This window comes from Rhinolophus sinicus, linkage group LG09 (genome assembly GCF_036562045.2).
Source record: "Rhinolophus sinicus isolate RSC01 linkage group LG09, ASM3656204v1, whole genome shotgun sequence".
Classification (NCBI taxonomy): Eukaryota; Metazoa; Chordata; class Mammalia; order Chiroptera; family Rhinolophidae; genus Rhinolophus; species Rhinolophus sinicus.
Window position 1 is genome coordinate 87,122,687 of NC_133758.1, and position 72,089 is coordinate 87,194,775.

General features: G+C 36.8%; 1 protein-coding gene and 2 long non-coding RNA genes across 3 annotated transcripts; 1 reads left to right on the forward strand and 2 right to left on the reverse strand.

The window, feature by feature from the left end:
- Positions 1-14,814: 14,814 nt before the first annotated feature.
- On the reverse strand, positions 14,815-36,919 carry SEM1 (SEM1 26S proteasome subunit). The gene is made up of 3 exons (XM_019729759.2): positions 36,717-36,919; positions 21,629-21,722; positions 14,815-15,015 (listed from the first exon to the last, which is right to left on the reverse strand). The coding sequence occupies exons 1-3, from the start codon at positions 36,790-36,792 to the stop codon at positions 14,973-14,975; spliced, it is 213 nt and encodes a 70-aa protein (XP_019585318.1). The 5' UTR covers positions 36,793-36,919; the 3' UTR covers positions 14,815-14,972.
- LOC141573202 (uncharacterized) lies at positions 21,773-36,233 on the reverse strand. Its single transcript, XR_012498878.1, has 3 exons — positions 34,457-36,233; positions 33,175-33,247; positions 21,773-23,852 (listed from the first exon to the last, which is right to left on the reverse strand). It is a non-coding gene; the product is annotated as an uncharacterized LOC141573202 (long non-coding RNA).
- On the forward strand, positions 36,822-44,590 carry LOC141573201 (uncharacterized). Its single transcript, XR_012498877.1, has 3 exons — positions 36,822-36,957; positions 40,045-40,183; positions 44,428-44,590. It is a non-coding gene; the product is annotated as an uncharacterized LOC141573201 (long non-coding RNA).
- The last annotated feature ends 27,499 nt before the right edge of the window (positions 44,591-72,089 follow it).

Consider the following 72,089-nt stretch of genomic DNA (forward strand, 5'->3'; position numbering starts at 1 on the left):
TTGTTGTTAATTTCTTGCTAGGGTTACTTGCAAATGTTCAATTTCCAAATAAATATTGTAATTTACTATAATAAATTATAATTTTCATTATATAATTGTCAAAACCTATAATTTTATTAGTAGTTAACAATAACCAATTAAAAATCAAATATACAATTCGCACTAACAACAAAGAATGAAAGGTGAGTAATTTAATGAGTAGAATGAAGTACAATGTTTTTACCGATACTGTTTCATAATACACTCTTTTCTCACCACCCAAATGAAAGAGAAGGTGGGAAAAAAACCAACAAACCAACCTGTTGATAATGTATGTGATTATGTTCCTCATTCAAGTGTATTGACAGATGGCAGAAAAGAGAAAAAAGGATGGAGATGCCAGGGAGATGGAGGGTGGTGTAATCAAATACAAAACCATCTGGATCCTGTCCCTCTGTGACCTAGTGTTTGTGGTTAAGTTAAACCTTTTGTATCATCACCTGACAGATCACAGACTGAAATTCTAACCTGAAGCATTCTTTCAACAAGCACAGAGCAGCAAAATATTCTTTGAGAAAATTATACACTTCATCGATATAAAGGTTAAGTCAATGAAATTATTAAAATGGTAGAACAGGATTTGAAGGCTTAACCTCCAAGGATGCCATCATGCCTGGCACACAGAGAACATACAATATGCCCAATATAAAATGTCCACAGAGTACAAACCCAGCAATCTGCTTTGTGTTACCTTCAAATAACCGTCAATGAGGAAAGTGTTTATAACTTGAAATATGGGAGGGGGATGGGGGATCCAGTAGCTTGCCACATGGAAATACATCCTTTTGTCGATTCCAGGAAAATGTCAAATCAGCACAACTGCTCCAAGACTCTTGGTCTTCACTTCTACATCGATTAAGCTGCACGTGCTAGGTTTTTGGCAAAGCCAGCTGCATTCATGGTGGGTTGGCATCCAATGGCTCAATAAAATAGCAGGCCCCACAGATTTCAATGAACACAATATTCACAGCTATTTTGCAGTTGTAAAAATTAAGACAGAATAAACAACTTGCTTCAAAACAAATTAGAAATCAGCAATAAGATTCAAGTCCAGCTTCAGTATCTTCTATTTACCTTTTCCTGAGGAGGTATTATGTATGGCTGCATTATGGAGCTTAATTGTGGTTTCATTGTTTTAACAATGGCTATATAGAATCAGTTGTCCCTTCTGAAGCTACAATAGAATTATGGAATTCTCACTACATCTTATTGGAAACCAGCTTCTGCCCATTTAATTTATTTCCGATGACATTTATTAAGGACTTTACTAGATCTGGAGGTGAAAAGGCTGAATAAAGACGGGTCCCACCCATGAGGACATGAGATTCTAATGACGGGTTGGGGGGGCGGTCAACACTCAAAGCAGATAATTTCAATGATCTGAAGCTAAAGGATAAGATAAAGGCATGGAGTACAACGGGAAGCTGGAAGAGGGGTACTGAGTCCAACTTCGGAGTCCAAAAAAGGCTTCCAGGAGGGGATGATGCCTAAAATGAGTCCTGAAGGGTAATGAGGATTTAGCCAATTGAAGAAAGGAGAAAAGGGCATCCCAGCCTGGAGAAACTTCATGAGAAAAACCAAGATGCAAGAAAGATCACAGAATATTCCAGACAGTATGCTCCAGGGAGAGAGAACAAAACTACTACCCTGAAATCTCCAATTCATGGCCTTCCTAAACAACAACAACAAAATTAAGTATCTGATGATTTATTAAAAGCTCTAAATTTAAGTGGGAAACTCATTGTTACTCTATGACGCCTATATCGGGATGGAGGATTTGGCTCTAGTATTATTTTTAAATATGGATTTATTTTTAGAAAACCAAAATACTTCCTTTGTCTAGTGTTTGGTGACATGACTCATGCCTGATTTCTGGTCAGTGCCATAATTAGGTAAAAGCTTGCTGGGACTCCAGGTAAGACAAATAGAAACTCAATGGCCTCTCAAGTATAATTCCTGAAAATTATTTACTGAACATCCTGAACACACAGCATTTCTTCTCAGGGCTTCTAGGCAGTACTTTGCCTTTTTTTCCCAGAGTCACTTGGTAAAAGGAAAGAAAAAAAGTGTGCATGAGATCAACAGTAGTGCCCTCTCTGCCCCAAGGTCTGTTGGGTGCCAAGTTGTAGAATTGGCAGATAGTCACCCCAAAGTGTGGAGGGAACAACCTGCATTATTAAAATAAATTCAGACCCACCTGGGTTTTAGCCTTGAGGAAAGGCATTCTATGTGGGGGAAGGTAGTTGTCCAAGAACCTCCAGCTTTATCCCCACTGCGTTTTTGTCCTGCTTGCTTCTATGCTTGGATGATGGGTACCACACCACCTGGATTGTGTCTGTATGACTCGGGCACTAGAACAGAACAGGGTACCTTTGGTTCTCCAACTGCATCAGGCGGAAGATTCCAAAAATAGTAAAAAAGAACAACAGTACTGGGAGCTAACAAAGTACTGGCTTCTCACCATCCAAAATTCGATCCTTAGGATAAACACTAACTCCAAAGGGCAATACAACTTCATTAGCACCCTACACTCATTCCTTTCTCCTTTCTTTGTCCTGCCCTGTGAAATGCAATAACACTTTCTCTTCTACAGGGTCAGGGTGTTGGGGAACACCCTTCCTGGCCAAGACCAAGAAAACTCTTTCAATCTACATTAGATGCAGTGGTTAAATAGGCCCCGAGTCAGACTGCCTGGGCTTGAACACCAGCTCCATCACTTACCAGATGTGTGACACTATGTAAATTACTTGGCCTCTTTGTGTCTGTAGAATGGGAATAACAGTGGTACTTAAAATGAAATAAGAAAATGCACATGCTATATTTAGCACACAGAGTATATGATTGATAATTATTGGTAGTTCTCTGTTTCCCAACTAGGACTCTAAAGTTTGAAGCCCTATTTTTGCATAGAAGACATGAATTTTCACTGAACTCTGGTAACTGCAACAATAAATGGTGTCACTCTTCAAAGGTACACCTGCGACATAACTACAGGAGGTGGCATGATCTCCGCTCCTCAGAGAATCATTTATACATAGGCCCCACCCTTGCTAGTCTCGATTACTGAACTGTGTTTTTTTTTTTATTTCCCTCATAATTTGTGATTACATTTACATATCTGTTCACTTGTTTTTTTCCTTGTCTCCACCACTAGACTGCAAGATACACAGGCATCTGTAAGATCATCTAGGTTTTACTTACTAATGAAACAGATAAATAAACTAGGGCTTCGAACATCACTAGGATTTAGACAGTGTATTTTCTTTTTTTAATGAATGAATATCGATTTCAAAAGAAGTGTATATAAAGTAGCAGGAAGTTTGCTGTTTCTCAATATGGACAATGGCATTAAAAGAAACACAAATTCCATCGGACTATTGCTGAGCCAGAAATTTGTACAGAGACTTGATAACAAAAAAGTTTTATATACAGAAGAAATTCAAGGAAGGGCATGGAAATACATTCAAGAGGAAAATCAACAGTCTTGGGCAAGGACCACAAATAAGAATCACTGTTACACTTGTTCCCATTCTGGTAATCCTGTCCCACAAACACCAGTGGTCCTTCACAGAAGGAAGGAGTGGAGACAAGGTCCTGTGGAAGACTCTGGACCTTATAGGAGTGTGGGGACACAGAGCCTCACCCCACCCCCAGCGATTACATTGTTGATTGTAAGGGCCATTTCTTTGCTATTTAGTGGTATGGCCATTCCAAATAGGAAGGGAGGGAGGGAGGGAGGGAGGGAGGGAGGGAGGGAGGGAGGGAGGGAGGGAGGGGGCAGACTACAAAGAACCAAGTGGAATAATGAATTCACATTACTTTTTCAGTATTTCAGTATGCACTTTTGCCTGAGATTCTTCCTTTGCTGGGTCATATATTTCTGCCATTATTTCTATGCATAGAGAAAAGGTCATGCTCCAAAACACTGGGTCAGGAAAACTAGTTACCTAAGTGCTTTTAGTTGTAACACTTTTTATGTAGTTGTCTTCATAGAAGTTTAGTCCAGGATCTAGGACTAAATAATACCTTAACTAGGTAAAAATAGCAGATAATTAATACCGAAGTCCTATACTAGACATTTATCATTTTGTATTAGGTTGGTGCAAAGGTAATTGTAGTTTTTGCAATTATTTTTAACCTTTTAAACTGCAAATACTTTTGCACCAACCTATAGTTACCCAGCACCCAACTTTCTCCACACATACACACCTCCCCAATAGCACCCCACTCTCCCTTTGGGAATAATTCAAGTGTGCAGTCTTAGTGGGAGGGCACCAAGTGCCACCTCTCACTACCATTTCCTACTTCAGAAGGGGAGAGCCTGCTCCTTTTTCCACTAGCGCCCTGCTACACCTGGAGGCCAGGCAATCAAACACCACTCCGGGGACTGTAAATACTGAGTGATGCAAAGGGAGAGGGCACACAGGCAGAGGTCAAATTCATTGCAGGAGTAGTGGGGGCCCAAGGACAAAGTAGCCCTGAGGTGAAACCTTGGTTAACTAACGTCTTGGTGCCAGAGATGTCCCAGCTCTTGTCACTTTCTCAGATTCCTCCAGTGCCCAATATCATACCAGTGGATTCTCCTATGAATTAAGATATTTAGGGTTGGTCTGTGTTGCTGGCAACCAAGAGCTCAGAGCAGGGCTCCTATATACAGTTGTGTAGGATGAAGACGGCACAAGGGAACCCAGCAAGAGAAATTGAGGTGGGGGGGGGAGAGGAGTATTTGAAATCCAGCCTGTATTCCACTTGCCAAGATCATGGAGTTATATTCTACTGGAGGAAGGGGTGTGTCATGCAGGGGAGCTCCTGCTCCCCGCACAAGAACGCAGGATTTGGTGAGGCCAAAAAGGAACACCCACAGAGCCATAGGTAGGGGAGTCATACCACTATAGTCTCGCTGGCGGCTGGGTTGGAGACACAGGAAGCAGGAGCCACACGATCTGCAATCCGCTGTCCGCTTCTCTGCCAACCAACCAACAATCCCTTGCTAACTACAATCCGCTTCTCTGCCAACCAACCCACCAACCAACCCCCTAGCGTAGCCACGGCAGTTATATTAGTAGCTAATGGCTAACTGGGAACAGCTGACAGCCACCCAGCCCCAGCGGATGGCCATCTGATTACAGCTGACGGCCATCTAATAACTGAGCCAGCACCTTTCCACGTGAGGGCGAGAGCCTGGAAACTGCTCTGTGGGACTCTGTCCCCACAGGATGGCATTTTCTAATTTCCACAGAGACATTTTATAGGTGGGCAGTAGCCCTGCTCCTGACTGACACATCCCACTTTTCAGTTGTAAAAACAGGCCTAGAGACTCAGTCATTGACATGTAACTTACGATCACAGTAACGTAATGATAGTGCATCGGGCTGTTCTGCTGCCTTTCTACTGATCGATTGATCCACCTATTGATTCCTGCAAGGAAAATGTGAAAGAAGGAATATTCTCGCAACAGTTCATCCTCCTATGACAGGGCCTACCACAGTCCCAGGTAGCTGTAATTTGCCTACATGTATTAAAAGGGCTGTAATTGTAATTTAAAAGCTATTTACAAATATCTACACTATGGTTTTAATAGTTAACCCTTGATCTTCATTACCACTGGCAGAAAAACAACTCAAGAACTTTCCAAGAACCTTTGACTTCCTACAAGCTAGCTTTTCCCAATTTTATAGAGAAGGGAAAGATCTCAAATTATGCTGGCCAAAGCTCTATTCGAATTTCTTCAATTTTCCCATAACTGTTTTACATTTCCCACATGTCTTTTTCTCCCAATTTAGACCACAAATTTATTTGGCGGATCTGTGGGCTAGTGTATATACCATGCCTTGCTTGTGAATGGCATTTGTTACAAATGAAATTAGAGCATCACCACTCCTTCCATTAGGAATTTAACAGTTATGCTTCCTTTGCTTTACCAAGTTTCCTTTTACCATACTAAGTCCTCCAGTCCCCCTTTCATGTTACTTTAAGACACGGATCAAAATCTTTCGTTCCTACCTCTCCTCCCCATAAAAGAAAATTAATTTGTTTTCAGGCTTCAATCCTCCTAAGATGAAGTGAATCAGCTGTTTTCATTACTGTCCAGGCGTTCCATCAATCACTGAAGGGAATCACTAAAAGCAATCAGAGAACAAGGTCAACAGCACTTAGCAGAGGGCCAACGCAATGGTACTTTAGCAGATCAAAATGGAGACTGGGAAAAGGATGACAGTGAGTTACACCCCTAAGAGACCCAGTACAAGTTGCCTCTAAGTGGGAAGGGAGAAAATCAGCGAGAGAAGGGAATTATCTTTATTGCATATCAGGTCTCCTGATAGCAAGCTTGTTAATGTGACAAAGAACCAAAAACATCATTGGGAGTTTATGGTCATTTCTCGGTACAATGACTCAGGTTTTGGACTTTGAGACAAAGGGCCTAAACTTATTCGTAAGTCCTGTTCTCTGTTTGTGTTGTCATGTCCAATAAAGAATTGCAGAATCTTTGACAAACATAGGTATCAGTTGGGGTTTGGTTGGAAGTGACAAAAAAAAACTTTGATTTACTTAAGCAAAAAGGGAATTTAGTGGAAAGAGAGAGTTTTGAGAATCAAAGACAAGGCTGAAGTGCCAGCCCTGAAAAAGACAGAATCCAAGATGCTCAGGTGGGGTGAGGGTCTCAGAAGCAGGAATTATTCTGTGGTTAGGACTGAAGGAATTCTGACAGTTTTCCCATGTTTGTATCTCTCTGCTGGAGGAATAAAGTCCCAGGAAAAAGTTTAATTGTCCTAGAATTGGCCGTATGCCTTCACCCTTTTGGTTAGGGCTGGACAGGGGACCCTGATTTTTGGCCTTATGAAGAACTGCAGAAAACGGAAGGTGTTGTGCAGGTGGTGGTGAGGGTTGGAGTGAGGAGGCGGTGGTTGCTGATTACCCATAAGGCAATCTGGGTGCTGTTATCAACATAAGCAACAATGCATCCTGGAGAGCCAAGATGCAACCAACGTCCACTATGCTGTTAGAACAGAAACTGTTTTCACCTAAAAGCCAGGAGCCAGCTACTCAACTTACATTTAATGCCACATAGAGCAAATGTAGCCTTTTCATATGTAAGCTAACAGCATAGGTTCCGTAAATAACAGTGCCTGATGCATGGCACCCGCTCAATAAATATTTTTTGAACGGATGAATTTTTTCTACGATGTTATTTGTTCTCATCCTTTCCTTTATGTCATTTATATTGCCTAATATTTAGAAAATATTCCTTATTCTAGATGGATGAAATAGAGCCCCTAAAAGAGAAAGTTCAATGCAGTGAAAAGCGCTGGAATGGAACCTTTTCTAAAGTACTTCTACCCAGTGTGACCCTGGGGACAGGTCACAACTGCTTTGGGTTTATTTCTTCATCTGTAAAACGTAGTAGTAGAGGCAGATGCTCTTTAAGAATCTGTCCAATTCTGTAAGTCTAACATTATGGTTACAAATATAGAGATGACAGAGACTCAGCTAACTTAGAAAAAATGTTTATAATTTTCACAGTATGAAGTGGCTGTCCCCTGAATCTGGACAGAAAGTAAAACCTAACTTTCTTGGTAGTATTTAGGAGAAATTGCCAATATTGTAGATATTCTAGATCACTGCTATCAAACTTTAAAAGAAAGGCAGCAGCATCAAATGAAATCTTACACTGAGTCCCAATGTCTAAAACCAAAAAAGGTCAAAACACTGTGACTGAAACAAAGAGGGACGTGTGGACCCCCATCCTCACACCATCTCCCACAGGCTCCCGGGAACACCACTTGACATCACTCACCTAATTCCTGACTGAATATCCCTAGACCTTTCTGTACCTCGTGGTAGTTCTAAAATGAGACTACCAATTTCATTCAGATAGGACAAATTAAGGGGGAAAAAAGTCCCATGGGGTAGGAAAAGTATATATGCTCTTTCAAAGGCATTAAAAAGACTTAGACAATTTGTTAGTCTATCAACAATTAATTTTAACTTGAAAACAAAATAAAATCTAACAGCAACTAATCCCCCATACTACTGACAACTAGTAATATAAAGTTTAAGACTATCATTATCAGTGAAAATTTAGCTTCCAAAATGTTTTTTCTAGATGTATTTAACAGTCAAATTGTAAAATATGAAGAAACTTCTCCAATATACCTCCAACATAGAGGGTGCCAAAAAAAGTACCAAAACAATGTATATACATTTTAAGAAAACTGTATTAAAATTGTAATACTCAATATATACCAATAACAAAAGATGAATACAAGTTACGTTTGACTTCTGCAATTACATCAGGTGCTCAAAGTGGTTACCATCAGCGTCCACTTTTGATTACAGTGAACTACTTCTTGAGCAACGTTGACCAGTGTCCACTTGTATATATTTTTTGGCACTCCCGGTATAAACAATACCATTTAAAATTTTGCTTACAATTCTGATCAATTTTAGCAAGATACCTTTCTTCTATATAATTTTTTCCTACAGTCCTGTTTCAGAGGAAAAATGCATGTCTCCAAAGCCAAAGTAATTTAGCAAATGCTCTTTTTATAACCACCAAAAGGGAAATTACTGAAAACATATTAAATGATATAAAAACGAACTGTCATCTTGGTGGTTAATAACAGTAAACGTCTTAGCTTTATCAAAGAGAAGCAACTGTCCTCATAAATTCAGTGTTCAGTCCATTCCTCTACTTGGAAATATCATCATAAAAACCATTAAGACACATCCTATTATCTTGGACCATAGGTTTCTTCTACCAATAAAATGTCAACCATGAATCTTTGAGTATGAGGTTCACAACATTTTATCTTAAATAAGGGATTAATCTTGAAAATATAAACAAGATTCAGGTGATCAATTTATTGAATAGTTACTGATCTTCAATGATGCCATATTTTTATCAAAGTCATGATGAATTTATTTCACAACAATAAATTGTAGGCAACAATAAAAAAGTACATTTCATAGTCATTGGTGATCCTACTGAGCTCTCTTGGCAGGATATAAGGTTTGAATTGTCTAGGTACAATCAATTACATGACATGGCTCATTACATGGATTTGTGCCTTATAACCAAGAAGGAAGGCATCTCATTATTAAAAAATGTCTCCACTTCCTAGGCTATGCTGATTCTGCCAACCCTTCTTCTGATCTCCTGATCAATGGTTTCAAGATTCACTTTATTCTAAATATTTAAGACATACTCAGTATAGCCTCAGGATATGCAGATGTTATTGGTGCCCTGCCCCTATCTGTTCCTCACTTGCCATTTCCAGGCAGGACAGCCTCACGTCCAACTGGCAACAGCTTGAAGGCTTTCTCTGGCAGTCAGAATCTACTCTGCACGCACATGAGGCAGCCCAGATGTTACCGGGGAATTAAAATTTCCCTCTCTCAGACTAACCCTCAAGCAATGACTGGATATCCTCGCCCCTAGACCCTTGGTTTGGTTAACTGAGATGTGTTTTATATGGCCTCCCAGAATTTCCTTAAGGTCTAATGGTCCACAGTGATTTGCTGGATATATACTCTTTATTAGCGTCCCTGTGTTTCTTGTCTCACTTCCCTACTCCCCTATCATATCTGTAATAAACTACTCACACTCAAATCCTTAGCTCTAGGTCTGCTTCTGAGGGAAAATAAACTAAGAGGAGGTATAAAGATTACGACAATAGGGGTTTTACCTTCAAAAAATTCACAATCTAAAACAGGAGGCCAATAATAAACAAAACTAAACAAAAATAACCAAGAAGAAAAATATATAATTACATTGTAAATGAAAGTGTGTTGGCCCAAGTCAAGACAACAATCTGGCGGTTTAAAAGTTCTGTGCATCATGGGAATGTTAGCTAATGTTCTTTCCTGTAATTCTAATTATTACCTTCAGTGGGAAAAAGCTGCAAGACTCTCTCCAATAGTCAGAGTAAATTTTACTCTAAGATGTCATCCTACCTTGTTGCTATCACTGATATTGTTCTAATACTTCCTGAAAATAGGCTGTAGCCAAAGGTTAACAAAGAGGGTAGGAGTATAAACTGCATTCAATTCCACGACAGATAGGCAAGCAAAGGAAAACCAGAATAACAATATAGCGATTCCACTTGACAACTGAATTCATACACATACTGTAAGGGAATTTTATCATCACATTTACCTTTTTGACAGTCCATCAATCCCCAAGGCAGAGAGCAAAACCAAATCAGGATTCTGGCCGCCGTTCATGATTAGTTTCTGATAGATCAGGAGGTGATCACTGGCAGCGCAGCATTAATGAAAAAACCAGGTATTACCGCAGAGCGTTGTTTAGAGGGGAAGATGTTTTGGCTTGACTGGGTGGATACCTTAGATGGAGTGATCAGGGAAAGGCTGACTTGTGAGGAAGAGGAGGGTAGGCATTCCAGGGAACAACTGGTACAAAAGCCTTGGCATGTTCACGAATGAGAGTAGTTTAATAACTTTCTGCTTAGGCGATTTATCTTTGATTTACTCTTCAGAAGTGATAAAATAGGACACTATTGAAAATCAAGTGATGTAAGGTGAGATAAAGCCAGATCATGTTGGGCTTCATAAGCAGTTAGGATTTTACGCTGCTTTAAGAAACCCCTGGTGGCATTTTAGAGGTGACATGATCTAAATTTTAACAAGATCCTTCTGTTTTTTCCAGAAAGGATGGTAGGGTAGAAAAAGTAGATTTAGGGAGACCAGTTATGTGACCACTGCGGTAGATCCTAGTGAATGATTGTGGTGGTTTAGACTTAGATGCTATGGGTGGGAGGAGATAAGATTCTGGATGTATCAGTTAAGATGTTTCTGGGTGAAAGTAACCAAACAGCCAAGTTAAGATGTCTTAAATAAGGAAATCTGTAGGCTTATATACTACAGGAAGCCTAGTGCTAGAGCAGGCTCAATGATGTCATAAAAAAATCACGTTCTTTCAGACTTCCTAATCTCAACCCTCAAACTGAAATTGTTGTTACATGACTGCCACTAGAAATTAAGACTAGACACTCCCTTATTCATATCCAGAGAGGCTTGCTGTATGTGGCTGTTTCCAGAATCAGAATCCCTCTTTGCCATATGTCCCTAGCCCATTGTTTCACTGACCCACACTTTTTTTTCAGTTTAATGTATTTTAATAGCAAACTTACAAGAACAGCACAGAAGACAGACATTACAAACATGTACTTGCATGTAGGACAACTCAGAAAAGTATATCAAATGGATGGAATTTACTGTATGATAAAAACACTACAAACACCATTTAGTTGCCATCAATAAGAAATTTACTTGTTAAAAAAAAAAAAATCCAAATGCCGGCATTGTCCAGAAAAATTTCACAAATTTATTTGTAATTGTTACAAAGTTAAACTGCTGACATTTGTTCACTGAAACATTTTGACTTGCATTAATGCTTTATGTCCCCACAAATGAAAATGGAAAAACTGCCAATACCTGATTTCCGTCCCCTATTTTTCCACTTGTAGTCATATATTTAGGTACCTCTTAACCCCATGGGGGGACAAAAATAACTAACATTCAGAACCACCAGTAACGGGAATTTCTTTTTAAAGAATGAAATGCTTCCCATCATAGTGGATTCTTAAGCACATTCCCCATATATGCAGCATGCTAGCTGGATGTCCTTTGGCAGAATTGTTACACGTTTGGCATGGGTAGCCCACAGGTTGGTGTCTTCAAAAAGGCAAGCCAGACAGGCCTCACTTGCCTCCTGCAAAGCACCAAGAGCTGCACTCTGCAGGCGCAGATCTGTTTCGAAGTCCTGAGCAATTTCTCACACCAGACGCTGGAAGGGAAGTTTGTGAATCAGAATATCGGTGGGCTTCTGATAACGTCCAATTTCACAGGGTGCCACGGGACCAGGCCTGTAACCATGAGGCTTCTTCACCCCTCCACAGAGGGAGTACTCTTGCGAGCAGCTTTTGTAACCAGTTACTTTACCACCTGTGGATTTGCGGGTAGTCTGCTTTGTATGAGCCGTGGTATTTGTTCAATTCCTTACTTACCCTTCTTCAGCTGCAGCTTGGGAGCTAGAGGCGGTGCTGGCATTAGAGGCCGACCAAGGCGCAGCGCCAGCTGTGAACACAATTCTGACCCACTCTTTTTAAAATCTGTCCATTCCTCACCCATTCATTTGTACAGGAGAGAGTTATGATGGGTTAAAGATCAAGCGGAGCCCGCCCTAAACTGGGAATGGGGTTGGCTTGAGTTACATGGCCTATGTGAAAGGTTGGATACCTGATGGGGAAAATGGATATTTGTTAGAAAAGAGAAAGAAGGGAATAAATGCTGAGCAGGCAAGCAGTGACATCAACCATTAGGTTGGTGCAAAAGTAATTGTGGTTTGAAAGGTTTAAATTAATTGCAAAACCTGCAATTACTTTTGTACCAACCTAACACATGGGACATGCTTTGGAGGTGGAGCTGACAGGGCTTACTAGTGGAATGACTACTGGGAGAGGAGGGTTCAAGAAGAGTTCTTACAGTATTGGCTTTAGCCATGGAAAAGGTTGGGGCATTTGCTAAGATGGGGGAGACTGTCAGAAAGATCAGGTTTGAGAAGGATAATCAAGGCTTCTGTTTTCATCAAGTTAATTTTAATATACCCATTAGACATTGGGGAGGTAGGTGATGGAGCTGTGAGTACAGGAGTACGAGATTTCAGGGACAGGCTAAAACTGAGACTAGAGAATGAAATACATATGGAGCTTTTTCTTTTTTTTTAAGCCACTGAGACTGGATGAGATTACTAAAGAGAATGTATGGATAGAGCAAGAATTGGGCCCAAGGCAGAGTCTAGACCCATGTCAAGATTTAGAGGTGGAGTACAACAGGAGCCTTTAAGGTAGCTAGAATACTTGAGTGCAATTCCCCAGCATCATGTGTGTGGGCAGACTGAGAGTAGTACAATTGTTAGCGCCCTGCCAAATGCGGAACATGTCCCCTCTCTCAACTTGGTAAGTGTGGTACAGAAAGGATATGTGTATCTTTAAAAAATACTTGGTAGGTCATGACATGCCACAATAAGATACTACTAAGACACTACACGATCTTTCAAAAGAGAGTTGGCTCATTATCACAGTCCTCTAAATTAAACATTTAGTGGGAATAGGATAAAAGGATGTGGCATCCAACGGCAGCAATTCTAATCCAAGGCCTGATGAAAAACCCTGACCATCATTACATCCACAATTTGAATTCAAAACTATTTCAAATGGAATTGATTACGAAAAATTACAAGGGAAAAACCTGGATTCAAGTCTATATCTGACACCTGTTAGCTATGCAACCTTAGACCCTTTCACTTCCTTATTTTCTCGGAGACTCAGTTTTCTATTTGATGAAATATTTATAATAGACAGGTCCTTCCTGCCTATTTCAGGGGGTCGTTGTAAAGATCAAATGTTAAAGAAGTCTATTAACTGTAAAATCCCATAAAGATAATTTTTTTCAGCTGCCTGACTAGTCTCATTTTCTATCACTCATGTGCTTCATCATCCTGATACCAAATACCAACTTACAGGTACTCAATCCTTAAGAGAGAAAACCACCTAAATTTCCAAATTTCATTAAGGATAAAACACTGGATAACTAGAAATAGTCCATCAAAGCCCCTGCCCAATTCCTATGAGGTTTCAAAATTGTACCTAACCAAACTCACGTCACATGAGGTGGCCGTCCCTGAGTACTGATCTGACACTGTCAAGGTGACTGATGATATAGGGTCTAAAGATGATCTTGTAACCACTGACCAGAATATTTAAAAAATACCCATCAAAATATTTCTTCACATGCTACATTTGCATGTCTACCTTTACTATGTGATCACTTAAACATAGTCCTTTTACACTTTCCAATTCCAAAGTTTTCTTATTCGTTATTCCATCTGATCACCTAGCAGTTCTGTCAGGAAGGCAAAACAGATTTATGCATGTTGGGAGGAGAAAACTTACTTATGTTCAAAATCATTTTGAGGCATAACATAAATTATATTTCAGGTGCCCAACTCCTATTTTGGTGTCAATACTTATGTTACATACATTTTATATTTTAAATTACTCAACAATACCAATGATTCTACTTCTAAAGGAGTAACACATTCAAGTTTGAAAATATTCCTAATAAAAACTGTCTATTAGCTCCATTCTAAGTCTTATCAGAAAGAATCCTTTACTAACCAAATTCAATCTTACACAAAAGTAGATGTGGCAACAGAACTAAGTAAATGTAATACCTGAGAGTACGCACATGTTAGCAAAGTATCTTGAGCTCACTTCCCTAATTTTCACAGAGGACACCATTCTTAGAACTATAACCAAACCACTCTGGATTCTAAGTACTAATGATACTCTATAACTATCAATAATATTATTAATGGCTCAAAAACTAATTAGCAATTTTAAATGATTAATATTTTAAAAACACAGGTTTTGAAGGGTCACCTTAGAAATGTCAATAAATATTGCCTAAGCTTTCAAAATACAGATGAGATTCAGGTTAAATGTAAGTTAAAAGAAGTACTTTATAAATAAGACCAACATTTCATTGATGTGGTTTAAGAAAAGTACCGAATTGGGATCAGATGAATTCTAGCCTCAAATCATTTACCCTCCCTTGAGACTCAGTTAACATTAAAAAAAATTCATAATAGGAAATTTTACTGTTGCTATGTAATAAAGTAATAGAAAATCATGAATAGTATAAGAAAATTAATGATTAGAGACAAAAGATCAAGCGTTCTGAACCAAACCAAAATTAGGTCAAAACATTTATTTTCTGATTTACAAAAGCAAAAATAAAGCCAAGCAGGTAATGAAATAAACATGTTTTTTTAAGTGTCCCATCTTGGGTTTTCTGACCTACAATTTAGTAAACAGTTCAAGTTTAGGTTGCTTCAACACTTCTTCTGGATTCTATGAGGTCTCCATCTTATAACCATGTTTCTCTAGTTCAGCTCTATAATAAAACACAAAAGAACAACATCACTAGACATTTTTTGGGATAAATGAAAGAAACAGATGGTTTTTAGACATAACACAATAAATAAATCAATGAGCTAATTAAGGCTAGGCACCAATTTAAAACACTACCAACAGCTTTACTTTAGTCCCTAAAAAGATATCTATATAAGGAGGAAAACGGATGTGAATCAATATAATACTAATAGACTTTTACTTTCCCATGAGTAAACTTGTATTTCGTATTCCTTAATTTTCTGATAAATCTATTCATGGAAGAAATGTGAGCAATTTACTGCTATCTTATAAATACCTTCCAAATACAAATGTTGTTCATAACAAATATTTAAACAAATTTTAAGAATCATTAACAATATGGTAAAGAACATAAGACACTAGTACCAAACTTTTAAGGATTTCATAATCATCACAATAGATATTACTGTTATTTACACATAAAGAATAAACAGACTGACTTTCATATTCACATATATCTATTGCTCTAAGCAAGACAAAAATTGTAAATCAAATTTAAGGGTATGTGAGAATTATTCTGCATTAATAATATGAGGTACAATCAAACAATATGGTGAATGTTTAAATAAAAAAAATTTATTACAGTAAAAGACACATTGCTATTAATCCCCCTCAAATTACTCCCCCTTGCTTCACACTTATCCCATCATTCTTGCTGCTTTCTAAAGCAATTCTGGAAGTCCTCTTTCATGAGTGTCTTTAGTTGTGCTGTCATGGCTGCCTCAATGTCCTAAACCATTTTGACTTTGGGGAAGAGTCAGAAGTCCCACAGTGCCAGATCTGGTGAATAAGGTAGATGAGGACACACCGTAATGTTTTTATTTGACAGAAACTGCCATATACCAGAAGCAATGTGTGACACGGAACATTGTCATGCTGGGGATGATTTACAGCACACTTTTTTTTTTTTTTTTTTTTTACAGCACACTTTAAAACACACCTTCTCTCAACCAAAGCTCACATCCAATTGACTGCCCCAAACAAGATGAAACTTGTCACACACCGTTACAAAGGTTCGACGCACCACTTCCCATATTGAACATCCTGCCTTTCCATTGGATGGCACTCGGCAGCAGCATTCACTGTATTTTTGGATCACAATGGAAAGGCTCCGTGTCACACACGGCGTCTGGTATAGCAATTACTGTCAAATAAAAATATTACGATGTGTCCTCATCCACCTTATTCACCAGATTTGGCACCATGCGACTTCTGGCTCTTCCCCAAAAGTCAAAATGACCATGAAAGGTAAACATTTTGAATCGATTCAGGACATCAAGGCAGCCACGATAGCACAACTAAAGACACTCATAAAAGAGAACTTCCAGAACTGCTTCAGAAAGTGGCAAGAACAATGGGGTAAGTGTGTTCAAAGCGAGGAAGAGTATTTCGAGAGGAATTAACGGCAATGTGTCTTTTACTGTACTAATTTTTTAAAATTTAAACATTCACTATTTTTTATCATACCTCGTGTATAGGCAACACAAAATAAACAAATAAGTTATAAAATATTAAATGAGACTTTACTTTCCAATTTTAAATGTGGGTCAAAATCTCAAAAATTTATATTGGAATAAATATATATATACACTTTAAGACACTTTATAATTTTAAATAATTTATTCAACCTGAAGTTTCAGTCATACTTTGAGTGTGTCAACTGCAATTGTTCATCTGCCTTGTATAAAACATTTGCACAAAAAAGTTTAGCCCTATAATCAATTGCAGCTATTCAAACTACCACTCCAAATATCACCAGCAACTTAACCTGCCACAATTCAGATTTTATAAAAGTTCACAACAAAATTCTCTGAGGGCCAATCTATGATAAAACATTGTTCAAATGTAAAGTATGATTAATGTATCCTACATCATTACATCCAATAACAGAAAGACATTTGTTCTCAAGTATAATTTAGCTTGGATGCCATCACACTATCCAATGTAAACACAATGCAAAAATCACACAGAAGAAATGATGTACAATATTTATTATTCGTTTTCCCAAACTCCTTCAATTCCCTAGAACTTGTAGTTATTTATAATACAAATATTAACCTAAAGTCCATGAGCAACATTAAGGCCAGAGATTTATTCATATGAATCATGTTTGTCTTCTGCTCAGGTGTAGGGCCATATAGGCTGGTGGTAAAATATTGGTTTAGGGGTCAAGAGATCAGCCCAAGTTTCTGACTCTACCCCTTCCTTTGCCAAATTTAATTAAAATGCTTCCTTTGCAACCCCCTGGCCAGGAAAATGAAGATTATAATACCTATCCTTCATATGCTTCCTATTTAAAATGGAAATAATTTTAAAATTTTCTTAAACAATAGTTTTCTGCTGCCTTTAACAAAATCAATGTAGATTATTCACTTTCTCTTATTTTAACAACAAATACAAAAAAAAAAAAAATAAATAAAAATCACCCAAAATTCAACCTTAGATTTCGGTAAACAAGTACACCAAACCCATCCAGGTTTGTGTCCATTTGTCTTCCTGAAAGGAGGTGGTGACCAATTACATTTATAAATGGTTTACAAATACAAAAGAAATAATGATATGCTTCTCTACTAGCTAAATTCTTAAAGATGAAAACCCTTTGCTAGAATTTAGGGCATTAAGCAATCAAAAGGAAAATAAATCCAGGCCACTAAACAAACACAAAACAATACAAAAACTCTAATATCATGAGCCTGTTGGATGGAAAAATCTAGCAGAGAAGAAATAGGGAAGAAATCCCACACAATTGCAACGATATCACAGGACACACATAGTGAATATACGTTACTTGAAACAAACATAGCAGCATTGCTTTTATAACTAAACACGAATAGGACTAATAACCACTAGGAGGCTTGGGAACTCCTCGTACTTCAATCAGAAACCACAGCGGCTTCTTGGAGTTTTTATGTAAAATGTGCTGCAGGGTCAGGAAAATCGCATAATCCTACCTATTTCTATGGACATATAGAGAGGAAATGTACCAGAAGCAGCAAAAACAGGACTTTTAGTTACTTGTAGACACAGGTGGCCTTTTTCTTTCTACTTCTACGTGTCAAAGGTAATTACACTGAAAGAGAAATAGAAACATGGAGAGTGGAAGGCTAGGTCCTTGCTGAAGACATGTAGCTAAATAAGAGGCAGATCCAGAGTTGGAACCCAGGGAATGTGACTGCTCTGGAGTAGGAACTGCCTCTCCAAAATTGGCATGATGACCCAGCGATACCAGGAAACCACACATGGTTTTTTCCCCACGGTGCATATATACCACATCAAAGGCCTTAATGCATTTCACAAAGACCAGGAAGCACATCTTTCAGGAGACTTACTATGAATCAATTTTTTTTAAGTCAGGAATATAAATATTATCTGAGGCTGTGCTGTCCAATAATAGTCGTCACACGTGCCTATGTACTAAAATTAGTTCCTTAAATGTAGTTCATTAGCCGTGCCAGCCACATTTCACCTGCACAGTGGCCACACGTGACTGGCGTGTTCCGTGTTGGGTAGCGCAGCTTATAGAACACTTCCATCACTACAGTGAGTTCTATTTGAAAGCCATGGAGATGTATCAACAACTGTGTGGGGGGAAACACTCATGACTCAAATAGTATCTTATTCACTAATGGAGATACCAAGATTTATACACTTAATACACTTATGGAAACCCACAAACTAAAAGGCAGAAACACAACAGAGAACACAAAAGCACTATGGAGATGTATTACAAAAACAACAAGCCACATAGAACACATGGATAATATTCTACTTCCAAACCAGTAAAAAGCAAGATGTAGTAGTGACAAGAAATCAATTATCAATACATGTACTAAAGCACCCCAACAAAATCATAGCATTCAATAATGTCTTGATTTAATTTTAAGAGAAAAGTGCTATTTTATGATTAATGAAAGACAAAAAAGACTCTTTGGAGAAATCTGATTCATCTGAATAGCAAAGGAAGAAAACTCATTTAGCTTCAATTTAGACAAATTTCAAGATAACAGAAAACAGTGATACATGATTAAGAACACAGAAAGTGTTCAACAAAGTTCAAAGCCCTAAAAATAAATATTCTAATAGCATAATATGATTCTAATGAGAAAGAAAGAGGAGATGCATATTTTTTTAAAAGGTAGCAGGTTGTTCTCTGATGTGGCTGTTTTAAAAAGATTAGACCAAAAATAAATGCAAAAAGAAAGTGGCAAGAACTTGTACATATAGAATAAATTTAATCCTACAATGGACTCAGGTCTGAAAAAAGAACAAAAAGGGCTTTTGAGAGCCATATATGGATAAAGAATAAGAAGAGACATAAGAAGAATAGATGGTGCAATAACAGATTTTATAGAAAAAGCAGGATTACTGTTCAACAGCTATCGTTCCTATCTTGTCTATAAAACTGAAAATGAAAAACAACATCATTAAGACAAAATTGAAAACTAAGACAGGTGAGATAATTCCATACTATATTAAAGTAGTTTAAAGTCTCAAAGCTCTGAATAATTACATCTCAGGGTACTGAAAGAACAAAACGATATAGCCAAAAATCAGAGTCAGCAATTTTGAGAAATCATGGAGAATTGTACAAGTATCAGAATAACAGTGAAAGGTAAACTGTACTATTTCCAAAAAGGGGAGAAAGAAGATGGGTAAAATTATTAACAGTCTCCAGCAAAATACTAAAAAATCTTTAGAATGCAGGATTTATGAGCCCATTTTGAAAAAAAAAGAGTGTAGAACAAAAGCTATTGTGTTGTGATCGAAAAATAAATTTTAAAATTGTTATAAATTATCTCACTTTCTTTTTGAACAAATGTACTAGAATGGAAAATCAGAAGATTGCAACAGAACTTCCATATCTTGATTAGAGAAAAGTATGGTGACAGTCTACTTAGATATCTTTGTGGCAAAAACAGAAACATATGGGTTGAATCAAAATAACATTAGGGAGTAAATAATCATCTCTACAACAAATGGTGCTGGTACAACTGGATATTCACATGAAAAAGAATAAAGCTGGACCCTTATTTCACAATATATACAAAATTAATTCAAAATGGATTGTTGACCTAAACGTAGGAGCTAAAATTCTAAAACTGTTAGAAGAAAGCAGAGATGAATTTCCACCTTAAATTTGGCAGTGAATTCTTTAAAAGTAGATAATTTGAACTTCACCAGAATTAAAAACTTCTGTGCAAGTGAAAAGACAATCTAACAGAATGGGAGAAAATATTTGTAAATGATATGTCTGATAAGGGCCCAGTACCCAGAATATATAAAGAACTTTTACAACTGAACAACAAAAAGTCAAAAAACCCAACTTAAAAATGGGCAAAGGACTTGAATAGATATTTGTCTAAAGAAGATACACAACTGCCAACAAATACAGGAAGAGCGCTCATCATTAGTCATTAGGGAAACGCAAGTCAAAACCACAATGAGTTACCAGTTCACATCCACTAGAACGGTTATAATTAAAAAAATGAAAATTAACAAGGTTTGGTGAGAACGTGAAGAGCTTGGAAGCTTCACAAATTGCTGAGAGAAATGTAAAATAGTTCACCTGCTGTGGAAAACAGTTTGGCAGTTCCTTAAAAAAGTTAAGAGACCTACGATACGACCCAGCAATTCTCCTCCTAGGATTATATCCCAAAAAATTGAAAATAGGTGTTCAAACAAAAACTTGTACAGGAATGTTCATAGCAGCACTGTTCACAACAGCCACAAGATGGAAACAACCCAAACATCCCTCAACTGATAAATGCACAAACTATGGCATATACATACAATGGAATATTATTCAGCCATAAAAAGGAATGAAGTACTGATACATACTACAACATGGATGAAACTTGAAAACATTACGCTAAGTCAAAGAAGCCAGAAACACAACATCACTTATTGTATGATTCATTTATATGAAATATCTATAACAGGCAGATCCACAGAGACAGAAGGCAGATGAATGGTTGCCAGGAGCTGGGAGAAAAGAGGAATGCAGAGTGACTGCTTAATAGGTATGGTGTTTCCTTTTGGGGTGCTTAAAATGTTTTGGAATTAAATAGAAATGATGGTTGCACAACACTGAATATACAAAATGCCACTAAACTGTACACTTGAAATTGGTTAATTTTATATTACACGAATTGTACTTAATCAATCATATTAGGTAGATTAGTACATGAATATGAAAAAGTACACTCCCATCATCTCCATCTCCACTCCAGATTGAGAATCTCCAATTAGATCCTAGCACTCTGATTCTAATTTTTGCTGACTTATTCAATATTGGCAGGAAATTAACGTTGAGAGAATTAAACCCACAAGGATAAAAATAATAAGTATACTTCTATTTAACTACTTTTGTAAAGAGCCTAGAAAGAACAAAAATTCTATGCAATTACACAAAGTATTCGTGTGTAGAAACAGAGGAGATGAAGGCAATATGTCTTTTTATAACCCAAAAACACATTTCAAAGATTATCTTTGAAGCGTTCAATCATCGTATGTAAATACCGTATTCTGCGCTCCCATTAGTACTAAGCCCCACAAGAACCCGGCAGGACGCTCACCGTAACTGATTGGAGAAGTCGTCCTCCACGTTGTCATCGTCCCAATTATCCTCCCACACGTGTGCGTCTTCATCTTCATCTAAACCGGTCCAGTCTAAAACCAGAAACACACGTCATCTTAAACACTGCTCATTTATTGTTTCCATAAATACAAAAACTTCAGAAAGTTTGCCACTGAAGACTCTCACAATTCAAAACATCTAATATCGTATTTGAGTAAATGGTAATCTTCCTCTTTAAATCTCAGGTTATGCTGTCTTGTTCTCTCAATTCTTGAATTTGCAAATAATCTAAAACAGAAGTTAATATAAAAAATTCTATTTGCCATGAAAATTTGTTATAATTTCAGGAAGGATATCTACTTTCCTGATTTCTCCTTGGGCTAATTTTTATAAGGTCTATTTCACAATCTTTCAAAACACATCACTAAAATCACTAAGGAAAGTTGAGTAGCAGGAAGATACAAGCCTGAAATTTAAAGCTGCTAAACATAAAAAAGAATGACTCATGTACACATAATAAAAAGTAGACCATATATTTTCTTAAACATGACTGCAAAATTGTTTTAGAGACAGTCTTTATTCTTTAAGACATAGATGCTGAAATATTTAGGGGTCAAGTGTCACTTTGTCAACAGTTTACTTACTAATGGTTCTTATATATGTTTGATGTATATTATATATAGTTCTATCATATATATGTATGATAGAAATAAAATAAATATGACAAAATATTAACTGATGAAACTTAGGTTTGTTGTGCTTTTTATTGAGGTATAATTGACATATAACATTATATTAGCTTCAGGTGTACAACACAATGATTTGATATTTCTATACATTGCAAAATAATCGCAATGATAAATCTAGTTAACATTATCACCATAGTTACAAAAATTTTTTTCATTTCACTCACCGCCCACTTGCCCTCTTTCTAAAACTTTCATATAGTGTTGAAAGTTTCAAAATTAAAATGTATGAAAAATAGTTTTTAAAAAATCAGTTTGGGTATGACCTCTGGAAGTCTTCCCTATTCCCTTCTCCTCACCCTGAGATTAGGTCTCCTCTTTTGTGTCTATCTTATCACAGCACGTACATACTGTACAATCATAATTATCAGTTTTATATATGTCTGTGTCCATTACTAGTGTCTGAGCTCCTTAACAAACCTATTTATCTTTGTATTGTTAAACTCAAATGGTACCTAGCATACGCACAACAAACGGCTGTGAAACATGCAACAGGAACTCTAAATCAGACTGTATATTTTTGTTTCATCCCCTCCCCTTCAAAAACAGTAACTGTGAGCCACACACCCTTAAGTGTGTCCTAGCTTCATCTTAGTAGTTACCTATTAGAAACTATGGCTAAGAACATTATGAAAAAGAAAAATAACTAAATAACAAAACTAAATGGTTTAGGCTTTTCTTATAATACACATTATAATACAATGTAAATATAGATTTAAAGCAGTTCAGCAATGGCTCATAATATGGCTATTTTATTCGTTACATTATGTATCAACAAAATTTTTAAAAAGCAATGTATATCTTCATCATGATTTAAGAAAGTACTACCTCCATGTACCTTGTCCCCCAAACCAGAAACTTGGGAGGCATCTTAGCCACTCTTTCTGCAACTATCAATCATTCATTACGTCCTTTCCATTTCAACTCCCAAGTATCTCCAGAGTTAGTCTCCCCTTCCCTATTGTCACTGCCACTATGTTACTTTAGGAGTGATTATTCCCTTCATGGACGATTACTGTGGTCCTCTTTCTGTTCCTTCCTCCCCAATTTTACACAGTATATTCCGATCCGCCATCAATGCCTAAAAAGACCCCTGCCATTCCTGTCTGTTACTATTCAAAACCTTCAGTTACGAACCATTTTATTAAATTTGCAACTCTAACGCCTATAGCTGAATGCTGGGTACACAGTAGAAAGTAAATAAAATGCTGGGTAAATGGAACACATTTCTTAAGTTCCTTCCCTCTGAGTGGTCAATTGCTAGTGATCATTTCACTTTGTTTCAGTAAAGCCAATAGTATGTATTTCAAGATAGAAGAGATCAACAACATTGTATTGTATCAACAACTCATGTATTAGGAGTTATGTAAAATTCTCAACTGCATTTATTTTAAGCATGCTTTTGAGAATAGTGATCACCTCATTCAAGGTTCCCTTAAGAGAGATCATGTGGGAATTTCTTTAAGGCCTCAGTGCCTGAAAAATAAAAAAGTTTCTCTTAGGCAATTTATTTCAGGTTGCTAAGAAACTCAGTCAAATGTATACCTAACTTTAATCACTGTACAGGGCAGTGAATATATGTATATTCACTAATAAAAATTCTCAATAATAAAAAATACTGTTACCTGCATAAATTTTCTTTTATCTCTTACTAATATTATTCTTCTCAAAGAAGGAATATTGCAATTACCCAAATTCAAATCTTGCACTATTCTCTGAGGTCCTTCACAACAGTAATACTTAAGAGCAAGTACTAATTACATCTCAAAATTAAATTGACTGGCTAGATGTATCCTTACATTTTCTCCTTTCTTGTAGAAGTACTTTAAAGCTCAAACTGAAAATTTTTATTCTGTTTGTGAAATTAACTATATTTTATAGTGAGAGTAGATTAAGAAATTAAAGAAAAGGAAATTATATTCAGGATTTCCCTCTATTCCCAAAGTTAAAGGCAAACTGAAAGAATGACATTTCTGCACTTTCACAGACTAGAAAAGTGATTTTGTTCAAATTTAAACGTTGGGTATAGGAATAAAATAGTACTGTTACTATTATATTGCCATTGCAAGCAATCATAAACTGTTCACTATGTACATTATAATATTATATACAAACTTTCTTTTTTGTTGTTCTAATAACAGAGACTCACAGTCAGAGAGAAGTGAGCTATTATGAGGCAAAAATACAGGGCAGAAACTGTAGTATTAAGTATACAAAAAAGGAGCATTAAGTGAAGGTGGGTATGGGCCTAAGATCAGGTTTTGAATTAAAAAGGAGCCTCATTTCAAACAGCAGACATATTTCTCTGTAATACTAAATCACCAAAAATCAAAGAATTTTAATTTTTAAAACAGAATAAAGCACTTCAAATCTCAAATTTATCTTTTATAGAAATTTAATTTCTTGTATATTGAAAATTGCAATGGAACTAAATCCATATCCCCCTTTTATAGCAAGTGAACGACGACTATAATGCTTTTCCTCCATATTCCCTCCAGTTACTATAACCTAGAGCTCTGTAGCTACCTAATAACATTAATAGACAACTTAGGACTTTTTTGTTTCTTACTTTGTTTTGGCATTAAGGCCTTCCAGTTTACAAAGTTACATAAAACTATTTCATTAAACTGCAATGTAGCAAGGTTTGGCTTCAAGTATTTATAAAATGGCTGAGACTCACGATTGTTTAAAATTACACAATTCTGGAGATAGAGAAAGCCTTAGAAATCACTGTACATCATACCTCTGTCTCAAAACCACCACCACTACCACTACCAAAAAGAAAGAGAGAGAGAGAGAGAGAGAGAGAGAGAGAGAGAGAGAATGAAGACTGTCTATAAGAAAATACTTATTAATTTTTTCTACCATTATTTCATGGCTTTAAAACCTAGACTTTCAATATGCTATTTGGGGTGAGCCTAGAAATAGAATTGCCAAATTAAATATTTGTTTTACTGCTATATTAAGGAGTCTTTATAAAGATACCTAACAGAGTTTAATGTTCCACAAAATAATCTGAATACATTAAGATTGGATAATACAAGTATGTTCTTGAATAAAGAGGGTGACATAACTCAAGTCACAACTGAACTGTTTTGAGGGTCTAAAACACCAAGTCTCACATCAGCCTGAACCACTTCTAATTAACCAGCTTCCTAAATTGTTAACTAGGTAGATTCCATCTGCACTGGTCCCTAAAAAGGAAGTGATAATGTATCAAAAGATTCAATTTGAAATAAAGTAACAGGAATACATATTTCACATGTCTCTATTATAACCTTGTAAACCTACCCTTTCCAAGACAGTGAAAATACAGGACCCCAGGAACTTTTAATCTAATTAGACTTGATTCAAAATGTTGACTTCAATATTGTTAATACTTGATATCATTCAAATGTCTTCAAGCTAGCTTTAACTCTTTTAACTTGGAGAGATTAAAAAAACACATTTGTTAATTTCTACCCAATTGCTTCAGAGAGGAAGAAACATAGTACTTTCAATAACTTGTTTTGTAGGAGCTCCAATTCTTAATACTAAAAAGGCTACAAAAAGTCAAAATCCTTAACATAATAAGATACTAGTTTGAAGTGTCTTTTTTTAATGTTAAGATTGATACAATTTTTAACTTACCCAAGCTGAATTCTGATGATCATTTAGCGTAAGGATAAATTATCTCTCCCTCCTTCTACAACCATCTCATGCTATTTTAATGGCAAGGCAAGGAAAAGAAGGTAGAAATAAAGTCTAAAGACAAAGAAATTGGCTCCCGAAGGGGGGAAACAGTATTGTGAGCAAGAGTTTAGGTAGAAGAACACACACAAAAGACTCATGACAATCGCTCTGTATTTCTTTGGCATCATTATATAGTACTTCGTAATTATGACACTATTGAGTATACAAAGATACAAAACTGGAAAAGCTGGTTAATTAAGTTCTTCATTATTCATCACATAAATTTGAATATCCTCTTTAACCTTAATGTCTCATCCTGGGAGTAAGATGCACTGAAGTCCACGTGCCACACGCTCCTTCAACCACTCCAGGGGAAGAATCCGAGACAATCAGTAACCTTTTGAATTACAGCTTAACTATTTTAAATCATTTAATAAGAGCACCATTTAGAAACTTAAGTGTTCACACTGACAAACCAGAATCTATATTTTAGGTAGAAACTTTAAAGAATTTCTTTACTAACTGGAAATGTCCTAAACTGTATTATGTAAAAAGTTTAAGTGATAAAAGTTTGGGTATAACAGTCCACAAAATTATTTACAACTTATAAATCCTTCATACCGTACATATTATAATATATGTAAATTACAATAAATGTAAACTCTACTGAGTGAATGTGTAACATAAACAAGCTGTGACTGTTGTAACCTCTGGGATTTGGCTGACATCTCTTGCAATTCATCTCTGACTTGTTTTAATTTTCAATTATAACATACACAGATGACCATGCAATTTTATTTAATCACTCATTTTTAAAGCCTTAAACCCCAAAATAGTTTTTTTTAAAGGACAGAAATAAAATCAAACAAGGATACCTGAGTCATGTCTAATGCCTTACTCCAATATATGGATGACTTTATAAAGTATACACTTTATCTTCAACACTAAATGCATTGTCAGGATTGTGATTAATCGTTTAAATAACCACAGCTGTGTTTACTTCAGTGTGCAGGCCCTCCAGATGTGTACTGGTAAAAAAAAATTACCATATTTTAAGAAGTCAGAATTGGAAATAACCAATAACAGATGCCTAATACATTAAGTTTCTAGCAATTCTAATTTAGGACTTTACCCCAAATTTGGCTTTGTTCACATTTGCCAGTGAGAATTACATCTGTGACTAGCTTTATATTTCAAAAATTTGTACTATCAAAGGGTCCCACGTAATACATCTAATTATCACCTTGACAGTTAAGTGAGGAAAAGGGTTTTCTCTCAATTTAATGTTTTTAAAGTTACTTATTCTCCCCACCCTCCAACATACATTCCAAAATTTCTTAAAAGTATGAAGTATACCACTTTGGAGAAAAGTAGGGAGGAAATTCAATTTATACCAAATAGGGTTGCAAATGTTCTATTCTAATCTATACCCATTTCCAGAAGCATCGAATTCTCATTCCTTCCTTAACTATAAAACTACTATGAATATAAACAAACTAATCTCTAACAAAGTTTCTTCAAATAAAAAATGTGCCTGTATATTCAGAACATTATATGAAGAAAAATATAAAAGAGACAGTTCTAAGTTGTACACTCATCACTACAGGTGAGTGTAAGAGAACAGCAAAGCTTGCAAACAGCATCATTATGCTTTATGCTCACGAACATAACGAAGCCACACTAAGGCTAATCATTCTGAGATAAATGTGCATGTGTTTCTGCTTACGCTGTATAAAACAGATGAAATTCTTTTATAAAATTTCATTTCCGTAGGTGATCATGATACAAAACCTCTATACCCTAGAGATCTAATATCTCCAGGCCGTGGCTAAGAAGTCAGTACCCAGCACACATAGCACCACTGTGCTACTATATTTTCTCCAAACAAGGACCAAAGATGTCAGTGAGGAACTTCAGAGCAAACAACCAAAAGCAAGTCATAAACGATGCTGTTATCAGACTTACGGTGAGCTTTTAGTTATTTGTGACCAAGAGTTTGAAACAGAGGCTCCAAATAACTTACAAAACCATTTATAATTTTTCTTACATTAAAAAAAATTCAAATATAATTATTTCCACCAATAAGTTAAACATATATCAATACATATTCATAATGTAAATGTATGTAAATATATAAATATGTATATATTAATATCAATATATATAAATATTTATAAATATATATAAAATAATCTGGCAGAATTGTTCCACTACAAAGTCATGTTGACACTGGCTCTCTTTATTGATTAGCACCTTTATTTCGCTTTCATTCTACGAAATTCCAAAAAGCCATTGTGTCTCCAATCTCTTCCAAGCCCTCATGCCCTACACTCTCTTCAATTCTCTCATTCTGCTCCCCCATACTACTGAGTCAAGGGCATCCAATGTGACCGCCACCATGTCAGTCATCCATCAGGCGTATGAGTGCAAACTCACAACCCCCGATTTCTTCTTACTCCCCACACCCCAGCAAACTAGTTGCCAAAGCTCACAGTTGCTCTTGCATCACTCTCTTTACTTCTTTCCTAATAACCTATTTCAGGCCTTTAGTCCTCACCTAAGCTATTTCAGCAATTTGCTATCATCTTCCTTGACTCTGTCTCTTTCTATCCTTTCAAATTAATTCTGCTGGGTTAATTTTTCCTAAACTGCCTACTAAAGGAAACTCACACATATCAATCAAACAAACAAAAAACCCTTGTCTCATCTACCTAAGGATAGAGTCCAAACTGGTCATTTGGCTTAAAGCTTTCCATGATTGGGCCCCAAACTACCTACATTTTGTAACCACTATTTCACAGCCAAATTATACTGATTTTCCACCTCCAAGCATCTACTCCTTCTCCCTTCGTTGGGAAACCCCTATCCTACACTTTTGTCTTTTAAAAGCTCTGTTCAAATGCTTTTATCTCACATTGTACCCAAATGAAAATAATTCCCCTTCTTTTCAACTGCTGTTGCACTTTACTATTGGGATTAATTCCCCCACCCCCCACCAGCAGTAATTGGGAGAAAACCAAATGAAATCTTACCCAGAAACCCAACAGATGAAGACAAAGTAAAGTTGCTCTGGTTTAACTGGGGGTAGGAAGGGAAGGACTTGGAATCCCACCTCTCAGAATAAGTACCTGCAAAATACTAAAAAGCTTAAGCTTGGTATGAAAACCACTGATCCATCCCTCCTAACATTTGTATCACCAAGTTCACAGAGAAATATCTACGTAAGGAGTCAAATTTGGCTCAGTGCAGCCTCTAGTTAACTGTGACCTTGAGAAGTTATTTCATTTTCCTGAGCCCCTAGTACAAAACCATCATAAGGCTGCTATGAGGATTACGTGAGACTACATATATAAAGCACTTACTACTGATAAATAGCAGTCAATATCATTCCCTCTGTACCATTCAGTACCAGATTTCTAGGAAGCACTCAGCAAATATATATCAAATGAATACATCATTTATTATGTGCTCATCACTGCAAGGGAACTTGAGAGGTGAAGGAGGTAAGAAGAGCAACATGTTCCAGAATAAAGACAACAATACCACTTTTACCAAGTATTACATACACAACAGAACACAAAACTGAAAAAAAAAAGTTATTTGGTAAATTTTCACTACTTCAAAAGAAGAGTGTAAGTATAGTTTTTGAAACTTATTTTCCCCTCAATGTCTTCACAGCTCGTCACATCTTTCAATGAGTAATGTTTAACAACTGAGTAGTTACACTATTTAGGTCATGATGCTTATTGCTTGTTCATTCCACAGAATCAGTGAAATAGAGAATCAAATAGTTTTTCAAAGTAGTTTTTCCATATAATATCCTGAATCACATCACTCACTACCCCTCCCAAGCTCCAATACCTTGATTTAGGGTTTTTTTGACTCCATTTTATTTTTTATACCTCTTATACACCTGTATGCATACTTAAACAATGTATGCTATTGTTTTATGAATTTTCATATTATATGAATAACCACACTATTTTTAAAGTATTTTTGGAAAAGAATTTTGGCAATATTTTTTAATTTAACAGTTTTTAATACTAGAAAATAAATTATCAAATAACCCACAAATTCAACATGTTTAATTTTGGATATACCTAAAATTGCAAATAAAGTATTTGTCAAAAATATTTCAAATTCTAATAAACAAAATACCAAACATTATCCAAAATCCAAATGCCTAAATAGATTAGGGGGAGAAAAGAAAGGGAATTAATGTTCACTGAATACCAACTTTATGCCAAACTCTATGCTATACACTTTATATGTATCATTATGGACTGAATGTCTGTGTCCCCCAGACCCCCAAATTCTTATATCGAAGCCCTAACCTCCAACGTGATGGTATTTGAAGGCAGAGACTTTAGAAGGTATGAGGTCATGAGGGTGGAGTCCTCGTGATGGGATTATTAGTGCCATTATAGGAAAAGACACCAGAGAGCTTGCTCGCTCTTCTCCACCTTATAAAGACATAGTGAGAAGGCAATAGTCTGCAAGCCAGGAAAAGAGCCCTCACCAGGAAATGAATTGGCTAACACCTTGATCTTGGACTTTCCAGACTCCAAAACTGTGAGAAAATGAATTTCTGTTGTATAAGTCACTCAGTATTTTGTTATAGCAGGTCAAGCAGACTAATATAATCATGTCATCCTTACATGACTCTAATTACTATTCATAAATTATATATAAAGAATCTGAGAATTAAGAAGGTAACAGTTCAAGGAAAAACATAATGGTCAATCTTACTCAAATCAATCCAAATTAAAATGATGCAATATGTTTCATCTATCATGTTCACAATGAGTAAAATGTTTAATATGAAATATTAAAGGCAACCTTTAATGTTTAATATGTTCAATATGAAATGTAAGGCAAACTTACAAGGGAAAAGGTGAATTATAGATGAGACTGTTAATTGATGTAACCATTCTCAAAGGCAATTTGAAAATATAGGTCAAAATTTCAAAATGCAGCTGGTCCCAATGAGGTGTCAGAGCCCAAGCAGAGCTACAAGGGTATTCCTGTGGAGGGGAACATTGTGTGGTTGGTGTGTCAGAGCCTGGACAGGGTGAAGAAGTCATTCAATACTGGAGTGAGAAGGGAAGAGGGTGGCCTGGCATAGAATGGTGAATCCCAAGTGGGATAAGGAGGGCATCTGTGGGTGGCGGGGGCAACAAAGATTGGATGACCAATCAGACAATATATTTGTAATGTAACAGGTTTCTCACTGTTGGGCAAAGAAATTATAAATATGGAAAGAGAAAAAAACTAGAATAAACCCTGTGGTGTTGAACTGTAATTGGAGACAGCTGCGTGAACTCATGATTTTATACAAGTGCACAGATATATAGGTGCAAAGTATACACATGTATACACACATCAGTATATTTCCTAGTACCTTCCACTGAGATGGTCCCAAACGCATTAGAACAACTGCAGTTAAGATCTTGCATTCCAAATACAATTCTACACTAAAAGCAACACACCCCGGAGAAGTGGCTGATTACAGGACTGGAACAGGAAATGTACAAGATTAGCTTGGAATACCTTCTTGTGCCAGAATGTTAGGAAATGCACAGAGAAAGACGGTGACATGTCAGAAGGTCACAGAAGACAACCTGAAGGGGTTCCAATGTTTAAATATGCGACAATATGAGAATCAAAGTATTTAATAACAGCAATAAATTATAACCCACTGAATGAGAAGCCTTGAGTCTATAGTGATATAAATAAGCAAACGAATAAATTGAAAGTGTGGCGATGAATGGAATACTAAATTTAAATAGCTTCAAAGTCCCTCCTCACAGAAGACCCATTACTTATGAAGGGAAAACGAGTAATCAAACAATGGAAAAGTCTCTCAGACACGACCTTAATGTGAGCATCATCAGGAAGGGAACAAATGAGAATCATGCTCCACCTGACAGAATGCAAGGAGAACACAACATCACGACTGATATTCCTGCCAAGTGCAGAGCCTGAATCTAATCACATGGAGACATGAGACAAATCAAAGTTGAGGAACCCTGTACAAAATAACCGGCCTACGATCTTCAGAAGTCAAAATCACAAAAGTCAAAGACAAACTGAGAACTGCACTAGACTGAAAAAGACTAAAGGGACATGACAACTCAATGTAGTAATCCATGATTCTAAATTAAGACGTTATTGGAACAACTGGAGACACCTGAGATTTATGGATTAGATGATAGTAATGCATTAGTGTGTTAATTTCCAATTTTGATGTTTGTACTGTGGTTATGTCTTTGTAGGAAATACACATTAACATATTCAGGGGTAATGGGCATCAGACTAACAATTTACTCGCAAACAGTTCAGGGAAAAAAGGTTGTCTGTATTTTCAATTTCTCTGTAAATTTGCAATTGTTTCAAAGTAAAACATTATATTAAAAAAGTAAAAATGCACCTGCCAAGAATTTGATCTGGCAAATTCTTCTAAGAGTTTGTCTTATAATAAGCACAAACACATACATACAAAAAGATGTAAGACTATTCCCTACAGCATATGATTACCATGAAAGTACATTCAGTAGGTACTTTGCCACTCACTTTTCTCTTAAAAATTTGTAGTAACATGAATTCTTCATTTCTAGCTACCACCATGAACTAATTTAAATGTGTGATGGCATTATTTATGTGCCCACTATATTACATTTATAACTGAAAATAGCAAAGAGCCTTTTGGTACTTGGTAAATATTTTGATTAGTGTAGTATCTAACATAGTCAATATTAGTTGTTTCTACCTTCTATATTTAAGATTCCAAGGAAGACTTCTGCTGATGGTTTAGTCCAGTTAGCATCCAATGTTCAAGTAAATATTTCTCAGTGGCATTTTTCATAGGACAATTCTTCCCTGTGCAGGACTGGTCTATGTGCAGCAGGCACTTAAAATCCTTGACCTCTACCCACTAAATGCTGGTAGTTATTTCACATTCCTACCTATAAAGTGAATGTGACATCCTAAAATAATCCCCTGGTTAAAAATCACCATGAGATGTCCTACTTTGTTAGGCACAGGTGAGCGTGCCTCAGTTAGTCCAGAATGCTGGCAGCACGGGGGGACCACCACAGTCGTATTCCCATCAATAACAGTGTCTTACCCAGGAATTTCTCAGTGAGGGTTGGGAGATGAGTGGTATACTGCTCTTGAATTCTTCAAATATAGCAGTTTCACTGGTTAAAGAAAAATTACAGAATACTTAGTATAATAGTATTCTCTTGTAAATATCATTGCTTCTGGAGGCAAATTCAGTTTCATTTTAAATATTCTAAAAAAGCTTTTCCCTCAAAAAAAAACAAAACTCAATTTTGGCACAGGAAAAAGAAAATAAAAGAATCTAAAAGCCCACTTTTTCTTCTCACTTTTCTTCTCACCCACCTCTTGTCAGAGGAGATTAATGAAAATATTTTAATACCCTTTCAATTATCAGTTTGATATGAAAAACTGTTTGAAGTTTCAAATAAATTAACTTATTTCAGTTTTAGACCCCACTCTACTACTACCAACCTAGCTGTATAATCTTGACAAACTCTATCTTCTCTAGACTTCAAGTTGCTTTCTAGTTCTAAAATTCTAACCACGCCAATGCCTCCAAAATTATAGCCAATCATGCCCAGAACGTTGAATGTCTTCCTAATGAAGCCTATTCTCAATCAGTTTAGTCAAGAAGTTGCAGAAGGCATTTCACGAAGACCCTAAAAATGATTTTTAACAGTAACTGTTTAATGACCAATAGATTACAACTCACCAATTAGAACTGTGAGGAACTTGCCAATGTAACCCAGACCCAGAGCAAATAATGGGGTGGGGGGTGAGAAGCATTTGTTCCTTTGTACTTTCAGAGAATCACCCCACCTTATAACTCACAATGAAGAATAGTCAGAAAAAAAAACCAACAATGAGGCCTCTATGAAAACACATTATCTGAGCTTCCTTTTTAAAACAGAAATTCCTCTTCCTTAAAATGACTAAATTGACACTGTACCAAACAAGTTCTTATCTGGGATGAGATGTAGCAACCCTCCCAAAAGATAGACAATCCTTTATTCAAATCAGGGACACATTAATTTCAGTGAAGGCTTTCATATAGTAGGCTCTTAACTGCAAACTACCCTGGACAGTGTCCTGTTTCTGGAGCACAGAGACCCAACAAGGCCTTTGAAAGTAAGACCTCCCATAGATTGAAAAAATGATTACAGACAATTTTAAAGTTGTATCTATTTGTGATTCCATCAGTGATTCTGTCAGGCAATCACAAGAATTTTCAAATAAAAGAACTTGGAAAGTAATTCAGGGAGTTAATAACTGAAAACTCAAATACCAAAAGATTCAAAAAAGGCCACAGTTTTAAAGTAGTGCTTCTCTAAATTTAATGTACTTACGCATCTTTAGGAATCTTGGTCAAGTCCAAACTGAGTCAGTAGGTCCAGGCTGAGACCCTGCGTTTAAAGACCTCCCAGGTAACAGTAAAACTGCTGATCCATAGATAACACTTTGAGTAGCAAGGAGACTAAACCATGACTAGGCCCAAAAAAGTAAGAGATGAACCATTTCAAAAGAGAAATGATTCTTTGTGATATTTTTCCAAGTTTTTTCTTTTAGTTTTGTTATTTATCAGAGCAGTTTTTATTAGTAAATATTGATTGGCTTCACCTCACGAGCTAATTTTGTATCCATCAAAATCTATTTCAAATTAACATGAAAGGAAAAACTGTTTGAATTGTAAACCAAACCTGAAAAATACAGAAACCTGAACCAAACCTGAAACAAAGGCATTTCAAATGTTATATCCTGTAAGGTGACTAATAAATGGTGAGTTACTTAATGCTAATAAATCAGTCTGTTGTGAGAGGCCTTTGTCTTCACAAAAAATATTCTTTGCTTTTCCTTTAGCTTTAATGGGATTTTTTTTTTTTTTTACTATATAACTGCCAACATTTTGCACAAATTGCTGCTCACAGCATGAACTTAGAACAAGAACAAACTACATATTCTGCAAAAGCTGTTACGATGCAAGCTGCTGAGAAAAATCATGTTATCATCAGGTACACCGTTATCTCTCGATCCTTTTTAAACACTCAATTCTCAACTACTTATTTTAAATACAGATTCATTTATTCAACAAGCATTTATTGACCACCTACATTTATTGCCAGGCACTTTGCTAAATCTTAGGGGTAAGCTTGGTTTGGAGACTCAGGACAGACCTTTCAGATCCTGGCTTAACCACTTAGTGGCAAGCTTTTTAAATCTCCAAACCTCAGTTTCCTCAGGGTTGTGGTGATAGCTGGACTATATAATGTAAATGAAGTGCCTAACATTGTACCTTGTATAAGATAAACAGTAAACAAATACTATTTGAAACATGAAATTTCCTTTCAGTAAGAAGTAGATCCTGCTCTCCATAGGCCAGCTTTCTACTGTATAGCTCAGTGTCGGAGAATGATGAACCAACTTGAAAGTGAGGTAAAGAAAACATGTCTTAACAGAAAAATCTACTACCAAAACAAAAAAAGCAATCCCCACAATAAATAATGAATCCCAGAAATGGAAAGAAATGTGCTTTGGGTTAGTTTATGAGTTTGTGTAGTATGCACACTAATGTCTACTTCCATTTAAAAAAATAAATAGTAAGAGTACACTACAAATACAAAGCTCTATGGTTTTATGCACAATAGAATCATGATAGGTACAGCTGAGGACCATTTTAGTGAAGCAGTAATTGCTTAATGTAACAAATTTGCACACTGTTAACCACAATTCTCTTCCTACCACCTTCAGAAAGACTACCCTATAGTAATCTCTTTGCTTATGATAAATACTATTTACTCTACGTTTAGCCAATAAAGCAAGTAATTCTGAAAACTTAACTAACCACAACGCTCTAACAAATAAACAGAATCAGTAAAGCTAAAGAGTTTAAGAACTCTGGTGTCAATTGGGCCAGTGGCCCATCATTTCTGGCCAGTTATGTGACAACTGGCAAGTTTCAATTGCTTCATCTGAAAAACAGTAATACTGGTACCAACTTGCTAGATTTGTGAAAATGAGTTATTTCCTCTTGGTAGCCACGAAGCTAATAAAAATATTCAACTTATGTTAGTTCGAAGTTAAGTGATCAAAAATGAGTGAGGAACAAGAGTGAAACAATAACATATATTAAGCACCAACACCTGATCCTCCCATCCTACTTCACAGGCTTCATTTGTAAAGTGCCAGAAGTAAGCAGCACTGGCCTAATCAGGAACAACTTAGTATGGAAGGTTTAACGGCAAAGGCAGGCAGCTAAACCAATAGAAAATAAAGGGGAAGGGGGTTATGTAGACATGAACGAGGTGGCGGGTAACCCGGCTGAAGAGCAAGAGGACCAACCACCCGGGACACCCGGACGGTCCCAAGTCACCGTGGCTCCTCCCCACGAGGAAGCAGAGGCATTCAGCCTCATCGCCGAGCCCCACCGTGACACTCAGAACCCCAAGCCGGTCGCACGGAGGGTTGCGCGTGCAGAGCCTCCAGAGCCGGCGACGGGGGGCTCGGCTTCCCGCGGGCGCCTCCCGACCGGGGCCTGACCCCCGCACCTCCTCCAGCCCAAGGCCTGAGTCACCGTCCGCGCGGCCCAGAGACCGGGGCCCAGCCAGTTACCTTCCGCAGGGAACTCCTCGAACTCGTCGTCCTCCTCCAGGAGACCCAAATCTACCGGCTGCTTTTTCTCTGACATTGCAACCCTCTGCGCCCAAATCCTCTCAGGCCAGTAGGAAAGTTGGAGGGCCCACTCTTCCTCCCCGCAGCCGCCACCAGCGCTGCCGCCTCCGAGGCCGGCTTTACCATAGAGATGCGGAAGAAGAGCAAGGGAAACGGCGCGGGGAATGCTGGGATATCGGAGGTCCGTCGAGCGCTTCCTGCAGGTTTAGCAATTGTGTAGAGTTAGAAAGATTGCTTATTTTGTGCCTCTACCGTCTACTCCAGAGTCTCTGAATCGACAAACTTGATATCAGCGTACCTTTCCCTGGCTGGAAAAGACTCATAATGTGTAGAAAAGTCAAAACCTTTACTTAGTTTACTGCTGAGAGATGAGGTGTCTGCTAAGATTCATTACAGGCCTGCTAAATGCCAAGCCCTTAACATAGATTAGCTCCATCCTTACACCAATTCCCTAAGCATGGTATTAAATATGTCCATATGACACAAAAATTCAGATTCGGAAATAGCCACTTAGGTAGTGCTAGATACTCCAAATGCAGATTTGTTTGCCTGACTTTAATCTCCAAATTCTTCCATTATTCAGTGTTCCTCCATCTTACAATTGCTCTGTGGTGAATACCCTATTAAATTGTGTGTGTGTGTGTGTGTGTGTGTTTAATAACTATTTTACGGGTTATAAAATAACACCATGTAAAACTCAATATATTAATATATAATATTTTATGGTGTTCAAAATGTATCATTTTGAATTTTTAAAATCCTATTGAATACCATTTTGAATGTAGTTGTAAACTATAAAACTGTTAAATATATATAATATAATAGATGAATACTATATACTTAATTGTAAATTTTGATACATGTGTTTATGTATTTAAATCCCTTTTTTTAACGATATTAGTTTATACCATGTACCGGGCTGGCACTGTGCTGGAAAAAGTTCTAGACAAGTTCCTTCCAATCAAGGAGCTCATAGTCCACTCAGAGATATATAAACAGAAAAATCACAATCACACAATAATACATTTGAATCTCTATTTTAAAATAAAATTATATGAGAAATGAATCAATAGTGTGGGTATACAGGGAATGGAGCAACTAAATAGAGCACAAATTTGGACCAGAATTTGGGAACCTACAATTAGATGTAAGTTTTAGAAAAATAAGATGGCCTTATAATACTGTTTTGATTTGATTACTGAAAATCTTAGCAGTCTTCAAATTAAGTTCAAAATATATGTAATTTGGCATGTTACATAAATACCAAATTAATGAAAGAAAAGATGAGGAAAATCTAAAATTGGAAGTAAATATAGACTAGAAATGCAGAAAGTATGTAGTATATTTCTTCATATTAAAGTCCATTTGTATGGCAAGTATTTGTTAACCTTGATGAGATCCTTAGAGTTTCATACGCTCTGTCATGCTGGCTATCATACATATACCACTGGGAACCACACACCAAATTGAAGCTTTGGGCAGGCAGTTTGATTTAGGCAGCAAAGAATAAAAAAGCAAATCGCAGATCTGAGATAGCCATTTTGTGCAAAGATAAAAGATTTACCCAAGGATAAATTTATAGAGACAGAAAGATGGAGGAAACGGGGGTATTTGGGATTCACTGCTAATAGTTCTGGGGTTTCTTTTTGAGGTGATAAAACTATTCTGATATTGACAGTGATGATGGCTGTAAAACAGTGACTATACTAAGCACCACTGAAGTAAGTATACACCTCAAAATGGGAATTTTATGTGAAGTATATCTTAATTTTAAAAATGTTATTGAACAAATGGCCAAGGAGTCAGGAATCCCAAATTCTAGTTCCTGCACCTATTATTTATCTGACATATGACATTTGTATCAACTCTTAGCAAAAAACAAACAAACAAACAAACAAACAAAAAATACGCAGCAGCAACATAGTGATTTTTCCCTTTTTCTCCTTAAAACTGAATGTATACAATTTAAAGGAATAATGAAGAGAAGAAACAACCTATGTTAAACCCTCCACTTTATTTTTTTGTTTTCATTTTACTGATTTATTAAATTCAGAATTCTGGAACCACTGAAATGACCGCTCCTTTTAGTCATCACGGCACATAGCGCAATGAGCAACTTCTCATTTTAATAGGGCACAGGGGAAAACTCTAGAAAATGATAGCTATTAAAGTGTAAGAGGCATTATTGATTAGCTAAATTAAGGATATAAAAATACATATTTGATGCACCAGGATAGAAATCCATGCTCAAGTCCTACTAAACGGAATTTAGGCAAATTACTTCATTTCTCTGAAGTACATTTTCATTACTTGCAGAATTATAGTGACGATTAAATGAAATGATTATATCATGCATAGTTTATACCTGGTATGTAATAAGTGATCAATATATGTTAATTATTATTAAATATGGGATGTAAATTTTAAAATATCTCAGATCTTCCATACCAACCCTAAAAGTCTCTAAATGTGGGTTTTGTTTCCTAGATCATATCTTAGTGATACTTTGCAAGGAAGGCAGTTCCTCCACAAGTTAATAATAATAATATAAACAATAGTAGCAAACATGTATTTAGTGTTGACTTTGCATCAGGCATTATGCCAAGCCCTTTCTGTGTATTTATTTATTGAATCCTTACCACATCCCTATTAAAGGAGTACTTACAATTTAAATCTCTTTTATACTTGAGTAAACTGAGGCACAGAGAGGTTGTAATGTGGCCAAAGTCACTGTGCTAAGTGGTAGAACTATTATATTCTAAGGGCTTTCTTAAAGGTAGAAAACAAACCATCCCATTGTGTGGAAAGCCAGACAGTTCACAGAAATCCCCAGAATCATTTCTTTCTAACATACACATGTAGGAAAATGTCAAAAATACATACATGTAGACAGAAGTGCAAAGGGCAAAAAGGTATAAACAAGAAAATCAAACCTGGGGTTGACTTCCTATCGCTAGGAAATGCTCCACAACTCTAGGGAGAAGCATTGTGGTCAAAACTATGCCTTTACCTGTATCAGGTCTGTAATTGATTGATTATATTTAACTTCACAGGAAATCAAGTTAGTAGCAAACTTTATAGTAGATGATTCCATTTGTCTCAAGCAAATCTTCTTTTTTTTTTTTCCCTAAAAATTCCATTTGGGATCCACATGGTATTAGTTACATCACAAATATCTAAATCCTTAAGTTTGCTATGGAATGACCATTCAGTAACTAGGCAGGATGGATTATATTAGATTGACCCCTCTGTATCTATACCTATCCAGGAAGAAATGGCGAGGGGCTGTTAAGTGGCTGATATCTGGAGAAAGGACCAATTACAAAGGCTTCTTCATTTTGACTTCAGAAGGATACAACTAGCCAGCCATGAAAGACTGAGAAGGCTCACCTATGATGTCCTTTCAGGTATAGTCAATGGAATTATAACAGCTATCTATGATGTCAGAGGGGTAGTAGATTGGGGGAGGTGGTTATCACTTTGTGAGGGGTGTAAATGTCTAATTATTACATTGTTTTGTACAACTGAAGCTAAAAAAAATAAAACCTTGGCTCCGGAGTCACTCTATCGGAGTTCAAATCAGGTTCTGCTACTTAGCAGCTGAGGGGCTCTATAAAATTACTTTTCCTCTTGGGCCTTGGTTTACCTATCTTAGAAGTGGTAGTAATAAGTTACCTTCCCCATGAGGTTGTTGTAAGGATTAAAAGAGCTACCATGTTTCCCTGAAAATAAGACATAGCCAGACCATCAGCTCTAATGTGTCTTTTACAGCAAAAATTAGTATAAGACCCGGTCTTATACTAATTATACTTATTTTAATATAAGACCGGGTCTAACAATATAATATAATTAATAATATAATATAATATAATATAATATAATATAATATAATATAATACAGGGTCTTATATTAATTGTTTCTCCAAAAGATTCATTAGAGCTGATGGTCTGGCTAGGTCTTATTTTTGGGGAAACACGGTATTTCATGTAAAACACTCAGAAGGATACCTGGCGTATGGTAAATAGACAATACATAGTAATAATTTTAAGTAGAAAAGAAAATGATAATGCTGATTCCCACCCTCTAGCAATGCATAAAACTCCTCAAGGCTACAAGAAAAGCTTATTTCCAATAGCATCCATGCTTGTCATCAAGAAGTACTGAACTTCTTCTGTGCTGTGACTATCTTTTTATCTGCCTTTTCTAACCTCCAGAACATAACCATTTGCTGCAGCTTCTCTCTGAGTCTCCAATGGGCAGGTCCTGGATCAGATAAAATCCATAAAGCACCAGGTCACAATATTTAGGCAGCTCCCAACACCATCATCAAAATTTTGCATACATTTGTAATAAATGCAAGTGTAACTCCATTAGGAGAAAATGGAAATTTAAAAGGGTGGGGCAAACCAAACTATATGCAATTTGCAGCAGTAGAAATAAAGTAGAGAAAAGATGAGATATCAGAAAGTAGATTGAGATTGGGATATGTCTTATAGAAAATCACTTATTTCATATAAAACCATAGCTCCCTGTTCAAATTTTGATTCTTCCTGGGCCTTTAAAATTTATTCACTTTCAGAAACTGTTCTTGAAGGTCTTGAACAAAAGTGGACTATAATTATGAAGGCACTCTGGAGCTAGTTAGCTGTAAACCCTACTCTGATCTATGTTTTGTTTTGTATTGATAGGGTTTTTTTTATTGTGGTAGGAATGCTTAACATATGTGTATCTTCTTAACACATTTTTAAATGTACAATACGGTATTGTCAAGCATGATGTTGTACAGCAGATCTCTAGAACTTACTCATTTTGTATAACTGAAACTTTATACCCACTGAACAGCAACTCCTCATTTTCCTCTCCCCTCTAGCCCCTGTCAACCACCATTCTATTCTCTGTTTTTATGAGTTTAACTATTTTAGATACCTCATGTAAGTGGAATCATGCAGTATTTGTCCTTCTGTAACTGGTTCATTTTACTTAGGATAATGTCCTCCAGGTGCATCCATGTTGTCGAATATGACAGAATTTTCTAATTTTTAAAAGCTGAATAATATTCCGTTATATGTATACTCCATGTTTTCTTTGTCCATCCATTTGTCAGTGGACGTTTAGGTTGTTTGCCAATCTTTGCTATTGTGAGTGGTGATGCAATATACATAGGAGTGCAGGTATCTTTTGGAAATCCTGATTTCATTTCTTTCAGATAAATGCCCAGAAGTGGATTTGCTAGATCGTATAGTAGTTCTAGTTGTAATTATTTGAGAAATCTTCATAACTTTTTTACAGTAATTTTTTGAGAAACCTTCATACTATTTTACATTCCCACCAACAGTATATAAGGATTACAATTTCTCCACATCCTTGCCAGTACATGTTACCTTTTGGGATTTTTGGTTTTTGTTTGTTTTTTTATAATAGCCATCTTGACAAATGTAAAGTGATACCTTGTAGTTTTGACTTGCATTTCCCTGATGATTCATGATGGCTTATCTTCACATACCTGTTGGCCATTTGTATGTCTTCTTTGGAGATATATCTATTCAGGTCCTTTGTGCATTTTTTATTGGGTTATTTGTTTTTGTTTTGTTGCTGTTGAGTTGTAGGAGTTCCTTACACATTGTGGAAATTAACCCCTTACCAGTTATATATAGTTTGCACATATTTTTTTTTCCATTCTATGTTACCTTTTTACCCTGTTGATTATTTTGCTGTGCAGAATTTTTCAGTTTGATGTAGTTTCACTTGCCTATTTTTGTTTTTGTTGCTTGTGCTTTTGATATCATGTCCAAGAAATCATTTCCTAGACCAATGTTATGAAGTTCTTCCCCATGTTTTCTTAGAGTTTTATAGCTTCAGGTCTTACATTTAAATTTTTAATCCCTTTTAAGTTGATTTTTGTGTGTGATATGTGTTTAAGATTTGACTTATGGGGAGGGGGTAGAATAAAATAAAAGAACATTTTCTTTTAAAAACATAAAATTTGAAAATGTCACTTTTGAAATAAAGAGTTATTTTCCATTCTCTTTTCTCACAATGATTTGACATTGTTTATGGATTCTGCTCTGAAGTACATGCTGCGTAGATGCCACACAGACAAGTTTCCTCCCCTCTGAGTTCACATCCTAGTAGTTCTTTAGCTTCCACCAGGCCACCTGGAATAAAGCTTCTAAAATTTTTCTGGAGCAAACATTTGGGACTGACCATGTTTCTAAACTTTAATGTGCATTTAAATCTCTGGCAATCTTGTTAAAATGCAGATTCTGATTCAGTTGGTCTACCTAGGGCCTGAAGTTCTACATTTTTAACAAGCTCCCAGGTGCTGTCAGTGTTCATGGTCTGGAGAGCACATATTAAGCAGCAAGCGTTTAGATGAAATGGAAGTAAGAGAAAATAGCTTTGCATCTGAAAATTGATCCAGCTAATAATACTGTGTGACTGGTCTATCACTTATTGTGGCTCCTTTAACTGTGTAAGGGAGGAAAACCTTTCCCTCCACTCTCCTAGGTTCAATAGCTGGGTCAGTAAAATAAATTAACAACAGCTGGATTAATAGGAGAAAAGGTAAACAAATTTATTAATTTTTTAATATGCACACTGAGGCATCACAGAAAAAAAAAAAGTGAATACCCAAAAACGCAGTGAGATTTGAGAGATTATATACTGTCTTGATAAGGGCAGGAATATAGGCAATTTAGGGGAGAGTAAATGATTTTTAGGAAAGATGATTGGACCATTAGAAGAAGAGATGGGAGATATGATGATTTGTAGCAAAATTTGTCTGGATGTGGAGTCGACTTTTAGTCTATTCCTCTGTGATGAGTCAGGCCCCAGGAGGAGATTTATGACAACTGAGTTTTTTGGGGGGCTCTCTTTAGGCAGGTAAGGGGAGTTCAGAGAAAAACCTCTCCCTGAGTCTGTTGTTTTCAAGTGCCTTCAGCTCAAAATAAACACTATACTAAAGCGGCATATTTTGGGGTGGCATGTCCAGAATTCCTTCAACAGCCATACTAAATTCAAATGTTTCCTTTTCACTATCGGAACTTTTCTTCTGAAATGTTGCTCCTTAAACATTAGGAGGCTTAGCTCTTCTTAGAGGGATATATCTTTGTGAACAACTCACATCGTTAATTAGTATGAGTATTCTATTTTCAATGACTGATTCTGGACTTTGAGAAGAATTACAAACCCAATAAAAGAAGATTTCTTGCCTCTTTTATCAAGACAAAATGCTTGGGCAAGTAGAAATGTGAAAAATCGTAATTGTAAAATAACTCTCTAAAATATCTAGATCTCATTCTAGAGCAATTAATAATGAATAAACAGTTATATAAAATCCAAATGCTAATAATGATAAGTACTTAATCTACCATGAAGTAAAAGCCCAAATACATACAAAAATCGATATTTGCATGTGTAGGACTTGTTTGAAAAGGCGATTATGGTCTCACAAGTAAATCATAAGAATTTAAAAAATTTTGTAAATGCTGTATTTATATGACAGACAGGAACCACTCTGAAGGAATCATTATGGTTTGGGAAATGATATGCAATTTCAAAATCATCTAAATCATTTCAATTGCCTGTATTTACATTTATATAATGGGTATTTATAATGGTGATTATTTTAGAACTTACCTTGTTTTCCAGAATCTCACATCGGTTTCTATGGGAACAAGAGGGGCTCTGAAGAGGAACGTTTTAAGAACTCTTTTCACATTCAGTGACTGCTATCTGAACTGCAAATTCTGTTTGTTAATGGTTTTTAATTCTTAACTTTTAACACAGAAATAAAAGTTGGGCGTTCTAGCTTCATAAATCATTTTAAATAATAAAAACTATTTTTATGAAACATCTGGCACATTGAAACATTTGAAAACAAAATAACTAGCTTTAGGAGCTAATAATCTGTTCACTTTATTAAATTCATTAGTGATTAATCCACATTGCCCAGGTGCTTGCGCTAGGAAAATTGTGTAAAGAAAACTTCATCTAATATATTATTTCAATACATTTTCTCTGCCATACACATACACACAACACACACACACACACACACACACATTTATATGTTTTCTTTCTTTTGTAAAAATCCCTTTAAAAGGCAGTGTAAAATGTTCTGCATTTAAAGTAACCCTCTGCCAACACCTCACCCATCCTGTGTTCTTATTTACTCTGGTACTGTTTTGTACCTTTACCATGTTGTCACACCAGCTGGAACTTATTTTTACTATTTTTGAAACAAGCTCATAAGTCTTCATATTTCAGTTTTTCTTTTTCTTGGAATAGATTTTTAAATCATAAAAAGCTCAACATGTAACTTATGTATTACCTTTGTGCAGTTTACTATATTTAATATTTCCCCACATTTCATGTTTTCTCATAAACTTTATTTTTTTAATTCCCTGGAGAAATTATTTTTCAGTATGTTTTTATTCAATTCCTTTTCAAAGTAATTAAAGCCCACTAAAAATAAGAGAAGGCCTATTTCAGAAAAAGAGTGCTAAAACTAAATTTTTGTTATACCCAAACTGTAAAAACTGACGGTTGAAAGCACATAGCATCCCATAACCAGCTTATGTAATAGCTACTCCAGTTATTGCTGACATACAATCTGTGTTTTAAATCCAAAAAGTACAGGTTGATGGCAGAGTGCCAGGCAGGGTGGAATAAGTGAGTGTTTTGCACCTTTCTGGAATTGGTGGATTTCCGCCCACCATCTAGTATGTGGCCCTGGCCTCTGTCATGATTGCTGGAGACCAGTGACAGTCTGAGAAGTGAAGCTGCTGGCATTGTGTGACCAATAGACCATCCCATAACTCACTGACCTGGTATAAACTCCAAGATTTTTTTTTCTTTCTTAAAAGTATTTTTATTCATATTGGATTTCATGAAATAAATTAGGGGTTATTACACTTTGAAAAATGGAGAGATAAATATACATGGGAAACAGTAACCAAATGTTTTGGGGAAATGATTAATCGATTGGCTCTTCTATCTTTTAAAAGTTGATTTTGAAGTGAAGCTGAAAAGTAAAAGCAAGTACTATGCTAATCTTCAGAAGAGAAAATTTATCTTGGAAAGTATCTGAATTTGAAGGTGAGGAATATGATTGTCTATCAGGTCTACTCAAAGTGGGGTTCATGGACCAGAGCCCATCTGAGACAAGATAAATACAAAAAGTGAGCATAAGCATTTAGAAACTTTAGAGTAGTTTGACATCACCACTTCATCCAACCCCGTGATTTCGTATTTTACTAAAATCAGCCCATGGCATTTGGGAATTTAAAAAATTTACCCTTTACTACAATTAGTTTGAGATGCACTGATCTAGCATAAATTACTCTCAGCCAGGAAAAAAGTGCCATTTGAACTTCACAGTATTGAAAATAATTTATCCCGTGTGATTCTGTCTGAAAGCTTGGAAGTGAAGGGTTTTTATCTCTGAAAGATCTCTTTCTAGCCCTAGAATAACATACTTATTTTCACAAGATTACAGCAAAAGAGCTAAAGCGGATAGTCAGTCACTCTTGCAGGTATAAAAACAATCGTGCTTAAATGAGTTGTCTGATATTCCACAATTACCATCAAAATTTTAAAGTCAAGTGAAGAGCATTGCACAGAATTTGTTTACTATTCTGATGAATAAAATAAAAACACCTTAGGTTGATTATGGCAATGAATTGGTTATATTTGCTATTTCATATGGCAGAGAGCAGTGCTTTGTCTTAAGGTTTCAGAAGGAAAAGCATTGTATTACAGTTGTTCAATGGATGACAAGTGAAACTGCATAGACTAAAATATCAAGGTGAAGAACTGGAAGGAATTCAATAAACCAAAAACAAAATTAAACAAAGAGAATTAAGAAAGATTAAAGTAGGAACACATGTACAGTTTGGATAAAGAACCCATAGACCAGAAAAGGTATAAAATTCCAAAAGAGAAAGGGCTTGCTACCTTGGACTACAAATAGGAGAAATAAAATGAAAATATGAAAGGGAAAGTTTAGACGAACATTGGGAACTTTTGTTAATTGTTAAGAGTATTAGGTTAGGTGAGTGGGTACCCAGTGAAGACATTTCAAACCTCATTGAAGAAACACATGGACATTGTGTTGCGGAGAACAAGGCTTCAATGGCCAGGGGAATGGAGCAGCTCAACTGTGAGGTCATTTCCAGCTCTAATTTCTACTGTTCCATAGTTCTGAAGGATAGTTGCTAAATTGCTTGATCAACCCAGACAACTGAAACTCAACGCAAGAATAAAACCCAGTCAAAACAATAACATCAGCCAAAATTGTAACATACCCCTCCCAAAGGAAAAAACAAAAACAATAAATAAACACCACCCTAAATCTTGTATCATACTCCAAAGATGACAAATTGAGGCTCTGGCAACCTGACCAGAGGAGTGAATTCCAGAGACAGGACCCTTCAGTGAGCAAGCCCAACCAACAGGTTGGGAGGTCTTAACCTTTCAGATAGGCTTACAGAATCTTCCAGCTGATCTTAATATAATGTAGGCTTAAAAGGGAAAGGGAAAAGAAGCCCATTAAAGAACTGAGTCTATGAGTGAACTGATTCATTAATTCATTCTACAAGGATTTATGGAGCATCTACTATAGGCCACCCAGTACTCTAGGGTACATGGGTAAACAAAACAGACAAGAGATCTGCCCTTGTGGCACTTACGTTTCAGTGTGAAGAACAATAAATACCACAGCATAATATATCATAAGTTAAGCAGTGGCAAGTGTTAAGGAGTGGTTGAAAAGCAGTGTAAGGAAGATGAAGGGGGGAGTGGAATCCAGGCAGATCATTGTATTTAATACTGCAATCAGGGTAGAACCCCTGGAGGAGAAGCATCTGAGCAAGAATTGAAGGAAGTGAAAGGAGGTACCAAGTGGATATTGGGGGACGAGCATTCCAGGCGGAGAGAAGCATGGTGTGCAGCAGGAAGGTTGGAATAAACGTGGTGTGTCTGAGGAACAGAGAGGAGGCCAGTGTGGCTGGAGGGGAGTGAGAGTGGAGAAGATTATTATGAGGATGGTCAGAGAGGCCTCGTAGGCCATTAGGACCTCGCCTTTTACTCCCTCTGAGCAAACTACCCACAGCATCTGGAATCAAGAATCCTAGGAACTCAGTGAAGAAACTAATTCACACCAGTTGTCAACCTCCCTGGGAATCCATTCCACCCACACGTTAGCAGTGTTTCTGTGTTCCTTCAGACTGTGCGGGTGGTTAATTTTACTAACGTCAGCATCATCCAACATAAGCAATGTGTCCCTGAGTGTGTTAATGTGTCCTATAGTTACTGCTACTGAAAATGAGGAAGACTCATCAATATTGGAAATATGGATGTTTGCTTTCATTTATTCTTATATCAGCAAGGAAAATTCCAAACAAAATTACATTTGTGATCTTTGTATAATGTTTGTACTATATGAAATATGAGGTCTGTCATAGAAAATAAGTCCCCTGAAATATCAGCTATTCTATTATGGGCTCACGCTCTATAAAACCTAATATTACTCGGGGCTTGATAAATATTTAAATTAAAAAGGAGCTTAAAGATCAATTTTGAAGACATAAATGGATTATGTAAGAAGTAATGGCAATAGTAAGGGAATGACTAGAGGTTTTCAGATATTTTGAAAAAATCATTATAAAGGTTAAATTAGAAAAGCACTGTTAATGTTCACTTATGAATTGAAAACAAATATGTTGAGTACCTCCTATGTGCCAGGCAAGTTTTCTAGACCCCTATAGATACAACAGTGACCACCATATGAGGGCCTGCAATCTAATATGTTATTCTATTAAGATTCTCCTCAGGCAGCTTACCATATCATATGTATACGTGTACAGCTGAATTTTCAACAGAAACTTTGCAGGCCAGAATAATTGGCACAAAATATTCAAAATGATGAAAGTAAGGACCTACAACCAAGGACCTACAACTCTACCCAGCAAAGCTATCATTTAAAATTGAAGGACAGATAAAGAGCTTCCCAGACAAGAAAAGGCTAAAGGAGTTCATCAACACCAACTAGAATTACAATGAATCTTAGAAGGACTTCTTTAAGAAAAAAAAAAAAATAATAATAATAAAATGGCAATAACTACATATCTATCAACAATTACTTTAATGTGAATGGATTAAATGCTTCAATCAAAAGACATAGGGTGGCTGAATGGATAAGAAAACAAGACCCTTACATTTGCTCCCTACAAGAGACTCACTTCATATTAAAAGACACACACAGACTGAAAGTAAAGGGATGGAAAAAGATATTTCATGAAAATGGAAACAAACAAACAAAAATCTGGGGTAGCAATACTTATATCAGATAAAATAGACTTTAAAACGAAGGCTATAACAAGGGACAAAAAAGGACTCAGTAATTCCACTTCTGAATATTTATCCGAAGAAACACAAAACACTACTTTGAAGGGACCTGTGCATCCATATGTTCATTGCAGCATTCTTTACAGAACCCAAGATATGGAGGCAGCCTGGGTGTCCATCAGTGGATGAATGGATAAAGACGAAGTGGTACATATATACAATGAATATTATTCAGCCATAAACAAGAATGAAATCTTACCATCTGCAACAACATGGATGGATCTACAGGATGTTGTGCTGAGTGCAGTAAGTCAGACAGAGAAAGACAAATACCATATGATTTCACTTATATGTAGAATCTAGAGAACAGGATAAATGAAGAAAAAAGAAACAAGCTCATAGATACAGAGAACATTTTGATGGTTGCCAGATGGGGGTGGATTGTAGGGATGGGTGAAGGAGGAGAGGAGACTAAGAGGTACAAATTGGTAGTTACAAAATAATCATGGGGATGTAGAGTAGAGCCTGGGGAATATGGTCAGTAGTATGGCAATACCTATGTATGGTGTCAGATGGGTACTGGGTTTATCAGCGTGATACACTCGTATATACTCGTAAATTTCTAATCACTGTGCTGTATACCTGATACTAATAAAGTATTCTATATTATCTGTAATTGAAAAATTTTTAAATATTTTTTGAAAAAGAAAAAGAAGCTGTAGTTAGCTTAATTTTGAATTTTGGGGCTGATTCCAAGCAAAGAAACATTCCCCGTGTCCTGGGCAGAGCATGTCTGTACGTGTGGTAGCCTTGATGTCTTCTCCTTAGGCAATCACTTCTCTTACCTTAGAACAACACCGCCAGGTTGCCAAGGACTTTTCCCCTCCCATGGAGGGGTTGATTCATAAAACAGTGACTTGCTGGGTTACAATGTGTGCTGGATTTTAGAAACTGAGCAGGAGCCAGGGTGTGGACCATCTATGCAGTTCTGCCCCTGGCTTGTGTCAGCATGTCCTGGTATTTGAGCAGAGTTCATGTGTGTGCTCAGTTGTGTGAAGAAAATCCAACAAAGGAATAAAATCATTATAGGCCTCTTCATTGACAGGAAAGGGAAATCTTCTGGTCAGTGGTTGAAATGGATAAAAATTGAGCATTCTGAAAGCTCTGATGTTAGAACGTTAGCCCTAAATGTTTATATGCACTATCTATCTATTTAATTCTATTAAACTTTATAAGCCTCCCACAAGGTAGAATTCTATATTACAAGTGGAAAAATGACTTTAAAGATCATAATTAATCAATAATAAAGCTAAAGAAAATAACCCTGAATTTCTTAATCTCTATTCATGATGGCAGGATGGGAAAAGTAATTTATTACATTTCCATGATAAATACATTTCCTGTGAATTAAAAAAATATATGCTGTTCTTTCTGTGTCCTTGGGATTTTTAAAGAAATGTGAGGATAGGAGAAAAAAAATACACATTTAAGGAATTTATTCAGAGCAAAATTAAACTTACATACTTTGTTTTATTTTTTAATAAACTTTATTTTTTAGAACAGTTTTAGATTAAAAGAAAAATTATAAAGATAATATGGAAATTCCCATGTACTCCATACTTCCTTTCCCTTATCATTACTATCTTATCTTAGTACTATGGTATATTTGTTACAATTACTGAACCAATATCCATACATTATTGTTAAAGTTGTTACTTTATTCAGATTTTCTAAGTTTTTATTTAATGTCCTTTTTCTGTTCCAGGATCCCACCCAGGATATCACATTACATTTAGTCATTATGTCTCCTGGGGCTTTCTTTGACAGTGACAATTTCTTAGAGTTTCTTGGTTTTTGATGACCTTGCCAGTTTTGAGCAGTAAGAGATTTGACAATTAAGTTCGTGAACTTGTTGCAACGGTGTCGCTAACCTTTTCTGATATCAGAGGGATTATTCATTGTGAATTTGTACCAGCTGGACAAACAGTTAACCAAGTTTACTATTTGGAAGTGCTGAAAAGGCTGCGTGAAAAAGTTAGACAACCTGAGCTTTTCGCCAACAATTCATGGCTCTTGCATCACGACAATGTACCAGCTTACACGGCACTGTCTGTGAGGGAGTATTTAGCCAGTAAACAAATAACTGTATTGGAACACCCTCCCTACTCAGCTGAACTGACCCACAATGACTTCTTTCTTTACCCAAAGATAAAGGCAATATTGAAAGATCGACATTTGATGACATTCAGAATATCAAGGGTAATACGACAACAACTCTAATGGCCATTCCAGAAAAAGAGTTCCAAAATGTCTTTGAAGAGTGGACTAGGCACGGTTGTGGGTGCATAGCTTCCTAAGAGGAGTACTTCGAAGGTGACCATAGTGATATTCAGCAATAAGGTATGTAGCACTTTTTCTAGAATGTGTTCGCGATCTCAGTTGTCCGACCTCGTACTTAGGTATTTTGGTTTTAGCTCTATCTGTATCTATACAAGTATTAGGTATTTTGTAGAATGTCCCTGTATTGAGATTTTTCTAATATTTTTCTCATGATTACAATAGGGTTACCATCTTTGGGAGCAAGACCACAGAAATAAAGGGCCATTTTTAATCCCATGATATCAAGGGTGCTATCAACATAACTTACCACTGTTGATGTTGACCTTGATCACCTGACTGAAGTAGTGTTTGTCAGGTTACATGCTGTATTGAAATTGTATTTAATTATACAGAATGATCTCTTTATTAAAAATATTAACTTTAACTTTAAACATAGTTTATCCAAGTAGCAGTAGAATTAGCACTAGCTATCACTGCACAGATTACAATACATAAGAGATGACAATGCATATTTAGGAGAGTGATAAGAGAAACACTGATTTAGTGAGCCTTAAAATTCATCATGAGTGCAATTCCTATGGAGTAGGTGGATACTATCAGTTTTTCACTGGCACTTTTTACTTTGCAAAACATGTTGCAATCACTCTTTGGCTATCTCCCCCATCCCCAACATCCCTATGAGGAGGCTAGGTAGAGCTTCCTTGGTTCCTTTTCAACAAATAAAGGAAGGGCTTTGGAGTCAGAGAGAGATTGTGTTTGATGTTGAGCTTAGCCACTTTCTACTGTGCAATCTTTGGAAAACTTTTCGAACACTTCGTCTATAGAAGGGGGCAGTGGCCATATGTACAAGAACACAAAAGGAGTAATGTGAAGTAGGTTGGGCAAGGAGGCATGGATTAGTTCAAGGTGGAGAATATGAATTCCATGCTCTTATACATCCATAAACATGTTTGTTCTTAATAGTCATATGCTTTATGGCACAACAGAAAAGTATGAAGCAGATACTTTGCTAAGGCCTTGTGGTGTCGTGGAGAGACTCAAGCCCACTAAGTAATCATCTTATCATCTTACAATCAGGTGAATGAAATTTCAAGAGCTCAGGATTTGGAGTCAAAAGACCTGGGCTATATCCTGAGTCTGTCACTTTCTACTGTGTGACCTTGGGCACTTACTTAATATCCCTTAGCCTCGGTGTAGTTGCCTATAAAATGAGTATAATATGGGGATTAAATAAACTTATCTAGCACAATGAATATGAATTACATCTGAATTTTCATCAACTTTGGAGAAGCTAGGAGTCAACGTGCCCTCTGGAATAACTAGCAGAAAGCTGCAGAGCATTCTTAGCTGCACTTTCAGTGAAGGAATTGGGCTCATAATATCCTAGAAGGCCATTATTTTGACATTTTGTTTAAGGCTAGTTCTTAATTTGACTCAGTTATTTTAGGCAAGAATGTTTTCAAAAGACCTAAGTGATGTTATTAACAAATGGGTTACATCTTCTCTTCACAGAGTTAAGCCTCTAATTATACCTTGATCTGATTTATTAGTACTACAGGCTTAAACATTTCCTAACTATTAAGACTGACTAGAGACTCAGGATAACTGTCCACATGCAAGGGATCTGAATGGCGAAAACACCGCAGAGGAAGAGGTGATACTTGGTGGATGAGTCACAAGGAAAGGCTCAGTGAAAGGTATTAATTAGGGTAATAGGAAATTATAACAAGTAAAATATGGGTTAAGTATCAGTGCATTTCCCTTCAGGACATACTTCCTAAGATAGGAGGGAAGAGTCTTCTAAAGGAGGTGATTAAAACCTCCACGGTTAAGACCTTTAAAACGAGACTGAACAGATTCTTTATGAACATACCAGAGAGAAGAATCCTGCCCTGTTTGGGGGGTGGGGGGTGGTGAGTGATATAATAGCCTTTTGCACAGCTGAGGGCCTTGAATCACTGCTCTATCCAGTAGCTGAATATATTGCAAACCATCAGTACACAGTTCCCTCCCTTGAGTGTGTAGCTGTCATTTCTATGGGCACTGTTTTCTTTTGGGGCAACTTCTTCCAATGTCACTGAATTAACATAAAAACTCTGTAAGTCTGCCTTTGTATCTAAGATCCAGTATATACATTTTGATTATTCTTCCATGAAAGACAATTTTATTTCTCAATATATAATGGATAAATACTTCAGTTTCCTCAAGAGGAATATAAATTCTTTTAAATGCAAAACCAACTTTAACTTTTTCAGACTTAATTCTTTCATTTCTTGCTTAGTAGAGCACTATAAGTTTGGCAACATTAAATGCATAGAGATGTGCTTCATCTCTCAGGAACCCCACCACTAGATTGTATTTGAGAAATGTGGAATTGTGATAACTATCACTATGCTAAGTCTAATCGGGAAAGAATACACAGACACCCATAGTCTTACCTTCGGCAACTTGGTGGTCCATCTGTAGTAACCACTCCTGGGATCTGGATCTCAGGCAACACTGGGCCACAGCACTCCTCCCACGCCCCTGTGGCTTGAACTACTCCCACTCATGAGGAGGCCGATGTGGAGTGATTCCAGGGGTGCTAGGAAGGGCCTCTCTACCTGCCTGCTTGGTGATATTGCAAACAAGCATTATTCTTTAATTAGTGTCAAGGTGTGACACCCCCACCTCCACCCTTCATCATCCACCTCCTCATCTTGCTCCTAGCCTACTCTCCCTTCTCCATATATCCTCTTCTTCTTCTCGGGCTCCCCAAACTGGTGGTACCACTACTGGTTTTGCACCCTTATTTCATCTAATAGCCAAGTTCTGTTCAATACACTTCTAAATAACTCTGAAATCAACTACTTTTCTCCACTACTTTAGTTTGAGCCACACTCATCTCTCGCCCAGATTATTATAACATCCTCCTGAACAGGTCTCCTTGCTTCTCTTCTTATCTCCCTTCAATTCATGGTCCACAGAGCAGCCAAGATGATCTTTCAAAACACTAATCTGTTTTTAAAAATCTAACACAGGAGAGGATGTAGAGAAAAGGGAACCCTGTGTACTGTTGGTGGGAATGTAAACAGGTGTAGTTACTCTGGAAAACAGCATGGAGTTCCCTCAAAACATTAAAAATAGAACTACCATGCACTTCAGCAATTCCACTTATGGGAAACAAAAAGACTCGAAAAGATATCTGCTCCTCCATGTCATTGCAGGGTTACTTATAATAGCATTATCTCAATAGACCTGGAAACAAACTACATGTCCATTAATGGATGAATGGATAAAGAAAACGTGGTGAGAAAGAGAGAGAGAGAGAGAGAGAGAGAGAGAGAGAGAGAGAGAGAGAGAGAGACTGGAATATTATTCAGTAATAAAAAAAAGGATATCCTGCCATTTGTGGCAACATGGATGGACCTTAAGGGCATTATGCTAAGTGAAATAAGTCAGACAGGGAAAGCCACAAAAAATGAACTCATAGATACAGAGAACAGATTGGTGGTTGCCAGAGGTGTGTGTGTGGGGGGTGGGGGCGGGAAATGGGTGAAGGGTGTTGAAAGGTACAAACTTCCAGTTATAAAATAAATAACTATTGGGAGTGTAATGTATGGTAACTAGTTAATAATGCACATTGCATATTTGAAAGTTACTAAGAGAGTAGAACTTAAAAGTTCTCATCACAAGAAAAACATTGCAACTGTGTAGTGATGAATGTTAACTGGTAATCATTTTGTAGTATATACAAATGTCAAATCATGCTGTATACCCAAAACTAATGTAATATTTCAATTATATTTTAATTTTTAAAAATCCAAGCACTAATCTGATTACGTCATACCCCTGTTTAAACACACTGCCTACTTTCCTGCTGGTCTCAATATGAGTTTCCGATTCCTTACACACAGCATTCCTCACTGGCCTTATCTCCCTCCTCTCTCTGTCTCACATTCAATGCCCCAACCACACTGAATTACGGGCAGCTCTCCAAATACGCTGACTCTTTCTTCCTTACCTTAGTTCCTTCTGCCGTTAATGCTTTCTAATAATCCCCTTTCACCTGAATAACTCTCACTCATCACACAGATTTAACCACAGACAACTTGTTCTCCAAATATCTGCCCATAGTCCCCCAAGACAGGATAAAATGTTCCTCCTGTGTATTCCTGTGCCCATGTTCACCTGTCTGCAGCTCAGTCACGCCTTAATATTCCTTAAGAGATTGTCAACCAGCGTGACGGACAGGGGCTGGGTCTTTTTCACTGTGTTATCTTCAACACTCACTACAATGCTTGACACCCAGTAAATACGGTACAAAGGAAAACTTTGTTGAATCAATAAATGAATAGCAAATCTTCCCCTGGGAGAAGTAAGACATTGATTCAATAGCATTAAAAGGAGACAAGATAGGGAAAATTACCTAGGGAACTTTGTGGAAGTGATGTAATTAGGACTAGAGAGAGGAGGTGGCATTTGGGGTGAAAGGAACTATATGAACAAAGGTACCTAGATGAGAATAAATAAAGGATGTTTATGAAATATTTAAGAGTTTGGCTTCATTAAAGTGGAGGGTGTATATTGAGGAAATGAAGAATGTCCACATCACAAAGGGTTTTGAATGACAGGAAGACGTTAGATACAGTATCATTGGAAATTGTGGCCAATTCATGATTTTATGGCAGATGAATTGCATGATAAAGTCATGCTTAAGGAAGACGAGTGTGGGACGTGTATACTGGAAACATTTGACAAAGATGACTCTACAGTCATCAAAAGCAGGTAAGAGGTTTACGTGTCATAATATATGAATAAGGGGATGAGGTAGGTTAAATGACTGCTCCAAATATTCCCTCCCTTTCTCTCCTACTCTGCATCTCCTATCCCTTGGCTCTGGACTTGCCCATGTGACTTACTGTGGCCAATAGAATGTTAGTGGGACTTTGGAAGCACTGTGTGATTGGACTTCCTCTGCATCACTAAGAGAAGAAGGATAGCCTACAGAGAGAAAGCAGGGAAGCAGTTGAGCCCCAACTAACCCCAGCCAGCCCACAAATACATGATACATACAAAATAATTGTTTTCAGCCATTGAGTGTAGGGGTGTTTTGTTATGCAGCAACAGTAACTGATACAGAGAATAAGAATGTGACAGTGGCATAGAAAGAGGGGAGGAAATGATTAGGACATACCCTGAAGGACAGATTAATAAGTTGAAATAGGTTCTGGTCATAGTGAAATTAATTTATATGTTAAAAAATACAAAAGAAAAACTTTAAAAACCATTTTCTTTATTGAATAAATTGAGAACATCTGAATAAGAAAATCTGAAGTAAATGAATAACATTATTTCAAAGAAGCTGCTACTTAAGTATATTCTTGCTCTTTTGGGGGTAGATTTATTTTTCTATTCAGCAAGTGTGTGCTTTGTGCATTTGCATTCACAAAGGTCGTTATTTGGTGAAATCCTTCTTTTGGAAAGTGTACCAGTCAGTTAATTATCTACTTACAAAGGAGGGAAGAAGATGTTATTGGAAACCATTTATTCTTGTGGATTTCCATAAATGTAGATTGCAAATAAAATAACATTTTCTGGATAGTCCCCTGCACATTTTCATTTGGGAGAAAATAAAAATTGACTGCAGTTTCCTGGTAATTTTTTTCTTTTGTAGACTATAGGTAATTTGGAGTGACTAATCCAGCAGTCTTTATTCAATTATCTGGTTTCCTTCTGGCAAGAAGCACATTCATGGTAGAAATCAGAGGGGACATTAAAATTAGAAAAGCAAAGAAGAACCATATAATGCTTTGCTTATAAGAATCACCTATTGTTGTTGGAAAATAGCATTGCAACATTTTAAATTTGGAGTCAAATCAGTTATACTTGTCTAGAGATAATCCACTGACCATGGTGGAAAGTTTCTTTTTGCCCTTTTCCATGGGCAAGCAGCTTCTGATTATTTTACATGGGGGGTAGGTAGGAGGGGGGCAGGCAGGAAAGAGAGAAAGAGAGGGAGAGGGGAAGAAAAGAAGAAAAGAAAGAGAGAAAAGAATGAAAAACCCTCTACAGGGTTACTGGAAGCCGATACATATGGCTGAGTCTATGTACTTGTCAAGACCCATCATACCATCTTTTTCTGGCTATATTCTTTCTAAAAGCTACACAGTTTGGCACAAAAATGCCACCTCAAGACTGTGAAATACCCTCTTTTGTTATTGTAGAGCTGTAACTTTCTGGGTGAGACTCAGCCTTAAATATCTCTAGGCAGACATATTTTCTTAGACACTTTTCGTAGGTGAAAGCTGGGATACAATTAGGAGTACCAAGAAAGTGCTTTGGTTCAGTCAACAAAATGAACTATCTCTAGGTGCTGGCTTTCCCATGTCTCACTCCTGGTGATGCCAAAAGAGAAAGAAAAAGGTTGAGGAATCCTAGAACCTGAAGCTGAAACTCTGAGAAGCTCCTGGAAAGACAGACGGAAGTTAGACCCAGGTGTAAGGGGCATGGCAGTCCAGGGCAAGGGGCCATTCTGTGCTCTGGCTCAGAGTCGTCACACTCTCTAGCTTGGGTGGAAAGTGATAAAAACCATGTCAGCCAGTCCAGCCCTCAACATTCTCCACCCCCTCTCCCCTTCTCCTTTCCCATGGGAGAGGCAACTGCAATTCAGAGAGACGGTTCTTAACAATTAGTGACATAGTGACATAGGCCAAGGCATGGAAAGATTTCAAAGCAGACTGTCTAGTCAGTGGTGTGGAGAACAGAGTGAGCAATAGAGGGTAAATTATAACACCAGAGACATTCCTCAGTGAGGAGCATCCTCGCCCCAATGCCAAGTACACTATGATGGGTGCTAGACAGGGCCTAGGCTTTTACTGCTTCAGCTTGGAAAGATTACCAGCCAAAGTAGCAATTTTTGGAGGTTCAGGCTCTATAAAAGAAGACAAACTGAACAACCTGTACTAGATGAAACACAATTAAGGTACTAGAGAGAAGGAAAAAAAATTAAGTGTAATAAAAATCCTCAAAGAAACAAAGGAAATTATTAGTAACACAAAACAGACACACATCATTATAAGAATGAATCAGTACAGGAAACTGAGCATCTAAACATTAGAGTTGGAATAAAGACCTCAATATACCTGAAGATGAGTTAGGGAACTGGAAGATCAGATGGAGAACTCTCCCAGGAAGCAGCAGACAGGAAACTATAAAAGGAAAGGTAAGAGATACAGAGGATAGAAGGTTTTGTTAAAAAAGTTGATATCTATATAATAGGAGTCTTGGGAAGAGGGAACAAATAAATACAGGAAGGAAATCCTGCCATTTGCGACAATATGGATAGACCTTGAGGGTACTATGCTAAGTGTAATAAGTAAGAGAAAGATTAACACTGTATTATATCACTTATATGTGGAATCTAAAAAAGCTGAATCAGAGAAACAGAGAGTAGAATGGTGGTTGCCAGGGTCTCAGGGGTGCAGGGTGAGAGAAATGGGAAGATGTTGGTCAAAGGGTACAAACTTCCAATTATAAGATGAATAAGCTCTGGGGACCTGATGTACAGCATGGTGAATATAGTAGTTAACAGTACTATATTGTATACTTGGAAGTTGTTAAGACAGTAGATCTTAAATGTTCTCACCACACACACACACACACACACACACACACACAAAAGCTAATTATGTGAGGTGATGGATAACTACCCTTATCATGGTAATCATTTCACAATATATAGTGTATCAAATCATCATATTGTACACCTCAAACTTACACAATGTTATATGTCAATTATATCTCAATAAAGCTAGAAAAAACAAAAACAAGTAAATCAAGGAAAGGACATATTTGAAGAACAATAAACAAGGATTATTTTAGAACTAAGGAAATATATAAGACCTTAGATAAAAATGCCTCATAGACAGGTAAATAAAGTAAATGAAAAATATCACAAAGTGGGCACGATATAATAATATTTAAGATCATCAACCAAAAAACACAAATTCTACAAGCTTTCAAAATGGGGTGAGGGATGGGGACTAGGTATTATACCTACAAAGAAACAAAAACGAAATCACTATCATCAACTTTCAATGAGTTAATATATATATACATATATTGCTTAGAACACTCTCTTGAATATAGTAAGCATTCTGTGCATGATAGCTATTAATATGATCCAAATTCTCAACAGCGACCCTAGATGGAAGAAAACAAGAAAGTAATATTTGTGTTACTGATTAACATAAAGTGTTAAACTTGGTTTTAGGATATTCTCAGTGACGTAAGGCTGAGAAAATTTATAATATAAAATTCTTATTAAATATGTCTTGGACAAATATTTCCAGTAGGAAGAAAAATAGATCTTGGAGGATACTATAGATACACGGGGAGTAAAGTTTGATTTCACACTAAAATGCAAGAATAAGGAAGAGAAACAAAATATATCTATAATAATTCCGAATGAAAAAATTATGTGATACCAAAATGGCCCAGAGCAGAATGACCAGAGAAAAGTGAGAACACACTTAAGTTACATCTGTTTTTTTTTTGTTTGTTTGTTTTTTGAGGGGAGATAGTGGCACATAGAGATATTATTAGCTCATGAAATTGATGAGAAAATTATTCGTTTCTATAAGTTAAGTATCAGTGAAAAATAAAACTATGGTATATAACTCTCTCAAGCCAGCTGAAAGAAAGTCCACATTTTTAAGCAAGTTAGGAGTATTAACCTGGGTACCCCCAAGATGCAGAATCTGAGACGAGGGCTTACATGCAGATTGTTTATTTGAGAAATGATTGCAGTGAACAGGAGTGGGGAGCTGGGAGAGTGAAAAAGAAGAAAAGGAGGGAAAACCAACAAAAGGACACATTATGGAGCTACAGACAAATGAAGAATGGCTCCCATGAGAGACCCTCTAAGGGGCTATGGAAAATGTTCCTCACTCATCTGCCCAAGGATTGGAAGAAGGAAGTGTATTGTCTAATCGGATGCAAATTCACACTTTCAGGCTGTCCATGAATAAACCGCCTATTCCGTGCTGCTGCCTCAGGCAAGCAAGAAGCAGGAGATACCAGATGCAGGTGAGGCAAGGTGTCCGTAGCTCATACCCACATAAAGTTGATCAATGTAGGGAAGACTGGAGTAAAAGGTAGGATGAGAGTACTATATAATGTGGAAGCAAGAGCTATATGATACAGTAGAGAAAAAAGATGAAAAAAAAAACAAATATAATGATAAAGAGGACACACAAAATTATATAGGAGATGTAAGTCCCAGTAGAAAAATAATTACAATAATATGAGTAAACTCACCAGTCAAAAACCATAAATGTTCAGGTTTGATAAGAGAACAAAAATTGAACAACATGCTTTTAAGAAGACGTAGATTTAAAATGAAAAGATTCAAAAATTTGAAAATAAAAGTTTAGGATACTACCTACTGTGTTTCCCCGAAAATAAGACCTAGCCTGGCAATCAGCTCTAATCCGTCTTTTGAAGCAAAAATTAATAAAAGACCCAGTGTTATGTTATGTTATGTCATATTATGTTATGTTATGTTATATTATTATACTCAGTCTTATACTATAGTACAATAAGACTGAGTCTTATATTAATTTTTGCTCCAAAAGATGCATTAGAGCTGATTGTCTAGCTAGGTCTTATTTTCGGGGAAACACAGTATCAGGAAAATATCGAGTAGGGTCAGCAAGCTGGAGATTTTAAAACATAATAACTCCTAGCAATTCATCTACCAAGGGTCAAAAATAAGCAACAATTTAAAATATTTAAATAGCCTAATACATTTGAACCAATAGATATGCATAGAAGTTTGTACCCATCAAACAAAAAAAAATGTATGTTCTTTTAAAGCACAAATGGAACAATCACAAAAAGTGAGTGTGCCATACAGGAAGAAAATTCCTCAACAAATTCCAAAATTTCAATATCACACAGTCTACATTTTCTGACCATAATGAAATAAATTTATATGTTTAAAACAATGTAAAAGAATAGCTTCTAAAATGCTGTATGTGTGGAAACCAAAAGATTAGATAGCTGGATACACAGAGAGATGAGGATGAAGATTACTAAATAACTTTTAGGTTAAAGAGGCAGTCATAGGAAAATGTATAAAATACATAGAAAACATTACATATTAGAATTTAGCTTGCGGTGTGAGGCTTGAAATCAATTCTCACTATTATGTGCTTTAAAAGGCCTGTGAGTTTCCCTGCTCTCACCAGATATGATGCAGTGGGAAAGGCTCCCCACCTGACTAGTTGCCATATCAGCTGGACTAGCTACTCCTCACCTGGTCCTCAACCAAATGGGTTTTACTCCCTTGACAGCCTATGAAATTATTCAAGGAATCCAATCACATATTCTCCTTCCAGAAGCAAGGGTCACCTTACCCTCTTGCTCTTTCAAAGCCTGCCTCTGACAGCCCTTGCTTGTTCACTCTGTTCTCAAGTGCTACTCTTGTGGACCTCCATGGTGTGTGGTGTCCTTCTCCCAGGCTAAGAGTATATGTGACTAAATACACTGTTGGCAATCTCATCTGTCCAATGTCAGATGTCCTGTGTTCAGCATCTCACTCTATTTAGGTTAGAGGATGCCTCCGTCACCAACGGAGTGACCAAAGGGCAATCAAAACATAGCTAATGTGGAATGTGGAGGAAATTCAAAAGATTTCAATATATTTATCAAAAAACAAGAAAATCTCAGGGCGGCCGGATGGCTCAGTTGGTTAGAGAGCGAGGTCTTAACAACAGGGTTGCCTGTTGGATTCCCAAATGGGCCAGTGAGCTGCGCCCTTCATTGAAGGGCAGACAACTAGATTGAAGACAACTAACTGCCACCGAATGGCTCAGTTGATTAGCGCGAGAGCTCTTAACAACAAGGTTGCTGGGTTCAATTTCCGTATGGGATGGTGGGCTGTGCACCCTGCAACTAAAGATTGAAAACAGTGAATGGACTTGGAGCTGAGCTGTGCCCTCCACAACTAGATTGAAGGACAATGACTTGACTTGAAGCTGATGGGCCCTGGAGAAACACACTGTTCTCCAATAAAAAAAATTAAAATAAAAAACAAGGAAGTCTGAAAACAAATGGCCTAATAATTCAACTAAGAAAGCAAGAAAAAGGGGCAACAGAGCAAACTCAAAGTTAAAAAAAGGGAAAGGAGGATTTTGAAGATAAAGTTAAAATAAAACAATGAAATAGAGAATAACAACAACAAAATCTACGTAAAATACATAAATTTTGAGAAAAAAACGTAAAATGTGTAATTGGCCCAAGAAGAAACAGAAAAGTTTAATAGACTAATACAATTAATTTTTATAGTAATCAAAGCATTTTTACAGTTGAGTTTTACTAAATTATTAAAGAACTGTTGAACTTTATGGGTTATTCCAAAAAAAAGGAAAAAAAAGGGAAAGCTGCCTAAGTAACTTTATAGAACCAGTAAAAACTTGATTTCAAACCCAGATAAAAACAGTATAAAAATGAAAAAAATATGTAGATCCATTTTACTTGTAAATATAAATGAGAAAATTCTGAATAAAATTATTAGCTAATGGAATCAAGCAGTGTATTTTAAAAAACAATAATATGATCAAGGTTTTTCTCTTGAAAATGCATAGGTAGTTTAACATAAGAAAATCTACACATTAAGGGACTAAAAGAAGAAGTCTGTTATCCAAATAGCTTGGCAAAATAAATTGATAAAAGACGATTTTTAAAAACTGTTACTAAAACAAAATTTTTTCTCTAGATAAAGTCTATCTAATAAAACTTTATAGCCAACATTATACTTTATGGAGAAGATTTGAAGGTTGGCTGCTATGTCATCATATTTGATATGATACCAGAAGTTCTTGGCAAACAATATTAAAAAACATATTAAGCGGTATAGGATTAGAATGCCACAAACAACTGCCATTTTTCATATTTACATAAAAAATTCAAAGGGCATAGCAGACACAATTTTAAACTATTAGAAGTATGCAAGAGTTTAGCAAGTTTGCCAAAGAACATTGGTTTAAAATTTTCAAATAGCAATAATTAGCTCAAAAGCATTAATAGAAAGGAGATACCATTTATTGTAACAACTAAAACCACAGTGTGTAGGAACTAACTCAAGTGTATAATGTACAAAACTTCATGGAAAAATTTTCAAGTCTATTAAAAATGCAAAAGAAAGTCTGAGCAAATAAAGAGTTTAAATGACAGCATAATTTTTTTTCTAATGTTGACCTGAAAATGTTAATAAAATTCTAGCAATACGTTTTTAGGAATTTAATCAACTGATTATAAGATTTATGTGAGAGAACAAAAGTTACCAAATTACTAGGACAAGTTTTAAATAGAAGAGCAAAGGAGGATGACCCACCTTAGGCTTTAAGATACACCCCGAGCTTAGCAATAAAAACAATGTGGTATTGGTACAAGAACAAAGAGACCAGTGTTTAAACAAGAGAGCTCATAAACAGACCCTTGTACACATAAAACCTTGTATATGATTAAGGAAGCATTACAAAGCAGCAGAGAAAAAGTGTTTTTTAATATATGATACTGGCTGTGCTGGTTTACTATGTAAAGAAGAGTAAAGAGGTTCTTTACTTCACACCATACACAAAGGTGGAACTCCAAATGAATTAAAGACCAAAATGTACAAGGTTAAACTATAAAGCTAATAAGTAGAATGTAAAGTAGTATTTTCTAACTTCATCTTGAGGAATGGCTTCTTGGATCAATGAAGCACAAACAATACTGTGCAAAACTGATGGCTATAACTACATAAAATTTTAAAATTTCTGTTCAGTGAAGGACCCCATAGACAAGGCTAACAGAGAGGTCATTGGAAGAAAATATTTGTTAGCTCTAAAACTAGAATAAACAGAGAGCTCCAGGTAACTGCAAAAATAAAAATGCAGAAAAAAAAAGAACCATGACTACAGAAGTGGTTCACAAAATGGAAAACCCAAATGGCTAATGTATGAAGGGATGCTCAACCTCACTAGTAATCAGGGGGCGGGGAGAGGCAGAGAGAAAATTAAAACTCAATGAAATATCATATTTTGCTGATCAGAGAGGCAAAGATTAGAAATGAGATAATATCAAGTGTTGGTGAGATCTAGGTGGAAACAGGAAATCTAGAGGTAGGGGTGGAAACAGGAATAGCCATTTTAGAAAGTAGTCTGTCATATATATATATATATATATATATATATATATATATATATAGCGTGTTTCCCCTACCTAGCCGGACAATCAGCTGTAATGCATCTTCTGGAGCAAAAATTAAGATAAGATCCAATATTATATTACAGTATATTATATTATATTATATTATATTATATTATATTATATTATATGACCTGGTCGTATATTATAATAAAATAAGACCGGGTCTTACATTAATTTTTGCTCCAAAAGACTCATTAGAGCTGATTGTCCACCTAGGTCTTATTTTTGGGGAAACATGGTATATATATATATATATATATATATATATATATATATATATATATATCCAAAAAAAGTATACACATTTTAAGAAAGGAAAAAACTATTAAAATTGTAATACCAATATATACTGATAAGATGAATGCAAGTCATGTTTGACGTCTGCAATTACAAGAGGTGCTGAAAGTGAAAATCTGCATAATTTTAATAGTTGTTTCCTTTCTTAAAATGTGTAAACATTTTTTTGACATCCTCTGTATATATTCCTCTGTCCAGTGACCTTTCCGTCCCATTCCTGAGTTTACACCTCAAAAAACATTCTGACAGACCCATAAACAGTGACATAGAAGGATCCTCACATGAGGCGGTATGGGTTGAGGGACTTGGAGGCCACCTAGGTGCCATCACTAGGAAAACATATAAATACAATGCAGCAAATGCATACTTGGAATACCATAGAGCAGTTAGAACCGTGTACGTACAGCAACATGGCTAGATCTTAAAACCATAGCTTTGAGTGACAAAAGCAATGCGCATATTAACACTGTTGTCAAAGATATGTGTGTACCCAAGGACACATTAAGTAAATTAGAGTGCCTATCTATTAGTGAAGGGAATAGGCATTGGGATTGTAAGGGAAAAAAATAAGAAATTATACAAGAAAGAATATCTGCCTAGTGCCAGGAACCCAAGAACATGATGAACAGAACTGTGCTTCCAAGTCCAAAAGAAAGAAAAAGTTCCAATGCCTTGCTGTTTAATTGTTCATACAAATTCTCCCATAGTCCCAAAATATAGAATATAAACGCACACACACACACACACACACACACACACACACACACACACACACCCTGAAAGAGCCAAGCCAGAAAAAAAATTGTTTTTAAAGCCTTAACTGGAAGGGCTTATTTTTGTGTCTAACTACTCAAATTAATTAAGGCAGTTGAGCTGGTTTATGCTTTTATTTTCCTCTTCTCCTTACACAGATTTCGCTGCACAGTCAGCACCACACTCCCACATCAGTTACTCCATACAGCTTTGGGGAATCAATAATATTAAATGCTAACAAGTAACTTGTAAAACTAAGATAGCATTCAAATTAATTTAGTCAAAATGTATCCATTCCATGTACTGAATCATCTTTATACAGGTCAACTGGGGAATTGGGGAATTAAACAGCAATTTTGATTAGTAGATTGCTAAAATTAAATTAAATCCCCCTTAACTTCTCCTTTTGCGCAGTGGTAAAATTCCTGTCTGAAATGTCAAGATGTTTCATCTAAATTAGTGAAAGAGAAAAATCAGTTTCCAAGCAGAGTTTATGAACTCTTCAAGAAACTAAAAATATATATAATGGTTGGCTGGAATATTGCTACCCTCCAAAGCAATACCATTAAAAATATTCAAATATTAATAGTAAACGTTTATTAAGAGCTTACTTGATTCTATACAGTAGCTAAGCATGCTGTATGCACCTTATGAGGTGGTTACCACTATTATTATATTTTTTACAAATGAGGAAACTAAGGTTTAGAAATGTAAATATTTAGCGGAAGATTTTATCACTACTGAATGGCGAAAATTTTAAGAAGCAACCAGGCTTGAGAGATGTTTCCTCTTTCTCACAGGAAATCCTTTGTACATGTCTGTAACAGGGCAGAACAGGTGATTCTGAATTGCAGGGTTAGCACCAGGTAGAAAGAATGATGTGTGATGTGTGAAGATATGCTTTTTCCTGGTCGGAGACAGGGTTCTGCTTCCCTGCTGTCAATTTGCCTACTGGGTCAATATTTTAGCTTCCATTGTGCATGCCTCCTCTGCTCTCTGGGACTCGTAGCCTGAGACCCCAGCTGATTAGACCTGTCCAAGCCAGACCTGGATACACAGCAGTGCTGGGACCTGTGAAATTGTGTTCTCACCAAAGAGGAGAGAACACCCTTAGTGATCCTGATTTTCCAAGAATTCTACATTAAGACATATTGTGCAAGGAACTCTTTGAGGTCTGTTCCAAGTTCAGTAATTATTACTCAGTTCATTGACTTGTGTACAATATTCTCTCTCTCTCTCTCTCTCTCTCTCTGTCTCTTTCTCGCTCTCATTTTTTGCTATGACCACATTTCAAGAAACGGCAGGCAGTTTCCCTTACATACAAGAGCCAAAATTTCTTAAGAAGCAAGATGGCAAGTGGGTAATGGGTAGGATGCCATGATAGATAGAACATCAGCTTACATGCTGAAAATCAAGCTAAGCCAGGCAATAAAAGATCTGTTCTTGACCCCTTGCACTTTCCCTGATATTGAGCAATTGATTGATCTCTTTTCTGGCTTCTATTTTTTCATCTGTCAAATGACTGCAGTGGACAGATCATTTCTAGTGTTCCTATTAAAATTGAATGTGGTCCTGGCAAATTCAATGCATAATTAGAAACAAAATGGAGTGAGACTGATTAAAGAAATGCTCAGGGTACAATATTAAAAGGCTACCAATGTGTCAGCACAGCAAATGTGACCTAAGGGTCAGGAACAATAACAAAACAATGAGGAAATCAAAGGCAGGAGGCTCTGGGTATGAAAACAAGCACTTGTGGTTCTTAAATTTGAGTGTGATGAGTCAGAACCACAAGGTAATTCTTTTATGACAGACAGGTATGGTTAGACCTTTCCTAGAAAGAGGGGCTGATGCACTAGTTCTCAAAGTATGATTTTAAACAGGTGTCTTAAGTGTGGTTTTTCACACTGTTGGAGTAATAGATTTCTTTGGGAATCTGATACAATCTAGGCCTCTACTCATAAAAAATTGGAATTTTAGAAGTTCACAGATATCATGCATTTAGCCTCCAAATTAGTAGCCCTGGGATGTGAATGGTCTCTAGGTCATCCAGAGAGTTGGTTGAGTATTTCCTTGTAGTTTTAATGTTTAGGAGCCGACTCATTCATTCATTAAGTCTTTTGACAAATGTTTATTGATCACCTACTAGGTGCTAGAAATCCAAAACTGAAATACATAAGGCTTGTGTTTTGGAGTTTTAAGACAGTAAGTGTGGGAGGGTACAAAGTAGAAGCAGTGTATGCCCAGGGCAAGGTTTCTCAGCCTTGTCGCTAATGACATTTTAAGTTGGATAATTATTTATTTGGAGGGTTATCCTGGGCATTGCGGGAGGGTTAGCAGCATCCCTGGTCTTTACCCACTAAATGCCTGTAGCATACCCACTCCCAGTTGAGATACCCAAAAATGTCTCCAGTCCATTGCCTCAAGTCCTCTGGGGGGGAAATCGGCCCTGACTGAGGACCACTGAGAAGAGGAAAGAGCCTCTCAACCTCTGAGTAAAGCTAGAGGAGGAAACGCACGAGTCCGCATTGGAGTGAGGCCTGAAGAATGTTAGGATCGCCTTTCTCCCACTTTGGGTGTCTGTGTGGAAGAATATTTTTAAAGCACATTCCTGGTCTCTTTCTGCCTCTTAACTGACTCTGTCCCAGTGAAAAGGAAATGAGTGGCCTAACTAGAAAGTTGGCAAAATCTCACTGTGCTTATCAGGCTCAGTTTCTCTCTTTCTCCTGGGATCTGCTGCCCGCATGGTGTACATGAGGCAGTGCTTCTCCAGGATCACTCTGGGTCACTAAGGAAGTCTCTCCCTCAGCCACTGTGCAAGGCTTCATCCCACCCAGCGCTGCTGCACTGGGCTAGTGAGCTGCCCAACTCTGGGGTTCTTTATTAGCACCCCCACAGTGTTCACAGGCCTAAAGCCATGACCTCCAATCCAGGCTCCAAGAGCAATCAAAGAATGCTTTTGATCTCCCCAACCCCTCCTCTTTTACTTTATTTTTTAATTTATTCAAAACTGAGATGGTTAAAAGGGATGTTCTATATTGTGTCCCTTCAAAGAGTCCTCTGCCAAGAGGTTATTGAGAGTTAGTCAGGCAGGTAAGTTGGGAGAGGACAGTCTAGGCAAAGGAAACATCATAAACAGAAACTAGGAATTATGAGGTTGTGCATACTCAGGAAACTCTCGTGAGCTCAGTAAGCAAAATCTAAAGGACAGGCCTGGGAGGACTAGGGAGGGTTAGTCTGGACAGGGAGACAGAGGCCAGATCAAAAATGGCCTTGGCCGCCACCCTGAAGGACCCAGACTTTTTTCTGAGGTAATTGTGGTCAATGCAGAGGAGAATTTGAAGGGATTGTGATGAGACAAGAGCGTCAGGGTGGCTGCCATAGGTGTTAGGTCAGGGGAGCCTGGGGCCTGAGTACACATAGTGGTGGTATAGATGGAGTTGTTTTATAATATTTATGTGTGTGCTTGTGGCATGGATTTAAAATTTTATTCCTAATTGATATAAAGCAAACTCCATTAATTGTATTAATTATGAGGCCAGTTTGTAGTGGCAAATAAAGAGTGTGTGTTTTTCTCCATTTGTTTCACTAAAGTGGTCTTGGAGTTCTCAAAGCTTGCGCCCAAGAGAAATTCCTTATTGAGCAGGGTTGACAGAAGAGCCACCGAGTTGCTGACTAAAGAGCGGATGAATCCAACCTTGGGGGAAGACTTAGGGGGGCTGGAATGATTTGATCTGGAGAAGAGAACAATTCCAAAAGGGGCCAATTCCACCCATTTCCACTTAAGACAGATACAAAGAAATAGGTCTGAACAAAGGCTGAAAGGTCTAGTGTCTTGGCCCATTCAGATTGCTATGACACAATGCCACAGACGGGATGGCTTATCAACAACAGAAATTTCTCTCTCTCAGTTCTGGAAGCTGGAAGTCTGGGATGAAGGTGCCAGCATGATCGGGTGTGGGCCCTGTTCTGGGCCACAGACCTTGTGCCGTATCCTCACATGGTGGAGGGGAGTGAGGAAGCTCTGTGGGGTCTTCTTCATAAGAGCACTTCTCCCATTCATGAGGGTTCCACTCTCATGACCTAAGCACCTGCCAAAGCCCCACCTCCTAATGCCATCACATTGGGCGTTAGGACTCCAACATATGAATTTTGAGGAGACACACACATTCAGACCAGAGTAGATGGACTGGAATAAAAAGATGAGAATTATTTTGATGATGAGAATTAAATATTAGAGTTACTGAGGGAATTGTGGAATCTCCTTCTATAGCAACTTCTAAAAGTAGAACTTCATAGTATGTGGTTGAATTGAGGCCCTTTAAAAGATATGTGTGTGTGTGTGTGTGTGTGTGTGTGTGTATGCGTGTGTTATGTATATAAGCTTTATAAAGCATTCATTTGATTTTGTTTAAAAACAAAAGCAAAAGGATGACTTTGAACTTGTAGTAAAGAAACAACAAAAAAGAAAAATATGTTTCACGCTGGAATTTTGTGAAAATTATCTTAGATTCATTTACTCAAAAAATATATTTTGAGTGCTAACTACGTACTAAATACTGTTCTAGGTGCCAAGGATACAGGACTGAAAAAAACAGATAAAAATTCATTCAAAACGAAGCCGACAATCTTGTTCATCAGTAAATGAGAGAGATTAATTAGTAAAACATACAGGATTTTAGGTAGATATCAATGCCAAGGAGAAAAACTAAAAGAGAAATGGAGATAGGATTGATGTATATGTCTACGGGAAGGGTAGAGGGTGTGTACAAATTTAGACAGAGTGGCTGTAGAAGGCCTCATTGAAAAGGTGAAATTTGAGTAAGCCCTGAAAATTAAGGGAGAAAGCCACCTAAGTCTCTGGGGGAAGAGTGGTCCAGGCAATGGGATTAGCAAGTGCAGAGGCCCTCAGGCAAGTACATGCTCAGTGATGGAGGAGGTCAGTGAGGTAAAGGGAGTGAGTGAGTAAAATAGAATAGCAGAGAAGGTCAGCGAGAAAATGAGGGTGGAACATGTAGGGCCTTGAACATCATTGGCAGGGCTTTATTTTCAGTTTTTATTCAGAGATAGGGAGGCAATAGATTTTAAGCAGCAGAGTAACCCTGTAGCACTCTGGATAACCCTGAGAATAGATTATAGGTGCCAGGAGCAGAAGCAAGAAAATGAATTAGAAGGCTATTGCAATAACTTAAGGAGAAATGATGGCGGCTTGCACTACAGTGTCATGGGAAATTGATAAGTGGTTTGAGTTTGGGTATTTTTTGAAGGTGGAGTCAATACTATTTCCGGATGGACTGGATATGGGATGTAAAAGAGAAGAGTTGAGAAGAACTTTAGAAGTTTTAAATGAGAAAGTGAAAGAATGGGGCTGACATTTACTAAAATGGAGGGTTTTGTGAGAGTAGAAGTCTGAAGATGTGCATGTCAGGAACTCAATTTGGGTCAGGTGGAGTTTGAGATGCAGCTTGGTATAGATGCTTCCACCACACTGTAGAGAATTAAGAGAACAACAGGTTATCTAACTCTACTCCTTTTTCTTACCACCCACCTTATACAACCTTCCATTGACCTATTGCTGTAAAAAAACCAAAAAACATCTTTTACTCCAAGTTTTAAAATTCACACTACGATACTGCTTTGCTTTAATTTTGCTCTTTAGTTTTATTTTGTCTAATAAAATGAACTATGCATTAAAATGCCTGGCACATGGCACACATTGAATAAATATTTGTTGAATGAATGAATGGTAGTGGGGAAGCCACAGGGCAATTACCCGTTCCTGAAAAGACCACACAGGAATGGAAGGAGAGCGTGGCAGTGTTGTTAGAATCTAAATAAGAACCACTATATGTCTCAGGCATTTTCAGAAAACCAATGAGAGATGAGAAACCCAGAAATCCTTTCTTCTATAGACCCAGAGACTTGGACAAAGGCCTTCAAAAAACATATTCCATTAAAGAAAGAACTTTTGAAGAGAAAAATACTGTTTTTCTTTCTCAATCTCAGCCTTACAACTCAGACCAAACATAAAGAATCCCCAGTCTTTCTGCTTTTCTTTCTTTCTTTCTTTCTTTCTTTCTTTCTTTCTTTCTTTCTTTCTTTCTTTCTTTCTTTCCTTCCTTCCTTCCTTCCTTCCTTCCTTCCTTCCTTCCTTCCTTCCTTCCTTCCTTCCTTTCTTTCTTTCTTTCTTCTTTCTTTCTCTTTCCTTTTCTTTTTTTTTTTTGTAAAAAAGAAAGCCCTCCTACCATGAGAAATTGAAAACTCAACAGTGTTCCCAGCCAGTGAGAGTGGTTTTGCAGCATGATGGACAGAGAGGTATTAATTTGGGGGCTACGCAG

Coding starts and splice junctions, on each gene's coding strand:
- SEM1 (XM_019729759.2), bottom strand. CDS start 36,792: ATGTCAGAGAAAAAGCAGCCGGTAGATTTGGGTCTCCTGGAGGAGGAC. Junction 21,723..36,716: donor CGAGGAGTTCCCTGCGGAAG/GTAACTGGCTGG, acceptor TTCTGGTTTTAG/ACTGGACCGGTTTAGATGAA. Junction 15,016..21,628: donor GACTTCTCCAATCAGTTACG/GTGAGCGTCCTG, acceptor GTTTTATTATAG/AGCTGAACTAGAGAAACATG.